The sequence below is a fragment of the Adiantum capillus-veneris genome, chromosome 14, assembly GCF_014529385.1.
Source record: "Adiantum capillus-veneris isolate H3 chromosome 14, ASM1452938v2, whole genome shotgun sequence".
NCBI classification, from domain to species: Eukaryota; Viridiplantae; Streptophyta; class Polypodiopsida; order Polypodiales; family Pteridaceae; genus Adiantum; species Adiantum capillus-veneris.
In genome coordinates, this window is record NC_140944.1 from 113,770,618 (window position 1) to 113,842,706 (window position 72,089).

At 44.1% G+C, this 72,089-nt stretch overlaps 1 protein-coding gene across 2 annotated transcripts; it reads right to left on the reverse strand.

Annotated features, from left to right (window-relative positions):
• Positions 1-23,224: 23,224 nt before the first annotated feature.
• MKK3 (mitogen-activated protein kinase kinase 3) lies at positions 23,225-58,447 on the reverse strand. 2 transcript variants are annotated; one of them, XM_086528931.1, is made up of 10 exons: positions 58,132-58,447; positions 38,041-38,361; positions 37,708-37,926; positions 37,482-37,619; positions 37,233-37,400; positions 24,629-24,742; positions 24,432-24,539; positions 24,253-24,344; positions 23,786-24,170; positions 23,225-23,702 (listed from the first exon to the last, which is right to left on the reverse strand). In XM_086528931.1, the coding sequence occupies exons 1-9, from the start codon at positions 58,231-58,233 to the stop codon at positions 23,819-23,821; spliced, it is 1,614 nt and encodes a 537-aa protein (XP_086385057.1). In that variant the 5' UTR covers positions 58,234-58,447; the 3' UTR covers positions 23,225-23,702; positions 23,786-23,818. The 2 variants fall into 2 exon arrangements, with proteins under 2 accessions (XP_086385057.1, XP_086385056.1); XM_086528930.1 differs by having other exon boundaries at positions 23,225-23,688; positions 58,132-58,446.
• Between the last annotated feature and the right edge of the window lie 13,642 nt (positions 58,448-72,089).

Consider the following 72,089-nt stretch of genomic DNA (forward strand, 5'->3'; position numbering starts at 1 on the left):
GGGTGCATGGGTTGCAAAGTGTCTCATTTGCTATTCTAACTCACTCACTCACTATCTCTCAAGCTGGGAAAGTAGCCCACGAGCCCTATCTGTGTGTGAGGGCGCCCCCTACCTGCCATATCAACTCAGCAGTGACCTGGAGCCAGTTCCCACACAGTCCCCGAGCCCCGGTGCTCCCCGCACAGCCTTAGGAAATTTTGACTTTAGGCTAAAACGGGCGATACGAATCGGAATTTAATGTCATAAATTGCTATACTAAGCTCTAACTAAGGTGTAGCTGTCCGAGTACCTTCCATATTTAGCAGCCCCCGAAGTCCGAAAATGCATTTTTTTCAAATTTGGGGTACGGATACAGTTTTTCGAGACGGCCAAAACTGACGGGTCGGGTGACCAAAAACTTACTATTTTTAGAAAATTCTTACAAAAATTATTTTATTCACTTTTGGAAGCTTTATGACATTCTAAACATCATGGCACCGACAGATTTTAGAAAACTGCTAAAAATAGTAACTTTTTTCATTATGATCTTTTCATGGTACAATGGTGCTCTTTTAGCTCGGGGTCGGAGACCTTACAACCATTGTATTACTTTATCACATGTGTGTATGAAACCACTACTTTACATCAAAGTACTAAATTTGGTATTGTCCAGAGGATATACTACTATAAACAAACTCTCTACTTAAACACTAGGTTGATAACCTAACATGATATAAAAGCGTCCTTTTAGGGTTTTGAAAAAAACTTACAATCTCATAAGAGACGTACTCATTTTGGGAAATCCTTTCTTGAGCTTGATGTTGAGAGGACACTACTTATGGGAAAAATGGGCAACCCTTAAAAATCCTCCCGTTTTCATAATGGTAAGCCTCAAAAGTCAAAGCACTAATGAAGTTTTCTCAAAACAACAATTTATTTTATTGCGATTCTCATCACCACAATACAAGAGCGATGAAAATTACATATCAGCCCCATACATAGTACACCATGTGTATCTTTGATCTCATGGGTCATATTTGATCTCGAAGGATAATAACAAAATCCCTCCCCCCTCGCCCCCCTTCTCTCTCTTTCTCTCCCTCTCTCTCTCCCTCTCCATTCGTAATAGTAATATTGTGGGCTTGTTGAATTTTTCCTCGTGATTGATTGAAATAACAATACACTTATTTAAATCATTTGCTACATTTACAATAAAAGTTTTAAAATACTGGGAAAGATTTTGCAATTTTAGACTGTTAATAACATGCAATCAATTTGTTCATGCGGGTAGTGCATGACAAATTTGAAACTATAAAATACATTGGCAAAAAGACCATTCAAATATTTATATTGCAAGATATGCTCAGTTGGGGAAGGGTGAGGAAGCTACAAGTAATTTTTATCATATGCAAAGCAAGTGCTTCTCTCATGCATTCCCCTATACTATTTGAAACTATAAAATACATTGGCAAAAAAAATTATTCAAACATTATTGCAAGATATGCTCAGTTGGGGAAGGGTGGGGAAGCTACAAGTAACTTTCATCGTATGCAAAGCAAGGGCTTCTCTCATGGATTCACCTATACTATTATCTTGAAGCCTTGTGCCTCAAATTTAGCATGGGAAAACAAATTTATGGTGACATTGCTAGTAAGGGAAACTTCAGAGAAATGTGCTTTGTTGTGCTTTTTATCAAAACGTATGCCGCTTATTGTATACTTTGAAAGCACTAAAATTTATGCTATCGGAGATGGAAAATCTTGGAATGTTTTGATTACAGGAAGCATTCCAATGGTACTATAATATAAATCGGCAAGGAACCTATTGGATCTTTAAAAATCCCGAGACAGCTCAACTTTTTCTATTTATAACTTGTCTAAGTACTTGGATGCGTGCACTTTGATTTGAGTATGGCTATTCTTTTTCAATTTGTAGAAAATTTGATAATGTTCGACAAGCTGAAGGTCTAATCGAGACTTTTTGGGCTCAATTTTTGTTGAGATTAGGCAAGTTATTGAAGGGCGTGAAGCCCCGTGCGAGTGCGTGCAAGGAAGAGGAAAGGAGGAGAAGAAGAGAGGCAAGGGTTTGGGGGATACACGTGCAATACCTACAGCTTGTGTCTCTTTATTTTTATTTTGTAAAGAGATAAATAAAGTTAATAAGTGTAGGTTGGTGTCACGCAGGTGGAGTCGGCCACGACGACCTTTAGCCAACAATCTCCCACTTAAAGGCCAATGTGGTCGTAACTGGTGACTATGTAAAACCGTGAAGCATGACTGCTTCACCCTTGTACAAAGCTTCTCAACCTCTCAGGGGGTTCATCATTCAGTACCCCTGTATATAACGTGCGATCCTAGGGTAAAAAATCCCTCTTTTAACAAGTTTGCATGGATAAAATGACCCCTTATTTTACAAATTTTTTTCAAAATTGAATATAAAAAACCCTTATTTTAATGTATCTCTATTCAATCGTCTAAGTTTTCTCAATTTTAAAACCCCTCCTTTTGAACTCACGTTATACATTAATATGAGTACATATTGCACCCCCCGAGCTCAACCTACACCCATTAACTCAATGCAATGTGAAAACTGCTCCGTTGCTAGGCTCTTTGTAAGAGCATCTGTTGGGTTTTCATTAATGTGGACCTTGACAAGATCCAAATGCTTATCTATCAATGCATCCCAAATGAGATGATACCTCACCTCAATGTGTTTTGACTTGGAATGAAACACGCGATTCCTTGCCAAAGCAGTGGCACTCTGACTATCACAATGCAAAACTGGAACCTGTTGAATGTCTAGGTCTCCCACTAAATGTGATGCACTATATAGCTTCTTTAATGGCATCTGATGCTGCAACATACTCAACCTCTATAATGAAAGAAGACGTACAATATTGGAGAGTGTTAGCAGCAAGCTAACGCAGACACCATTTTTCAAAGTTCTCCTTGTAAAATAATTATTATTTTGATAAATCGAGAGTATTGTAACTCCTATTTTCTTGGTAAACTTTGTAATTAATGAGCCGGGGCTACAAGCTTCCAGATTGTATCAGCCAGTCAATTCCCAACTTTCGTAGAACTCCATACTATTACTTTTGACCACCCAAAAACCTTGGCTAAGGTATAAAAGCCAATTTTTGTAAGTTCTTTATAAGTTTTTGGATAGGAAATACACAGCGTGAGCTAATGGCGCTCACTTCTCTCCTTCTCGCGCTTTCTACTCCCTCTCCAGTTGTCACATTGCAAATGTGTTTGTTGCATTGCAACCGCAGGTAAAAGCTCTATGCATTGACGTAAGCCATTCACGGTATTTCATAGCTTTTGGCATCGCTGACCCGCGGCCTAATTTCATCATAACTAGGAATTTACACTTTTAAATCGAAAACTAAGCATAGGTAGGGTATTGGGGCATCATTGCTAAGCATTTAGATGCATTCTGGGTCGAAAATGACTAGGTCAAAAATCCACTACTGTTAATAATCGCGATTTTAGAACTTGACCTAAAGTGGGGTTTGAGTCCATAGGCATGTGTGCTTAGGTCTTACAAACTTTTTCTAGAAGTTTCGTTACGTTTGGATGTCATTTGATGCTGTAACGGATGTGATTTGCTTGCCGATGAGCGATTGGCTTTTGGTGATTTCAGTCACTTGAGTGTAGCCTGAGTTAGATGCAAGTTGTTAGTTGTTTTCCAAGAGATTGACAACCTCTTGTAGCCTCTATGCACTAGTCAAGTCAGCTTCGTCCCATGGTTTGACAAATTAATCGTGGTTCTCGCTAATACTGCAATAAGATAGGATAGTGAGGTTAGACATGAGTCCCACATTTGGCGCTGCTACTGGGGATCGAAGAGACCTAAACTAGGGAAAAACACGAGCGTCTTGTGTAATTGTTCTTTAACTTCCTCTAGGTTCGCCTAGAGTTCAAAACTCTCTTTTAGAAACCGCATAGCTTAAGATTGTCGTCTTTTGTTGTGTAGAGGTAGCTTGGAAGTTATCGTACTTGTTCAGTACCTTTAGGACTATAGGATTGTAGATTTAGATTAGGATTTGGAGAATGATTGGTAGACGAGACAAGTCTTAAGATCAAGACTCTGAAAAACATAAAAAACACAAGAAAACGAGTGTTTGTGAACAACCTCCACAACCCCATTGCATGAGAAACTAGGAGTAGGGTAAGTAGGATCCTAGGTGGATTTCATAGCATTGCTCTCTCTAAAAGAATCAAGTTATGTAAAGTTGCAGAATTTTAAGTCTACGGCTAGAAATAGCACGAAAAGACTCGAATTCACTCAATCCAATTGGGGAGTAAGCCTAAGAGTTGTCCAAACCAATGGGTAAGCTCAAGGACACTTCGAGGTAAAAATTTCAAGAAGTTGACCAAAACTCATATTATTTATTTTTTCTTGACATTTTAAGCCAAATTAAGTTTTGACTTGATTTATAGGCTTAAAAAACATCATAAAAAGACTGTCTTTGAGAAAATTGCAAAAAAGTGCTCATTTCAAGACTCAACTTAATAATCGCGATTATTAACTTTTTGCTCTAATTTGGCCAAGGCTCATACCGTTGACTCATTGCATGTGTACAAACAACTTTTGTAAAGGCCCAAGAGATTTGGATCACTAAACTGGGTGAAAACTAAAGTTTGTACTGACTTTTTGAATCTTGAGTGTGAATTGAGGAGAAATTTAACCAAACTTGTTGAAAATTGATTCATAGGCTTATATTGATGTGATAAACATGTGTATATGCTCAGTTGGCCAAAAATTGTAAAATTTTGTCAAATGTAGATAATCGCGATTATTTACATCTGCCCTGTTTTTGAACTTTTTGGACCAAGTTGGCATACCACTGGCTTTACCATGTTGTAATAAGCCCACAAACCAAATTTGGTAAGATTTGGATCACTGGAGTGAAAACTGTGACAAAAATTGCAAAGTTAGTATGCGGACCAATAATTGATGACCATTTGATTAAAAATTGTCCAAACTTGATGAAAATTGGCTAGTGACCTTAACATAAGGTGCTTAATAGATATGTGTCAAAGTTGGGACAAAAATTTGCAAAAACTTGTTAGGAGTAAATAATCGCGATTATTTATATCTGCTTTAAAACTTGGTGATTTTGCAACGGTCCAGCTGTCAAAGGCTAAAGAAGATGCACTGAAGGAGAAGACCGCCTTAGAGGTAGATGAGCAGTGGAAGGCAGCTATGGATTGGGAGTTGAGAGTTTTACACTCTGTCAACGTCACTCAGCTCACTCCCAATCAAATCAATGCTCAATGGCACCAACAATCCCTACCATACGCTCTCATCAAGGTAGAACTCTTACAGGTAAAGGAAAGATTATACAAGGATATGCAAGAAGATGGCGTAGATCAAGACCACCTGAAGTGGAGGCTAAGCTGGTTGAACAAGAATCCAACATACTTTATTCTGTTCACAAGAGCACCTACAGCCATACAGAAAAATCCCACATTTTGTTCGGTACCGCGAGTAAGGACATGGCAAGCACACGAAGCACTGCGGAAGAAGAGGCCAACATGGCTAAATTTTCCCAGGCTGCCAGCTCTAGAGAGAGGCCAAGAAACAGAAGAATACATGGTGAAAACCCTAACGGGCACCATGACATTCTTCAAAAGTCTGCCAGATCTCTCATGTGCCATGTTATATAAAATCTGTCGGATGCTACTCACATGCGTACAGGTCTTCAATGATCCTATGCAAACAGAAGCCCCATGGCTCTCATTTTTGGAAGGAAACAAAGGCCTCTGCTATGATCTAAGTGGGAAACCCTTAGAAGAAGCTCTTTATGGCTTTTATGTCCAATGCATGTTTCTGCCCTTGCACAATATGCTAGCTTTTGAGGAGGCATTCTACACTGGCTTCTTCACCTGGCGAACGAAGATATTTGCGTTGGTGGTAAGCAACCTCACAACAAGATTTGTAGGATACTCAATAGTGGAACTAAAAAACAGAGTCACCATGCAGTTTATGCATGTGCTAGACAAAGAACGCAAGCTCAGATACCAAAAGGCACTGGAAGCATTGAAAAACCACCTCGCCCGCTGTCAACCTGAAGATTACTTCAGCCCATAAAGCAGTGTCAAGGGACGACACAGGCGAGGAGGGGGGGAATGTTAGTAGCAAGCTAACGCGGACACCATTTTTTGGAGTTCTCCTTGTAAAACAATTATTATTTTGATAAATCGAGAGTATTGTAAGTCCTATTTTCTTGGTAAACTTTGTAATTAATGAGCCGGGGCTAGAAGCTTCCAGATTGTATCAGCCAATCAATTCCCAGCTTAAGTAGGACTCCAGACTATTACTTTTCACCACCCAAAAACCTTGGCTAAGGTATAAAAGCCAATTTTTGTAAGTTTTTTATAAGTTTTTGGAGAAGAAATACACAGCGTGAGCTAACGGCGCTCACTTCTCTCAATCTCGTGCTTCCTACTCCCTCTCTGGTTGTCACATTGCAAATGCATTTGTTGCATAGTAACCGTAGGTAAGAGCTCTACGCATTGACATAAGCCATTCACGGTATTTCGTTGCTTTTGGCGTCACCAACCCGCGGCCTAATTTCATCATAACTAGGAATTTACAGTTTTAAATCAAAAACTAAGCATAGGTGGGGTATTGGGGCATCATTGCTAAGCATTTAGATGCATTCTGGGTCGAAAATGACTAGGTCAAACATCCACTGCTGTTAATAATCGCGATTTTGGAACTTGACCTAAAGTGGGGTTTGAGGCCATAGGCATGTGTGCTTAGGTGTTATAAAATTTTCCTAGAAGTTTCATTACGTTTGGATGTCATTTGATGCTGTAACGGATGTGATTTTCTTGTTGATGAGCGATTGGCTTTTGGTGATTTCAGTCACTTGAGTGTAGCCTGAGTTAGATGCGAGTTGTTAGTTGTTTTCCGAGAGATTGACAACCTCTTGTAGCCTCTATGCACTAGTCGAGTCAGCTTCATCCCATGGTTTGACAAATTAATCGTGGTTCTCGCTAATACTGCAATAAGATAGGATGGTGAGGTTAGACATGCGTCCCACAGAGAGATGATCTCCAAGAAATGACTCCTCCTGCAAATATGATAGCTAGACATAGATCTCCTTCTAGTCTCTGCAACCCACATAATCTGAATCCATGTAACCAACAATAGATGCATCACTATTGCAGAAGTGTAAACACTTTCTTGGTGTACCCTTTAAGTATATGAGGATATGTCTCACCGCTATCCAATGTGGCTTGCCAAGATTATTCATATACCAACTAACCACTCCCACTACAATCCAATGTTTGGTCTCATATCTACCATAGCATACATAAGATTTCCTACAGCCAAAGAGTATGGCACATTTGCAATTTCTTCTCTCTTAGCATCTGATGAGAGAATATTCCTTGCTAAGTTTCAAATATGATGGTAGTAGGGCACTCATTGCCTTCTCCCCCTGCATATTGAAACGCTACAAGACTTTGTGGATATAGGATTACTGAGATAACTCGAGAATGCTTCCTTTCCTGTCTTTTTTGATACAAATACCAAGAAAATGATTTGCTTTGCCCAAATCTTTCATAGCAAGGTTTTTGCTCAACATTTTCTTCAATTTGGCAATCTCCTTAGTGGACTTTCCTGCAATGTGCATGTCATGTACATATAAAATGAGAATGACTAAAGAACCATCGTTGAAATTCTTTGTATAAAGTAGTGATCCTCTTGACTCCTTCTAAAACCTTGGGACTGCATAGAAGCGTCAAATTTTTGATACCAATGCCTAGAACCCTGCTTTAAGCCATAAAGTGATTTCTTCAGTTTGCATACAAGCTCCTCCTTGCTAGCCTGTTCAAAACCTTCAGGTTGCTTCATGTAAACATCCTCTTCTAGATCCCCGTGAACAAAATCCATCTTCACATCCATTTTAACAAGGTCGACATCCTCTATGGCTACTAGGCCAAGCAATGTATGTAATGCAGTCATCTTGACCACTGGCAAGAAGATTCCATCAGATCAACCCTTTTAATACTAGAATCCTTTAGCAACCAATCTAGCCTTATACTTAGGCTTATAATCATCAGATGTAAACTTCTTCTTGTATACCCATTTGCAAGGTAAGCCATTGTTGGAGTGCGTGCTTCTCCGGGGCTCGATCGAGAAAGCACCGGGCATCTGCATGTAGATGGATAGTCAACCAAGGTGCAAATCAAGGGAAACAAGTGCAGTTAGCATCAATTTTAGTGTTAGTAAGACGATTTAGGGACTGTTGTAGAGCAATTATGGAGTAATAGAACAGTCTTCAGAAGAAGATTAACAGCTAAGAACAAACTAAATCAAGATATCAACACTACTTTGACACTGGAAATCCATGAATGCTTCCATTAAAATTGATAACTGAGAACCTTTGGTACAAATCGGTTGCATATTCCAACGTTGGTATGCCTGATGATTTGCAAACCCCTATTGAGATATCCCAACCCCCGATAGAAACAATCCACAGACACAATTTACGCCCTTGTGCTTGGTCAAGATCCGTCTTCTTTTCTTCAATTCGCTCAAAATCAAACTCTTGCTTTGTTTTTCCCCTTTTAGAGCGCCTTCACTTTGCTTCGACCGTCAAAACTTGAGCTTTAGTTACCAAGCTCCTTCCCTTCCGCGTTGATGTTCCCCTGAGTCTTTGTTGTCGAGAGAAACTTCTTCCTTGCTTATCACTGAGAATGAGAGAGATATTTTCCTCCTTGTTCACCTCACAAACAAGTTCACTCCTAAACTTCCTGCGTTTGCTTTGAATGCTCTCTCCAAGTTACCCCAAAAACAAACTTCACCTAAACTCGTAAGAGCGTTCCCTCCTCTGGGTGCATGAGGACCCCCTTATTTCAGGGTGGACCCCCTTTTTCTTTAGCTCGCATGCATTGTTCAGTGTATTTTTGGATGGCTTGCCCTTCACAGCACGTGGGAGCCCCCCCCCCCTCCCCCCCCGTTGTCACGGTGTGGTGACAAGGGTGGGAGACCCTCCCCTTTATTCCCAAACCAAAAGGGCCTGTTGATGGGCATGTGGCATGTGGGAGCTCTTCCCTTCTCTCGGATGCTTATAATGGCTTCACCATGTGGGATATAAAGCCAATTGCATCCCTTGCTCACTGCACATGTGGGTTTAACCCTTTCCATGTGGCATGCGATGGTCGACTTGACCCTCAAAGCCCTCCATAATTCCCATAAAATCCTTTTAAAAAATCATCTTTTCACCCTTGTTCTTGAGCTCACCAATTGATGCACAAAGCTCCTTTCTCGGAGCCAAAAGATCTTTCAAAAAGCTCATCTTCCGGGCTACCTTCCATGATGGCCCCGACACCCCTAAACTTTGCTAGGCCCTTGAACAAAGGCAACCAAAACCGCTGAAAATCATCTGGCAACATTTGGTTGGCAACTGCCGCCATCTTCATCCTTCCATAAATTTGCACCCCAATTTTTGTTTGAAATGTTGTCGACTCCAATGACCTTCATATACCGTATACTGCACAAAAGAAACCTGGCAAAGCTCCAAAAATCCCAAATGGCACACCGACGGAGGCGATCAACCCGGCTTAGAACCGACCCCTGCAAAACTTTATCTGGCATTAACTTGGTATCCGTAACTCCAAATGACGATCTGAAAATACCGAGGCACTCTACAAAGTGATAAGTTCAGCATATGCATTCATATCAGCTTTGACACTTCATCAACAACTACCCAATCCGGCTCAAATCTGCAAACCATCTCCCTTTCAAACTTTCATAACTTCCTTACCGTAGCTCCTATTGATGAGCCATAAAGACAAGCATGGAGAGCACGTCAAACACTACAAATTTGTCTTATAAAATCACATTTTGGTAGTATCAATACAACTCAGCTTGCAGGCAGAAGCTCCATTTCTAGGTGCCAACCCGCATTTAGCATACATCTCAGTCCTCTTGTTGGCATAACATCTGCTAACATTGTTCATAAGTTTGGCAAAACATCGAATATGTATGCAAATTTTCATATTTCACCCTGTGCCCGCAAATTTCCACAACATCCACCCCCTCTAAACCTGCACATCCTTCGATATGTGCCAACGATTATCCCAAACTATAAGCAAAAACCTATAAACGCATAAGTACTACCCCACAGCGAGCATGCTTTGAAATATTTTGCAACCTGTGGCCTTATTAGAATATACCCACCTCCACGATCATAGGGAAAACAAAAGAATTTCCCGACAGTAGAGAATAAGTATGGATTAACCCATAAGCCTTAATGAATCCCATAAATTAACCCATAAACCATAATAAATCCCACCTGGATCATATGGCATATAAGTCAATTTCCCCACATCACAAACATATACATCTCCTTCATGATCAAAAGGCATATCAATCAATTGCCCCAGACCATGCACATAATTGGTTCCTCCTGATTATCTTTTCTAACGCGAGCTCGATACTGCTGCTTCACCTGCGCACGCCTAGCTTCACACCCCCCAGCTCGCTGCCTCCCCCCCCCCCCCCCTACCCCTCTGCCCCGTTGCCCACCCCCGCGCTGCCTGTCAACCCGCGCCGCCCCCTGCCAGCCCGCCCGCTGCCTACCCACGTTGCCTCTAGCCCGCCCGCTGCCTGCCCTCTGCCGCCCGCCCCCCTTCACCCCCTCCTCCTGCTGCCGCTAGCGTTTCTGCCTTCCCCAACCCCCCCACCCCCGCCTCGGTTTCTCCCCGTCAACCACTGCATTTCTGCCTCCTCGGCATTGCTTCATTTTTTGGGGCAGCGTCTCCTGCGCCTGATTGCAGCGTCCGCCCGTCGACCTCTTCTTACAACACAGCAGTAGACACAGATGGAGGCTCCAGCTTTTCCACAGAGGGACTCGCCAGAAGCCCCCTCGCGCGACCCCACTGAGCCCACCATTTGACTTGCTCTATCGCCGACAGAGCAAGCGAGCCTAGCCGCTGAGGTAGAGCGATTGCAGGCGACTTCGGTCATTTGCAAAATTCTCGGCACCCAACCTAGCAGAGGAGAGCTGCGAGACCTTCTCCAGGCCCGCCTTCTCGCAGAAGTGGGCAAGATCTTGGATGTCCAGATTCTCGGACGGGGGTACTATCAGATCGAGTTCGAGACCTCCAAGATGGCTTCCAAGGTCATAGCTATGAGTCCACTGGCCATCCGAGCATCGCACCCACTTTCGACAGTGGCGACATGGTTTTGACTCGACTTCGGATGTGCTAGTAGAGGAGGCAGACATCCCCATCTCAGTCTGCTTTCAGGGTTTACGGAGGGAGTACCTACCACTTCTTTCCAGGATTGGCTCCGCCATCGGGACTGTCCAGGAGACACCTCGTACGACAGCATCAGTAGCTGCCAAGGCAGCTGGCATCCCCTCAGTTCGAGTTTTGGTCAGAGATACCCACACACTTCCGAAGGTCATCCTTCTGCCTCGGGTGAGTGGGGGTTGGTTTAGACAGAGTGTGGAGTACTCGGGCCTCCCGAACCAGTGCTTCATTTGTCGACAGATGGGCCACCTAGCGAAGGCTTGTCCATGGAGGAACTGTCCATGGAGGAGGCCACAACCTGCACCTCAGCCTCAGCCCCAGCCTGCCAAGGCTGGGCCGTAGCCACAGTCAGCGGCACAGCACACAGATTCAGAGCCACCCTCCGAGCCTGGGGCTCCAGCGGAGGAGGCGTGGCAGCAGGCCCGTGGCCGTCGACGCCAAGGGCCACAGCGACAGCCTGGCACTCAGAGTGGCCCTCAGGTGCCTACTCAGCAACAGAGGGTTCCCACGGGGAACCGCTTTGGTCCTCTTGAGCAGGAGGAGTCCCCTACCCCAGCCTCCACCTCCGCTTCACCCTCGACAGCCGCCCCCCCTTTAGAGTTCCCCTACTCCTCCTCATCCTCCCCCCCGCCCTCTGCTCCCGTCGCCTCTCCACCTTGCCCCTCTACCTCTATCGCCCCACCCCGCTCCTCTCCCCTCCGCTCCCCACCAGCTCCTTCTCCCCCCCCCCCCCCTCCTGCTCCAGTTCCACAGTCGATTCAGGAGATTGGTCCCTCGCCAGCGGCTAGGAGATCTCTTGGCAACGCCTTTGCCACGAGTCGCCTAGCGAGAGAGGGTCAGCCCTTCTTGCGGCCCACTCTGCAAATTCAGACATCTTCCCTTGCAGATATCCCTCGTGGTCTGACGAGCATTGACCTCCGACGTCGCTGGGATTTCTTCGACTATGGGTTCACTCGCTTTCTCAGCAATTCCGCAGTAGACCACGAGGCAGCCTGCTAGGGGGACAGAGGCCTTGGACTCAGCAGTTGGTTTCTCCTTCCCCCTCTATGGTAGGGCCGAGACAAAGTGGTCCCTCGACTCAGTGTTGGGATAATTGCATACACAATTTCTCAAGTTCTCTCATCACATGGGAGAACTTGGAGTTATAGATTTGCTGCAGGCTTTGTGGCCACTGGCCAAGTTTGCGGTGACACCCCCAGACTCAACAGGATGTAGGCACATTGTGGTGTACTTTTTTGTTGATACGCAGTGTTTGCCTTGCTATGTATACATTCATGAGGACTCCTGGACAGAGGAGGTCGCTTTATGCACGGCTCGCTCTGCATGGGCTTGGGCTAGGCACTCACTGCAGTCTCGCCTATCTAGAGGACTCTCGGATGCGGATTACTCCCCATCCAAGCTAGCCTTGAAGATAGCCCGTCTTGCTGTTGCGCCAGCATCTGTTCTCTGTCGCTCCCCATGAGGATCTTCTCGTGGAACGTGTAGGGACTAGGTGGGCCTCAGTTTCAGCGACAACGGGGCCGATTGCATTAGGAGCTTCATCGTTTCCTTGTGGGAGGAGATATTGATCTCCTTATGCTGCAGGAGCACCATCTGTGTGAGAGCCGCATTCGGTGATGTGGTCAGATTTTGCGTGGACGATATGATACCTTTTGGTCAGCTACTTTTGGACCTGGAGGCATCCAGGGTGGGGTATGTATGACTATTGCGGACTCATTGCAACAGGCCATTGTGGGCAAAGGGATTATTGTTCCAGGCAGGGCTCAGTGGATTACTATGCAGGTTCAGGGTGGCCTTGTGGGCTTTCTGAACATCTATGCGCCCAATGTGGCGAGTGCTCGTGCAGAGTTTTGGTCACAGATTGTTGAGTCTTTGCCGCAGGCTGATCATTGGTGTGTAGGAGGGGACTTCAACATGTTGGAGGACCCTTCTGACAGGATTGGAGGCAGCCATGCTACTGTGCATGGAGTCAACAGCTTGGGAGAGGTTGTGTATGACTTTGAGGGTCTCGGATACATGGCAGCACTCTGGCTTTGTGAGACCCCCAACCAGTCTTGCCTTCTCTAGATCGGACCGCAGAGTGGGAGGAGTGAATCTATCGCGGATAGATCGCTTCTATACTAGTGACCACTTCAGTGACTTGGGGGGATCAGTGGGCATCCTGGCAAGGACATCCTTCTCGGACCATGCACCAGTGATCCTCACAGTGGCAGACAAGCAGAGGAGTGGGAGCACAATGCTTCGCCTTAGGCCTAGCTCATCTTAGCCACATTTTTCTCTAGGAGTCTCTGGCTCGTCGGGCTGCAGCGAAAGAGGAGGAGCAGCGTCTCAGACGAGGCATTGCTTCACTACAGAGGATGCAGGAGCAGCATCCAGACAGTCCATGGTTGGAGGAGCAGTTACAGCAGGCTCGACAGGAGCTTGCTTGTACAGAGGAGAGGCGCCATGAGTTTTCCTTTCACCGACAGGCATCTCAGTGGACTCAAGTGGGTGACAGAGTGACAGGTGCTTTTTTTGAGACAATGGGACCTCGGCACTCGCATGCCAAGGTCAATCAGTTGAGGAGACCAGATGGGTCAGTTGTTTGTGAGCCCGAGGATATGCGTGCAGTTGCTACTGACTTTTACCGTGAGTTACTGTCGGCTGAGCCCTAGTCAGAGAGACAGGATGCATGCAGGGAGCAGGTTTGGGCACAGATGCCTTGTCTTGTGACTGAGGAGATGTGCCAGAGGCTAGAGATGCCACTTCAGCTTGAGGAGCTGCACACGGCTCTTAGGGCCCTCCTTCGTGGTAGCTGTAGGATGGGCTGACTCCCAGCTTTTTCTTGGAGTACTGGGACCTTCTTGGCCTAGATCTTTGTAGTGCCTTTCAGTACATTTTGCACACAAGAGTGATGCCGGATAGCATGAGTGAGGGCCTAATTTACCTCATTCCAAAGGAGGGTGGCTCCTTGGATAAGATTCGATAGTGGTGCCCCATCACCATCCTCAACTCAGCCTACAAAATTCTTGCCAAGGCTCTAAGTTTGAGGATTCAACCACTTTTGGAGAGCCTTATACATGGGACTCAAACAGGTTTTGTCAAGACGCAGTATCCTTGACAACATCTTCACTTTCTGGGAGGCTTCTACCTTGGCACGACTCCGTGGGGAGGACCTTGTGATTCTTCTTCTCGATTTTGAGAAGGCATACGACAGAGTTGACTGGGACTTTCTAGAGGGCACTCTACGCAGGATGGGCTTCTCAGATGCTTGGATCAGAGGGGTGTCAGCTTTGTACAGACAGGCTCACAGTCAGGTGCTTTTGGCAAGAGGTAGATGTGAGTGCTTCATGCTCACACGCTCGGTCAGACAGGATGGTCCTCTTGCCCCCTTTCTCTTTCTGTTCTATGCAGAGGTGATGAGCAGATTTTTGGTGTCACATCAGGTTGGTCTGAGGGGCTTAGCACTCCCTATTCGGGGAGATGAGCTACTGGACACTGAGTTTGCCGATGACTCAGCCTTGTACTTAGAGGGCCAGGAGGCCAATCTACACAGATGTGAGCAGGATCAACTAGAGAAAGACAGTGGCTTTCTCGATTGGCAGTGCTCCTGTGCCAGATTGGATGCCAGGAGAGGGTTTCAAGTGGATTCCCCCAAGGACTGCAGTTCGCTACTTGGGTTGTCAGGTTGGTTTGGACTTGTCCCCCAAGCAGCAGATTTCTCCTCTTCTCCTGTCCATCAAGAGAAAGATGTTACATTGGATCTCAGCACGACTTTCGCTGTCTGGTAGAGTAGTAGTTGCCAACCAGGTGTTGTTGGCGACTATGTGTTACATCACTTCTTATTGGATCTTCTCGAGTTCTTGTATCAGCCAGGTAGAGAGGTTGATCAGGAACTTCCTTTGGTCAGGTCGTGACACTCTGATTGCCCGAGCCAAGGTGGCTTGGTCGGTTATCACACTTCCTTGTTCTGAGGGAGGGCTTGGGATCATTGATCTAGCACAGCAGAGCAGAGCCCTTCTTGGGAAGTTCGTAGTCAGAGGACTTCTTCCAGGAGAGGAGCCCTGGAAGGAGTTCTTGTTGCAGAGGGTTCGTGCCAGGGTGCCTCAGTCAGGAGGCCCTTGGAAACCTTCGACCAGATGGATCTTTACAGAGTTGCGCCGAGTTGGTTTGAGCGGGAGATTGGAGGACCGCTTCGCTGTGAGTTTGCTTCGATCTTGGGAGCTCTTACGGCGTGTCCTAGAGAAGCGATAGCCGACGTGCACGGAGGAGCGCCTACGGAAGCCCCTCGTGTGGAACCCCATGGTTAGCACTCAGAGACGCCACTTGGTTGGTAGTCTGCCTCATGTTTCTTGGGGTCCCATGGCAGCAGGTCCAGCGTGCTCTCTAGGTGACTGGCTAGAGTTCATAGGTTTGTCAGAGGAGGTGCAGGGTTTCCAGCTACATGGCATGAGAGGGGTGCAGAGCATGTGTGAGGACATCTCAGAGTTAGTTCCAGCTGAGTGGCTCACGTCTCTCGAGCCAGTAGCACCCCAGTGGATGGGAGCCTTCACACGACTCGAGGTTCTCATTTCACTCAAGGCCTGCTCAGAGTCTATCTCAGCCCTGTTCTTCGAGCTTCAGGGTGGGGGACGACTACAGCGAGTTGCAGTAGAGGCCCCACAGGTAGCAGAGTGCTGTTTTCAGAGGATCCAAGTAGTGGGCATCTGTGGGTGGAGCTGCGCCATAGACCCTGACCCAGCATTCCTTGAGACAAGACACTGGAGGCTATGGGCTTGGGAGTGTTGTCCGTTGGCACGAGTACAGTGGGATCCTGGTGAGTGGCTATGAAGGGACCCCTTCTCTTCTGCAGACCACCCAGGAGTCCCGTTCTTTCAGTACATTGTTCGACTGGGACGTCATATACTAGCAGCATAGAGAGAGGCCCTCCCCGCTGCAGCACGTCATTGGCAAGAGGAGGGTCTCATAGTCGAGTTCTTGGCAGACTTTTGGGAGAGGTTGTGGGACTCCAGACAGCCGACGCGAGTCACCTTGTTTCAGTGGTGGTTGGTCGCACATAGAGCCACAGAAGTAGCGACCTGGCTTGTGCATAGTGGTCTCTCGACCACATGTGCAGCTTGTGACCATTTGGTGGAGAGTCAGTATCACTGTCTTTGGGACTGTTCCTCGGCCCAACAGGTGTGGCTACGAGTTCTTCGACTGATGCCTGCTCTCTCCACGGCTCGACAGTACACTTCGGGGGCAGCGGCTTGGTCCACCCTCACGGGCCCGGCACTTCAGTTTGAGCTATCTTCCACCAGCAGGATGATAGTGATGCAGGGGGGGACCTACACTCCAGCCTGCTACAGAGCTTACTCCACAAGAGTGGTGTAGTGAGAGAGAGTGTTGGGAGCTCATCAATGGCCTGACACGTTGGTTCATCTGGCGGGCCCGCTGTTTCCGCATCTTTGAGGCTCACCCTGTGCCACCAGCAGAGACTGATCGTGACTTTTGGCTAGAGCTGATCCATATTCTCAGAGGACAGCTTGAGGGACTACAGGGCAGCTTGAGGGACTACAGGGCAACTCTGACCGCATGCTGGAGCGCCGCAAGGCTTTCCTTCGACTCTGGCGCCCTAGGCCTTTCTACACCATAGTCCAGGGGGTGCTCAGATGGCACTACTGTCCACCTGTGTGGCTCTTCCCTCCTCCCATCTCTTGATTTAGCCTCATTGTATATATGTTGTTTTTTCATTGGGAGAGTCTCCCCATCATACTTGTTGTAGCCCTCTCTTGCAGAGGTGGTTGTAGCCCTATGGGCAGTTTTCATTAACTAATAGAAGGATCTTTTTCTCGAAAAAAAAAATTTGTTTCCTCCTGGATCAAAATCTAGCTCAACATCCCCTACATCATGGGGTCACAAAAAATCCAATACAACAGTAGGTATCACTAGATATTGCCATATTCCTTGTGCAACTAACTCATCCAATTGTTGATCATCTATCATAGATAGGAGCATTGGCAATGCAGCTTCGCCCCCTCTAATGTTGGAATTCCGATCATGCATATTTGGATACATCAAGTCTCTAGACAAACTTGTAGGGTTAAGGGGGATGTGTTAGTGTGTCATTCATGGCATAAGCATGAGAGGTTAGTGTAGAGCTTGATAGAGAAAACTACTGCACAATACAGTATAGGGTACAATTGCAAATGATAAAGCTTAATATTATTCAGCAGAACCTGCCTCTTTATAGGCTTTACAAATAGGCAGCCTTTTGACAAATGAGCACAAAAGGTGGATACCAATGCACAATACAAGTGTCTTTCTCTTTACAAAGGTTGCAAGAGGCTTTTCACATGGATTGACACATAAGGCTTTTCTAAGTGGAAGAGACTGTTCACATAAGAGATGCAACAAAACTTGCATCCCAATAATCCTCCCCTATGTGGGTTTTGGTTGCATATCACTCACACAAAACCTCCCCTTAAAACACACTAGGGTGATGCTCACAATTCACAAGCCTCCCCTTGAACACAAAGTTGCCTCCCCTAGACACAAAGGGTGTAGGCACACAAAACATCAGAGTGTAGGCACACACAAGCCTCCCCTGGTACAAATGGAGGGTAAGGTACACAAGAGAGGTAATGCTTATCCACATTTTGGTTGTTTGCTGGAGGATTTTCTCCCCCGCACAAATCTCCAAAACTTTGGTGTTATGGTGTCAATGTCCTTGCCACATTGTTATGTTGTTGTTGTCGATATTTTGATCCAATGCAAAATGCAAAGGAAGATATAATGCACAACATATGTACACTGGAATGAAAAACCGCGTGGGAAAAAGCCCTCATTATTATTTTAGATACGCAAAAAGGAATATTTTGTAGATGTTGGAGAAAGTTTTCTAACTGCTATCTTTTTGTTTTGATCCCATGAGCTTTGTTGTGTGTCGATGCTTTCTTCATGGCACTTCTTACTTATTTAAATATAGTTTTGAAAAAAAGGAAAAAAAGAAAAAAAAAGAAAAAATTACTTGTCTTAAAAAGGATCTCAAAGTCTCGTTTTGAGTTACTCTTCCTTAGAGTTTTGTGCATTTGATCTCTAGAACATGTTTTTGCAAAACAACACTTTTTGCTCCATTGTTTATTTTCAAGTATGATTTTTAATTTCATGTCTTGATACATTAGCTTTTATTGTTGCACAATTTGTTTATACAAACTTTTTAAGTATGATAATTTTTAAGCAAAAAAATCTTGTTTTTTGCAAAACAGTTGTTGAATTTGTATTTATAACTTTTTTAGACTCGTAAAATGTTTCAATATTGTTTCAAAAAAATTTAAAGTATAAATTTTGTAAGTTCTAGAGCCTTTCATTTATTTGGAATGTTTTAGACTATTTTAAATAAAATCTCAACCAAATTGTTAAATCTAGTACAAGAAAGCATTAAACTTGAGTATTTTATACTGACGTATCATTAACTTGTATATGGAAATACAAATTTTCTTTTTAAAAGTATTGTTTGACCAAAAAAAAAAAAAAATTGAAGCAATTTTCAGCCATGCTTATTTAGTGTATTCTAAAAGATAAAATTTTTATTTTTTTAATTACAAGTCATTTGATTTTAAAAAACAAACTAATGACTTGTGTGTCAATTCTTGGCTTGAAAAACAAATTTGCAGCACAAACGTATTCCAGAATACGTGTGTGCAAGCTCCTTGTATTCTACAATACAAAATTTGTGTGCAAGCTCCTTGTATTCTAGAATACATGTGTGCAAGCTTCTTGTATTCTTGAATTAAAGCTTACACTGAATTTCTTTTCCAGAATACAACTTTACAATACACTTGTACTTTAGAATACACGAGTGTTAAGATTTTTGTTCATTTATTGCGTATAATTATTCTAAGATTCAATTTTTTTTCATTCTAGAAAACCAGAGTACTTTAATCTTGTATTTTAGAATACAAGTTTTAGCACTTTTCTATTCTAGAACACAAGATTGCAACAATCTTTTATTCTAAAATACAAACACACAATGCAAGTGTATCCTGGAATACAAGTTTACAATGTAGGTGTATTCTAGAATACAAGTTTGTAGCACATGTGTATTCTGGAATACAAGTTTGTAGCACATATGTATTCCAGAATACAACTTTGTAGCACAGGTGTATTCTAAAATACAACTTTGTTATGCTCTTCTAATGCAAAGCACAATGAGAAGGGTTTGCTCTCTCCAGAGGTCGTATCTAGGTATGTCTTTATTGCTGTTCATCTCCATCTTCGTGTTCTCCATCTCCTTGTTCTCTGTGTGAGTTTACTTTGTCTTCATGTGTATACTTTGCATGGCTGTGTGAAAATCATTTTTGCTTTTTTGTGCGGGCGTGCAAAATTTCCAGGTAATTTTTGGGTCCGGAGCTTGGATTTGCATATTCAGCATTCCGAGAGATTTTCCACCAGCTATCAACATAAGATAGTTTTTAGCTATACAAAAAATCTTCTTGTATGTATCTTGTAGAAAACATATATTAGTGCAGAGGTTAAAAGTACACATGCATGATGGATTGTGGAGACAAAGAGAGCTATGTTTTGGCAATCTTGTGAAGAGAAAATTAACATTGGTTGTGTAGATCTTTGTACACATGGTGCGGATTTGTTGTTATATGCATAAGGACACAACGAAGAAATAGTGCTTCCTCTATTCTTGATGTACTTCCAAATGAGGATAGGTTGGATAGTATTAACTACTCTCTTTGGTCTTCCTTGGTTAAGCAAGCACTTGTTGCAAGAAATTGTGAGATTATGTGGTTGGCTTGGAAATTCAAGTTGAGTGTTACTCTAGCCACTCTGCAAAGAGATAGTGTGAGTATTGTTGTAGTACTTGTTGTTGTTGGGACACTAGAGCAAAGGACATGGGATTAGCATGATGCACTTGCTTTTGGTATCATTTTGTTAACATATAAAAGATCTATTGTGCCATAAATAAAGACATAAGGAATGCTTTGGTTTTTTTTTTGTTTAAATACACATATATTTTTAATTTTCTTCTTAAGAAAGCATTGAAATATGAGAATAAAATTTATCTTCTTTGTTTACTTTTTTGTAAATTTAATATGCTTCTTCTTGTTTTTAAGTAAATATTCTGAATTTTGTATACTTGATTACAAGAATTTATGGTTCTTTTGTTGATGTTTGCAGCTTCTTCTTCGTAATGGCTTCTCCTTCTGCTGGTGATGCTCGTGTTTCCAAGAAACAAAGAAGAGGAAAACAATCTACCCTTGCTAATCAATCTTCATCTGCTCTAGCTGCTCCAATTGGTTCAGGTCATACAGGTTCACTCACTCCCTCGCGTAGTAAACCTGCTCCCATCAGCCCTCACTTTCAAGCACCTATAGTACGTGTGTCAATTGCCGGAGAAGATTCTAGAAGACAGCTTCTGCTACCTCCTCCCACTTTTGGAAGTGGTGCTCCTCGACGACAATTGTTAGCTGTTCAGCTTCCAAAACAAGCAAGGATAAGACTTTACCGATAATACCTTTAGACAGAGCCATTGTTTCCCCTAGAGGTATGCTTACTACCTCTCAAAAACAAAAAACAAAAACCATCAGCTCATGATGTTCAAGTCCTTTGGGAGCATGCACTACGCAAGAAGCATGAAGGTCATGCTTGGTCAATTTGAGAAGGTGTTTTTGAAAAGAATTGAACAATTGTTGAACCTCTTACTCCATTTCTTTGTGTCGTTGACGATAAAGGTCCCATCAATGAAGAAAGTGTTTTCAGAGTGGTAGCTGATCTTGTTGATGTCAAAGAAAATACCTCGCAAGACGTTGTATATATCCTTGTAGAAGGGAAAGAAAAACAAATTGTGAATGACAAAGAGAATAGATATGCTTTCAAACTTGCTTGCAAGGATTTCAAGATAGAAGAAGTATATCCAACTGCTTGACAAGACAAATTCAAAGATGCCATGCTTACTAGGAAACGAGTAAGTGAAACTAAACTTTTTTCAATTATGTTTGAAGTTTGTAATAGGAAAACCAAATACTAGTTTCATGTATATATTAAATAGGAAAACCAAATACTAGTTTCATGTATATGTTAAATAGAGTTGCATGCTACTTGTTTTAGAGAAAACAAGATTTTGGAAGACAAGTACTTTGTACTTGTATTCTGGAATACAAGTTCTTTGGTTCAACGTACTTCAAAGCTATGCAGAGTCGCCACCAACGCAAAGCGCCGCCAGTTAATTTTTTTTTGTCCTACGCCTTCAGTTCGCAGAAATTGACACCTGGCATTGGGGACCCTTCCGCCATATTATGTTAGTAGATATAGATGACATACTCAATTCCCCTATGTTTCGCAAGGGGACGTAGTGGTTAGTGTACATGTCTCACAGAGGAGAGGTCGTGGCGCAAACCCTCCACAAACTCATACCACACGAGACGGCTTCAAATGGGTTTACCTATTCATCTTCTTCAACGGCGATTAATATTTCTGGGTGCTCATCATAGAAGCAAAAAGTGTACCATGTGTACCTCCATCTTCTATATATTTACATGCAAAAATTGAACTTTCACACATTATTGACACTCATTACAACATAGATGTTTATAAGTGGGTATTGAATAACGTGTTGGCAACATCTTGCTTTTGCGATGGAAGATTAGAATATTATGTAAAGTTTGAACAAATCTAAGCTAATTAAGTGTACAATTGAAATACATCTCAAAACAAGTGCATCCACAGAGGAGATTTGGGTGGGTTGTCGATGCACACGCAGAAGAGATTGCTTTTACAATTGCAACCGTGCAAACCCATTACTAATTGTTGATTGAGGCTCCAACTTTTGTGTGGCTTTCTAGTACAAGCCTTAAGAGGAGGAGAGTTAGGCGGAAATTCAAAATTTTATCATTTGCTACTTTGATTGGACCTTGCTTTTTATGTGAACAAGGGAAATCTCTTAGTTTGCAAATGTGTCCATTTCCATTTCACCACTTTACATAGGTACATCACTTGATTAACCTTTTATTTTAAATGTTTTAGAATGCCAATGTGAACCTTCACCTTACTTGAATACTTTGGATATACCTGATGATACAAGGTAGACCCAACCCTAGTAAAAAACATTCCAACACCCAAAATAGCCCTACTTATTCCAAGATATAAACCCTAACTATAGCTACTTAGGCGAGACTTTGAGAGAGATCTCACTGGGTGTGCCAAAAATGAGAGCACCTAAAGCAAAAATCTTTGCACGTACTCTTCGTGTTGCGGTTGCCCTTGTATAGAGTGCAAGAAGTCCAACTCACAAGACAAAGACACAAACGTTGTAGACAAAAGACGGAGCATATGACATACAATACAAGTACATAGATACAATGGTGATGATCAATAGACCTCAGCACACCATACCAAAATACAATTACAAAAGGTGTGTAGCTAAGAGCACATTGAAGTTCGTCTGGATATGTGTTGAGCTTGAAGCCACAAAGTCAATGAGCAGGAATGGGACACAAAGTTAATGAGCAACTTTGCAAGGTCTGTCAACCTGCATCCGACCCATTGACAGTGACAAAGCATCTCTGAAAATCGCAGGGCAGAACTTTGCGGCAATTTGTTCATGATCTAAAAATAACGAACACAAAATTGAAGCATTTCACCATCATCATAGTAAAGCCAACCACTAAATCCACTAGATCACATGAAATACTAGAGCTAGGTACTAATGAGGGAGCTAAAGGATAACACCAAACACACTAGTTGGAGCTAGAGAATCTGGTGAATAACACCCTCTTGCATTGCTTAGGGTGGAGAGCAAATCTGAAGTCTGAGAGGGTGCTCATTTGGGCATGGTCTCAACCATAAAGAGGGAAGTATCAGGCAACTCACCATTGACTCCAGTGGGGGCTTTTTTGTGTCTGGTGTGGACCATCTGGGATGTTTACTTGATGCTCTCTTTTCTTCTTAATAGATACTTCTGCTTCGATTGAAAGAAAAGAATGGTAACAGAAATACATCTAAAACTGCACCAGACATAGCTTTTCATATGCCAATAAAGGGCACTCACAGTAGGTTCAATGGCTATTGTTCTTTCAACAATTTTCAGCAAGGTGCCTGAACTGAACAACGTCGATATCTGTATGACGGGATAACCCGTTTGAGGTATCACCTATAATCTTGTTACTAGCATAATGTGCTCTGCTCAAATTTGTTTTTATACAGACTATACAAGTAAGCTACCTATGCATCTTATGTTTGTACAGTGGATATCATAAACGACCAAAACTCTTGAAGAAAAATGCACAAGGTCTTGGCGCCAAAACTCCCGCTGCATTCATCAAGTATTCTTGGTCACAGAGGAAGCAATCGGTCTTTGCTATGTAGTAAGAAATCTGTCAGAAAAAAGCCAGATCACGTTGTCTCTCCTAAGAGAAAATTGTTCCTCCCAGCGACCAGTTTCTCACAAGCTACATTTATTCTGCAAAAAGGAAACTAAATGCACTCATGATGTCAAATAGAACAGGAACGAATCAATAATACTTTACACAAAGCAAAATCCCAAAATAAAAGCACACCTTGCACAAGATACTACTTGTCTTTGAGCTAGTTCACTCCTGCAGGAAAAGCTCCTGCTTAAGTATGTAGTAGCATCCCAACTGCTCACCAGGCTCTATGATAAAATGCTCATTGAAAGTTCCCATTTGGGTTTTCTGATCAATGGTGGTGTGATGTGGAAGACCCTCTACTTGCACTCCATCCCCAGTTGGTATGAAGTGGGTACCAATAACAAATGAGCCAGAAGCACGGATCATCACCCCCCGCTTCGCATACGCACAACATTGCAAATTCTCCACAACATGAACAAGTCGGTCATCAATGTTTTCACCAATTAACATTTGACGGATGCTAGACAGAGTGGTGAAAATATCATCCGCTCCAATTATCATTTGGTTCCCAAATCTATCAAACAACAGGATATGTAAATCAAATAAGATCCAAGGTGAATATTCATATGCTAGACAGAGAGGCTGCAAAAACTTACGTTAAAGCAGAGTTCTCCCTGTAAAATGTCTTCATGTGTGGCCAAGTTCTATCCGGGCCATCAAACATCATATAGTAATGTATAGTAAGCATCTAATAGACATTTCATGAAAAAACCAAAAATATAAGGCTACAAAGAGAAAGAAATAAAAGACAAAGCAAGCATGGTGAGAATTTTACATCAGCAAGATCCTTTAGGCGTTCTGTAGGATCAAAAACATTTTGCACAAAAGCGGCCAAGTCTATTTCAGTAGTTTCATATTTCCTGATAAAAGAATGCGACAACAGCTGCATGGACATAAAGAGAATAAATTTTAATGTTTCCATTAAGATATGCAATTTAACGAAAGTCTGAGCTACATTTTGTGCACTCAAACCTGTTCTGCAGTTGGCCTACCATCAGCTTCCTTCTGCAAGCAGGAGTCTACAAAAGAGCGAAACTCGGGTGAAAATCGTTCTTCTTGAAGTGATGGAGAGGGATCATACATCACCTACCATTCACAGAAAACCAAACATTAGCACACAAGAGACATAGCCTAAATGATGAATGCACCAAATGGGTGACACATCGTGTGAAAGATTCACCACTCGAATCTTTGTCACGCTTTGCTGCTCAGGGAAAGTAATGGGAGAATTGTTCTTGGATGCTCTCAAACTTGTTTTTCTACACACACAGAAAACCAGGCAAGCCCCAAATCCCTATAAAGAAAGCTCAACCTGTAGTGACCACTGTAGCAGGCTACACTGTCACTTTCACAGGACACATAGTTAGTACAGTTGGTCTGGTCTGGTTCACACTAGACGGACTGTCTGGGCTAGGTAGTGACACGTGGCAGGGATACGGACAGTGGTCTAGTGGACATCGTGGCCAGGTCACCACCACCACTCAATTTGGAGATAGACTTAGATGGCTGACATTTATGAGCCGTTGCTGGCTCCTTATGGTGGCACATATGAGTAGTAGCTGTTGAGTCATCACGATCATCTTCTTCATATATGGTCCAGCGTCGTCGTCTAGAGTAGCGAGTCTAGAGTAGCGAGTCTGTACACACAGCACGTCTGCAGCATCCCTGCACATCTGAGCCTCGACACCCCCATTGTACCTGTGAGTTCTGAGCTGGAGCTGAGTGTGCTACCACGCCAGAGTCTGTATCGGTTCTTTGAGATAGTCGAGTCCATATGTTCTGGTCTACTGCTGTGTCTCTGTGTTGATCAGTTGTTATCTATGTTCCTTCGTTTTCATTCTGTTTTGAGTGAGATGTCACGCACATTGCACTAAGGAGCACCCACTGTAGACAGCACGACACACTATCCGCGCTACAGGTGCTCTCATTTTTGGCACGCCCGGTGGGACCTCAACTGAAGTCTCACTCTCTGTTGAGTTACATATCGAGGAGCTAGCTGGGTTTACCTAGCCTCACCTACTTCACCTTGCATACTGCAACCTGTTGGTCTGGTCCAGTTTCACCCTAGACAGCTTAGTCTAGCTGACCTAGTCTCTCGCCCTGCTGGTCTGGTCCTCTGTCGCCCTGGTCCAACCAAGCTCTCGTCCCGGTCTAGTCCTTCCTCGTCCCTGGTCCACCCAGGTGGTCTAGTCACTTGCCCTAGTCTAGTAGAGTCTAGACCTGTGTTCAGCCAGTTAAAGGTCTTCTTGCCCAAAGCTTGGTTCGGTTTGTGCTCACTGCATGACACATACAAGGCGGTCATTAGAGTGTCAAAGCGCACTACTAAGTCCTCTAAAGTACTACAACAGAAGACGTCAACCCTTGGTACCTAGTAGAAGTCCACCAACCTCATCACCCATACCTCCACATACAGCATCATCGATTCCTTCATCCAGTTCTACATCTTCCAGGTCACCTTCCCCAGTAAAGCTCTCTCCCATTTTGTTACAGCAAGCTATTGAGCAACGGGCTCCTGAGCAAGAGGCCATGGAGGCGTTGACCAGTGTTTTGGCCAAGGTAAACATCAAGTTTCCTACTTTCAAGGGACTCTCCTCAGAAGATGCAGACGACCATGCAAGGAGGTTTGTATCTCTTTGTAGAGGTCGTGGTCTTAATAGAGAAGATGCTTATTTGGTACTCTTTCCATCTACCTTGGATGGCTTAGCAGACAAGTGGTACAGTCAGTTTGCAGAGAACCACTTTGCAACTTGGGCCACTTTACGACAAAGTTTTGTGCAACATTCAGGCCAGGTGACTTCCATGAAAAGGTTTTGGATGAGTTGGCCAACATAATGCCCTAGCCAGAGGAGACTTTTGCAGAACTCGTGATTAAAACCAGGTCTCTAGTTGCCAAGCTTCCTCAGCAACCAGGGGAATTTATGGTTAAGAAGTGGGTGGAGAAGGCTCTTCCCAAAACTTCCCAGTAAAAACTCAGAGAGAATCTCCGACCTGACGCCACTCTGGAGGAGTTTGTCGCAGCTGCTACTAGGATAGAGGGAGCTAGGAAGCTGTTCAACTCCCCTCAAGTAGAGACCCCCTCAGAGTTTTCGGAAAGTCCTTCTAATCCGTTAACTTCTTTACGCAGGGAACTGGAAGCCCTAAAGTTATAGCGAGCTCTTCAAGAGGAGAGGTCCTCTCTTCGATAGGAGAAGCCTCCACATCACGCATTGGAACAGATTAAGCGCGAGCTAGAAGAGCTCAAGTCTCAGCAGGAGACTAAGGCTATGGTTTGGTGTAGCTCATGCCGCTTTCCAGGGCACCCTCCACAGGAATGCCCCCTTCGGGTTTACTACCACTTTTGTGAAAAGTCTGGACATGAGGACAAGGATTGCTACTACCTCAGGGGATTGCGACAAATACAGCAAAGTCTTGGTCCTACTCTTCAACAAGGGCCAGCACCTGCATCCAACATGGTTTCTCCCTGCGGCCATCCACACCACATGCCACCTTTATTGACAGCCCCTCCTATGCAAGGTATGCAAAATACTTTTTTGTCTCAGAGCTTTTATCATACCCATGCTCCCTCATCACCTCAAAGCTTCTATGCCTCCACCTCCAACTCCATGCACCAGGAGCAAGGACCACCTCGCCCTTTGACTCGGCCCATTTTGCGCTACAGATGCCGGGAATATGGTCATTACCAAAGCAAATGCCCTCTGCCCGAAGGGTCCCCTCCCTGCCGTCATTGCCTTGAAATGAAGGATCACTACAATAAGGATTGCCTTAAACTTCGTGCATCCACGGCTTCAAACCCAAGTCAAAGCCAAAATGAGTTTACCTTTCCCAAGCTCAATCTGATAGCAATTAGCACCGTTCCTTAGCCGTCCCCTTCTACCCACGTGGTTACCCCGCAAAATAAGTTGCAGTTGGTAGAGGAGCCATCGGGTGTCCTCACTCGGGCCCAGAGAGCCGCTCTCGGTCTTAGCATTCCAGCCAGTTCAACTCCCTCACACATTCTCACAACAGTGGATACCCGGCCTTTAACTGTTGACAAGCCATCCCCCAGTGCCAAGAAAGAATCCAAATCTTTGCTCTCCGATATTGATGAAACTTTCTTGGAAGCAGTTTGCGATCTACAAAAGATCAAGGTACCAGAGAAACCACTGGTAGAAAAAGAAAATCTTACAGCAAAGACAATCTTGAAGGACACCTTCCAACAAGTGTCCCTCTATGATATGCTGCGACTAGATGCGAGTTTCAGAAGTGACACCCTTGCAGTTATTCAATCCCTCTACCCCGGAGCAGGTCCTAGTGCCGCGCACCTCCCACTGCGACTATCAGAGTCCTATATGATATCCAATCCCGCTGCTCCCCTCACTGCTTATAGAAGCCCTCGCCTAACAGTGTCCGTTTTGGGTCGGCAATTCTCAGGAGTGATAGTGGATAGTGGATCTGGCATCAACCTGATGCCCGAGTTCACTATGTTAGCTCTAGGTCTACAGCCTACTCACCCTGCTCCCTTCACAGAGACATAGGCCGACCAGCGGACAGTCTACCAAGTGGGCATAGTCGACAATGTGCCTCTGCAGGTACAAGACTTTATTTTTAACTTGGATTTTGTTGTGGTTCGTCTTCCCGAGGTTGAGGGCGGATTTCCCTTGCTCATTGGTAGACCATGGCTGTGACACACTAAAGCACTTCATGATTGGGGAAACGATGCCATGTAGATACATACTCCTGGCTCCCCAATGCAACCCATTCGCTTAGAAGGAGGTATGGATCCCGTGGTGCAGCAAGTTTCTTTGTCAATGGAAACCAACCCTGAACAAGAATAGCCTACTACACCTGAAGGGTCAGACGAAGATCTGCTAGAGTGGTTGGAAGCTACCAAGTCTACGCCTTGTTATGGACTATCAATTCAACCTTTTCCTAAGGTCACACCCTTTTGTTGTGTTCCTATTGTAGCTGAGCCCAATGAGCCACTTAAACAAACAACTAGCATGGAAGTCACAGAAGTTAATTACTCAGTTGACCCTTTACTGAAAGCATTCACATTGGGTAAGCTCGCAAGGGAGTGCAGTAGGAGGACCGCTGCCAGTATAACTCAGGTGGTATCTGCTAGGTTAACATTGAATCTATATCTGCTTTTGATCTGCTGGTTCCTACCCATCCCTTATCCACCTCCCCACACCCCCACCCTATACACTTCTCTCTTGCCTTCACCCTACCCACCATTTTTCCCTCTCTCCCCCTCGCCTGCCGACTCACCCTCGCCCCCTTCCCCCTACTCACCCCTCGCCTCCCTCCCCAACTCGCCCCTCCCCCACCCACTCACCCTCTGTCACAAACGGGAGTGCATAACAATATAAAATATACTCAGATAAACAGAATTTATCTCTTATTATTGAAGCCAAAGAATATAGAGAGAAATAGATAGAGAGAGAGAGAGAGTGAGAAGATCGACACAGTACTGGGGACCAGAAGATGGGTTGGTCCCCCCCCCCCTTAGAGAGAATTCTTTATTAGGGAGAATCTTTTTACAAGCACAAGAACCGAAGAAAACCCCTCCGTTCTAGATCTCTGACTCGATGGTCGTTCCTTCCTGTAAGGAAAATCCGAGAGACAAGCTCTCAATCCTTTGTCCGTCTGTACTCGGAGTTGAGACTCCGCAAACAATTTCCGAATTTCGTTTCCGGAATTCCCAAGCGTAGGCCGAAGCCTTCTCGCTTCTCCTTCGCGATGGAAGTACCTGCAAACACACACGCAAACACACGACAACAATTCGTATGGCGAATCCACAATAGGTACCTGTTGCTCTTGCGCGAGAAAAGCGACTTCCGTGCTTCGTAGTCTCGCGATCTCTCGCTCTTCTGGCGGCAGAGTCTTCTCTTGCTGGCGCTGGCAACTTCCCTTCGGTGAGGGTATGTGGTGCTTTTATAGCTCCTTCACCACGGCACGAATAGCTGCTCGCGGAGAGATCGCCGTCTTTTTTTTTTTTTCAAATTTTTTTTTTCGTTTTCTTTTTTTTTCTTTTCTTTTCTACCCGAAATAGAGAGAGAGAATTCGCTAGCTGGTTTTGTTGCTTTATTTTCTAAGTGGCTGCCCACTTATTAAGTGGACGGTCGGCATATTTTTAAAATTGGTCTGAACCTGCCCAAAAACTCAATAAAACCTTATAAGTTAAAATCAATGCTTTCACAGCACTTCCCAAGCGTCCCTGGATGCAACCACATGCACGAATGCAATGCAAACATAGATTCCTCGCGGGAGAGCGTTTGCTCTTCCCGGAAAACTCGTTCAAATTTTCCACCTTTTAAGAAAAGCTTCTCAGAACCCATCTTTATTCTTGTGCTTGCGTCTTTACGCGTATTCCTCTTTCGAGTTCGGATTTCCTCTCGACTATGGATATCCCCTTTCCGATGCACCCGTCACCCACCTTGTGACGCATCAGGAATACCCATCACCTAGTCCTTTCCTACCGAACTTACGATACAATCCCCTTCACGATGCTCTATGTCACCCATCCTATGACGCATCAGAGATGTCCGTTCCCGGATGGTCGGATACTTCTTCCCGATGCTCCCTGTCACCCATCCGATGTGACGCATCAGAAGTACCCGTTCCTGGTGGCCTTACAGATATTCTCGTTCACAGTGCTATCGTCATTACTTTGAATGACACACTAGGAATGCTCTGTACTCGAATGTCTCCAGTGAGAAAAAACCCTCACTTAAAATTCCAATAATTCATTTAGAATTATTTTTCCTTGATGTTCCAAGCGAGAAAACCCTCTCACTTATAAGTAAGGATAAATCCAATAATTCATTTAGAATTATTTTTTTGTCAGATAAAGCCAATTTAGCAACATCCCTCTCACTTATAAACAGTTATCCTCAACTGTAGAGGTCCAACTCAACTGCCGGGGAGAAACCGGAAAGATTCCAAATCTTGCTCAATGGTGAGTTGAGCTAGTCCTTTCTCAAAAGAGAACTTAAAAATGAAATTAAACAAAAATTCAAGAATTCAATACTTACCTTACCGCTTCATGTCCTTCCTCTAGTACCTCGAGGATATCCTTCACCATTCATCAAACTTACGAGCCATGTAAGAACTCGTCATTCCCGTCTTTCCAACAGATTGGAAGTTTCCTCATCCGAGAATCTGTTAACTCAATTCCACCTTCTCAATCCCGAGAAGAATAATCCTCCTAGAAATCAATCTAGGTATCTGTCTTTGCGCATATTCCTGCGCTGTTAGTCTAGAGGGTATTAAACCTCTTGTGTCCTCCCACATAGAGAATGCTCAAGTCATAGAGCATTAAGCTCGATGTCTTTCTTCCACAATTTGCGATCACCTTAAAGAAGGTTCTTGTTCCAGGCCGTCGCTCAACGTAGGCGGACAGTTCGAGGCCGAAGATTCCTTGTGCACGACAGCGCTTTCTTCCAATCGTTTCCTCCTGCGAGTTATTACCACCGGCAGTGATTTTCCAACGCCCATTAGCGTCTCTTCCTTACAAAATCATAAAAAATGATTCACCTTGCGAGCATCAATGACGACTTGCAAAATCTCAGGCAGATAGGATTCTAGCCATAGCATTTTCTGAACGTACGTTCAAACCCGGTTCACAACAGAGCGAACCCTCTTTGATTCTCAGGGATGTTCTCCCATATGTAATTCTTACCATTTTGAAACGGTTGATGAACTATATTCTTACGAACATAATAGTTCGAATTTATTCCAGCAGCGTGTAAATGCTACTTGACCTGCTCATGGAGAAACATATACCGCAACCAAAAGTTGCTACTGTAATGGTAAAAGCACATAGCGTACTCAATGATCAACGACCATCGGAAAACCTCTTCTCCGTAGATTCCTTCTACCAAACACATATCAAATAGAGATTCTCGTGTCGGAATATTCTTGCGCGCAAAAAGGCGCTCAAGAGAGTATAACAAACTCTCGTCCAGTTCCTTGGCATAGCTCTGCATCTTCGTGTGTTATCCATGTACTCAAAAGTGTACATAATTCTTAAGCTGTGTTAGAGTTTCAATGAACCTGGGAAATTACCTTCCCTTCGTAAGATCCTTAGAGCAAAGACGCTCAACTTGACGATCCCTTGGCTCGATCTTAGAGCAAAACCCGCTCATCAAATAATCTAGGATTTCAATCCTTGGATTCCTCGAGCACAGGCCGTAGTCGTCGCTTGTTCCTTCCCTCGTAAAGAGTGTTCATTCACTTGTGCGAAAAGCACTACCATATCTTCCCTTACCGGGTAGGGGGTGTGGGCTTAAAGAGTATTCAAGCTTAGTGAAAGCTTTTCTTCGTTGAAAGATCTGAATGGTTCTTTCCTTTCTGCCGTCCTACCCGCAATAGCAGGTAATTTGTTTGTGAACTACCGGATACGAGATCAATAGTTGACCTTCCGGATGGTTGAGCAAACCAATTCATCTCAGAAAACAATGTTTCAAATTGATCCTACTCTCATAAATACGCGAGAGTGATTGTCCTGGTCAGACACATGCATATCTCGTGCATAAAAGCAATACGCATTTTATGAGTTCCTCAAAGATTTAACTTTGATCCAAGACCTACCCTCTCACTTAAAGTTTGAGGGTCAAAAACTTGGGAGTTAGATTGAATTCCCTTACTCCAAACTTTCTCCGGATAGCAATGTATCCTTCGAGGAGAGGTAACAAAAATTCGTTGTTTCTGTGTTCAATGGTTCTCGTCCCACTGCGGGGATTGTATTCTATGTATATCAAGGTGTACACTTTCAGCTTTTATTGTTGACTCCACCATCTGCTGCAAAGTATCTTGCAGATGGGTTTACAAAATTCGGCAAAAGTCCTTCGTTGAATTTCTTCATCTTTCCTTCCTCAGAGAGGGTCAAGAGTGGAGCTACCTTGGCAAGAGTGAACCACTACTTGCTTGGACTTGCTCGTATTTCTATTGGGCAAACCGATCCCAATCTTCTTGGATGCCTTTCTCAAAGCGTAGAGGAAAAAAATTCAGCCATGAATTGAATCCAAGTCTTGTTGTAAGTTCCTTGCAAAGCTTTGGTATACCACCAAGTACTTGCAATCCCCTTGAGGTGTTTGGTCACATGCCTTACCTTTGACGCTTCTCAGAAATTGACGTTTGCAAAGGCAACTTCATACTGTCAAATGAAAGTGGTAGCTTTCAGGGCATATTCTCTTCCGTCAAAAGTATCAAACTTGATCGGAGGGTTCTGAGGTCTAAAGACCTTCATATCCTTCCCGAGATGACGGGATTTCTTGGCTATGGTTCTGGATTGATGTTCATGGATATCTTCTGAATTCTGAAGGATCTCGAGCATTCCGCTCCTTGGATTCTCTAGGTTCTTCAGCATCATGCTCTTGTTGCCTTCTCAGAGAATCCCAAGTCTTGTGTCGACTTCTTGCAGAGAGAAAAAAAATTCCAACTCTGCGAGCTTTCTCCTGCAGGACTTAGGTTTCCGCCTGCTTACTTCTCTCTTGGCTTGTCATGGCTTCTTCCCGTATCTTCCCAGAGTCGTCCTCCTTTACAGAGAAAGAGAGGAGACCATGCTCTGATACCACTGTCACAAACGGGAGCGCATAACAATATAAAATATACTCAGATAAATAGAATTTATCTCTTATTATTGAAGCCAAAGGATATAGAGAGAACTAGATAGAGAGAGAGAGAGAGTGAGAAGATCGACACAGTACTGGGGACCAGAAGATGGGCTGGTCCCTCCCCTTAAAGAGAATTCTTTATTAGGGAGAATCTTTTTACAAGCACAAGAACCGGAGAAAACACCTCCGTTCTAAATCGTTGACTCGATGGTCGTTCCTTCCCGTAAGGGAAATCCGAGAGACAAGCTCTCAATCCTTTTTCCGTCTATACTCGGAGTTGAGACTCCGCAGACAATTTCCGAATTCCGTTTGGGAATTCCCAAGCGTAGGCCGAAGCCTTCTGGCTTCTCCTTCGCGATGGAAGTACCTGCAAACACACACGCAAACACACGACAACAATTCGTATGGCGAATCCACAATAGGTACCTGTCGCTCTTGCGCGAGAAAAGCGACTTCCGTGCTTCGTAGTATCGCGATCTCTCGCGTCTTCTAGCGGCAGAGTCTTCTCTTGCTGGCGCTGGCAACCTCCCTTCGGTGAGGGCATGTGGTGCTTTTATAGCTCCTTCACCACGGCACGAATAGCTGCTCGCGGAGAGATCGCCGTCTTTTTTTTTTTTTCAATTTTTTTCAAATTTTTTTTTCGTTTTTTTTTTTCTTTTCTACCCGAAATAGGGACAGAGAATTCGCTGGCTGGTTTTGTTGCTTTATTTTCTAAGTGGCTGCTCACTTATTAAGTGGACGGCCGGCATATTTTTAAAATTGGTCTGAACCTGCCCAAAAACTCAATAAAACCTTATAAGTTAAAATCAATGCTTTCACAGCACTTCCCACGCGTCCCTGGATGCAACCACATGCACGAATGCAATGCAAACATAGATTCCTCGCGGGAGAGCGTTTGCTCTTCCCGGAAAACTCGTTCAAATTTTCCACCTTTTAAGAAAAGCTTCTCAGAACCCATCTTTATTCTTGTGCTTGCGTCTTTACGCGTATTCCTCTTTCCAATTCGGATTTCCTCTCGACTATGGATATCCCCTTTCCAATGCACCCGTCACCCACCTTGTGACGCATCAAGAATACCCATCACCTAGTCCTTTCCTACCGAACTTACGGTACAATCCCCTTCACGATGCTCTATGCCACCCATCCTATGACGCATCAGAGATGTCCGTTCCCGGATGGTCGGATACTTCTTCCCGATGCTCCCTGTCACCCATCCGATGTGACGCATCAGAAGTACCCATTCATGGTGGCCTTACAGATATTCTCGTTCACAGTGCTATCGTCATTACTTTGAATGACGCACTAGGAATACTCTGTACTCGAATGTCTCCAGTGAGAAAAACCCTCACTTAAAATTCCAATAATTCATTTAGAATTATTTTTCCTTGATGTTCCAAGCGAGAAAACCCTCACTTATAAATCCAATAATTCATTTAGAATTATTTTTCTGTCAGATAAAGCCAATTTAGCAACACCCTCGCCCCCTACCTATCCCTCCTCGCCCCTACACTCTCTCCCTCGCCCCCCCTACCCGCCCCTAGTTCCCCCTCACCAGCCCTCGCCCCCGTACCCACCCACCCTCGCCCCCTACCCGGCCCTAGTCCCCCTTCACTTGCCCTCGCCCCCTCTACCTACCCCTCGCCCCCTCCTACCCACTCAACCTCGCCCCCTACCCACCCCTAGTCCCCCCCTCACCATCCCTCGCCCCTACCCACCCCTAGTCCCCCCTTACTCACCCCCTCGCCCCTACCTAGTGCCACCTCGCCCCCTGCCCAGCTCTCGCCCCAGCCATACATGGCCCGAAAACTCTCTTTGCGGCTTCTCCTCACCCTCTCCCCCGGGCACTATCACAACGTTGAGGCTCTGGTCTTCAGATTTGCGTTCAATCTTTTCATCAGCTTTTATTCAGAGGATTGAGGCAGCTATGGAGATGGCCAGCGACACAAAGGGGGAGAGCAAGTTGTTTTTTGTAATCCGATCACAGCAGACGAGCAAGCTTAAGAGCCTTTTTGGCTGTTTCCTTGTGGCTTTCAAGCATTGACCTGGTTGCCATCCCGTTACTGTTAATGCTTTTCGTTCTGCCATCACAATGGAGATTAACCTTAATTGCGGTGTTACTCGAGCTTATGGTCATCCCTCTTTTCGAGATGAGTGTTATTGCAGAAAGTGTTGCAAGGTTCATCTGCAAGCATGGACCAGGTCATAGATAGCTGGATCCAAACCGAGCATATCTCTTTGCTATGGAGCCTCATTCTATTTTGCCAATTCGAATTCTTGGACTATGCAATCAATCATACTGGGTTCCCGCCTATTCAAAGGCTTAAGGCGTTTGCAAGCAGTGCAGTGTTTTTAACCCCAATTTTGAGGCATGTAAGGTCATGGTTGGGCCTCGCACCTGCTTCACAAAAGATGTATGGATGCGGTACCTAGTGGTTTTCTTTCATAGTTTTTTAGTATTCCTCTCACCGAGACTGTGAGCGGTCTTGTGGCGGGCAACCTGTAGTAGCAGGCTACAATGTCATTTTCACAGGGGACACAGTTAGTACAGTTGGTCTGGTTTGGTTCACACTGGAGGGACTCTCTGGGCTAGGTAGGAACACGTGGCAAGGATACGGACGGTGGTCTAGTGGACATCGTGGCCAGGTCACCACCACCACTCAGTTTGGAGATAGACTTAGATGACTGACATTTATGAGCCGTTGGTGGCTCCTTGTGGTGGCACATATGAGTAGTAATTGTTGGGTCATCACGATCATCTTCTACATGATATGGTCTAGCGTCGTCTAGAGTAGCGAGGCTGTACACAGCACGTCTGCACCATCCCTGCACATCTGAGCGTCGACACCCCCATTGTACCTGTGAGTTCTGGGTTGGAGTTGAGTGTGCTGTGACGCCAGAGTCTGTATCAGTTCTTTGACATAGTCGAGTCCATATGTTCTGGTCTGCTGCTGTGTCTCTGTGTTGATCAGCTGTTATCTATTGTTCCTTCGTTTTCATTCTGTTTTGAGTGAGATGTCACGCACATTGCACTGAGGAGCACCCACTGTAGAGAGCACGACACACTATCCGCGCTACAACCACTATCCTAAAGGGCCAAAAAGACAATGCAACAACACTGTGCATATATAGGGCAAAAGGAGTGGCAAAGAATCCCCACCATCATCAACAGGCATGTCCCTCTCCCCACAAAGCGCAGCACGCCAAGCATCAGGAGTAGCTGCCTCAATCTCAGCCATATGTATAGCAACCCCTTTGCACACCCCGTACTAGCAACCAATAAACTCAATATCTATCAAAGTAGCTCTTCAATCCAAATCATTCACCCTAAATACATGGGCACTCCACTCCATGTCAACAGCCTGATAAGCACCATTCTTATGCCAGTGTAGTCAAAAAATGGTCCTTCTCGTTTAGTTAGACTCTTTTAATCTATGTTGCTTTTGTCTCACAATAATACTATATCTTCACATTGATTCTTTTTTTTTGAAAGAAGTGAACTAGCTTGCTATTGATTACAAAACTTGTTATTGCATCACAATGCCATATCTCCGACTTTAATATTCTCCATGCATTATGCTTTAGAGGCTAACTTCCTGGAATTTCCCATACTGCTCTGAAGTAAGAGTACAATCAAGTCGCAAGCATTGCCAACACAGAAGCCTCTTTTTCTAAAGACTCTTAATTTTGACATCCATCAATCGTTAATAAAACATGGCAGGCAAGAGAGCATGCATACACCGGACTACAAATTGAAAAATGACTAGCCATCTGCAATTATATATATCTCACTCATGCATACCATCAGATTACAGGAGGCAGAAAAACCCTAAACAAGACTCGCTTTTAAGAACTTTCAAAACAGGAGCGGAAATGCAAGTTATAGACATCGTCGCAAAAATCATTAGCAACTTCCACGTGAGACAGAACAATGCACAGCTATCCACATTATCATGTAAAGCAAAGTCAAAAACAATGCATACTTGAAGCATTAAGTTGACTGGGCCCTTGCTTGCATTGTACGGAAATTCTCCTGTTGCGCACTCCAAAAGTGAGAGACCCAAGCTCCAAATATCAGCTGGATATGAGTAGCATTCATTATTTATCCTTTCCGGAGACATATATGTCACTGTACCAACAAAGGTAGCACACTGCATGATATGGTATGAAATATAAGGACAACATAAGAGATTTATCATATAATAGAAATTTTCCAGTCTTATTAAGCTGACCATTGCGATTGAGTTGTCCAGTCCTGCACTAATCCCAAAATCTGTGATTTTTGGTTCACCGTCAAGATTTACAAGTAAATTTGCAGGCTTTATGTCTCTATGCACCAAATGTCTTACTCCATGCAAAAATTGCAAACCCTGCACATTGCAAACTATCATGGAAGCCTCAAATCAGTGCACAGAGAGAACCTGATCATCAAAACAACATTCAAATCAGAGTCTTTGCCTGAAGAACTTTTCTTGTAATGACTGACAATATCTGCTCTGGTATGCAGTGCTTCACACGAACTATATCTGCAAGTGACCCTCCATCCATGTACTCTAGCGCAATACTGATCTGCCCACTGTCGGGTGTGTAAAATGCTCCATTGAATTCTACCAAGCCTTGTGCTCGTGGTGCTTCACAAAGAGTACGAATTTCATTCAACAACTGTTGTCGCTTGTCCTGCATAGCTACAGGCTTTCAGATCACAAAGATAAATAGGTGATAAAGCAAGAATCTCTTAAATCTGGCCCAAATGTAAAGCACACTGCTGACAATCAGCCAAAGAAATCAAACCTTCTCAAAGATGTTTATTTTCTTCAAAGCTAAGATCCGATGTGTTGGAATATGGATAGCCTTTCGCACCACACTGCTTGCACCCCACCCAATGGCTCCAAAAATGCACATTTCATGAGAAGCACACCGATAAGTACGTTCCCAGCCCCCTCCTCCTCCGGTGCCATCATTAAAACCATCTCCGGCTTTGTCATCTTGGCCATTGCCCCCGGCCGCTGATGAGGACGAGGATGGGGTACTGCGCTTATGAAACCCAAGTTCATTGATATTATACTCTCCACATGATCTACTTAAGAGATTCAACGTTCCACCAGCAGTTACCTGCAAAATCTTAACCAGTTGTTGGAACCTGAACAAACGTTCTAAAACGGTCTTTGGAAACAAATTCATATACAAAGATTGTAGAAAAGTTTCCATTCAGAAACCTTCATAGAAAGTTATAGAGAAAATAGTCCCAATATGCTGTGGCCAGTGTGGCACTTCTCTATGTTAACCACAACAAATAAAGCTTGGTAGGTAACTCGAATAGAAACTCAATGTTCACCATCCAACCCCGATGCAATGTAAATTTTGCATTTGCAACAGCTTTAATAAATTATCTTAAAGGCTGTAGAGAACCATCGTTACCAGCTGAAAGATGAAAGGCAGACATGGAAACAATTTCAAATAAGGGATTGAATTACAGCCAAAAAGTGTTTTCTTTGGGTATTTAGATCATGTAGAACAAGCACATGATTGAAGAAAAGTCGGATTAAATTGTATGTGCTATGCAAAAGTTGCACATGGGGTCATAATAGATTATGACTCAACAAAAATCAAATAAACATAAAGTATGTTGACATTAAGAAAAAGAATTGACACTTCACGTGAGTCGAGAGTAGCAGCATTTGGATGGGTGCAGGACCAAAAAATGGGTGGCCAGACCAAAACTGTTCAGCCAGGACCAGATGCGGCCTAAATGCGTATGCAATGGGTGGCTAGCCCGGGAGAGGAGACACACTAGCCATACAAGCATGCCTAAGACCATCGTGAAGCAGCAAAGTGATGTAACTCTTCACACCCCCTCTCAACAGCTAATGTTGAGCAAACCGCCAGAAGTAGAAGACTTGAGGCCTCAATGAAGATGTTTGCAGAGAAGCAACAGTCTAGGAAACTCCTGACGCCAAGAAATCTCCAAGTAGATGCCATCACGAGCAGTGTAGAAAACTCTTGTACTCAGGTGCTGCAAAGTAAGTGTACCGCTCCAAGAAAGATGTCTCGAACTGTGTAGAACCAACTCCTATTGTAGACTAAGCAGCTGTAGGAGAGCCGAAAGACCTGCAAGCACCCAATCCTGTTGAAAAAGATTTGTGATCACTCATCTGAAGAAAAGAGGAAGCAGCCGCAATCCAACAAGGCCAAGCAACCGATCCACAAAAATTCCAAGGTGGTCAGACAAAGAAGTCTGCACCGCAAAACTGGACCATGTGCTAAGCACTCAGGACTTACCGGTAGACTGCAAGGACCACTACAGGATAGTGTCCTGTCAAAAGGTAGAGTGTCCTCCAAACTGAGGAAAAGAGCCCGACTAAGCAGTCAGCTTCAAATGATCCTCCAAGCCAGACTATGCAGTCTCTATTATGGTCGTCCTCTGAGAAGAGGGATGGCCAGACCAAGGTGTCTGCCCATAGTCATCCCCTGAGAAGAGGGATAGCCAGATTAAGAAGCCTGCCCCGTCAAGATCCTTCAAGAAGAGGGGTGCCCAAACCAAATTGCTGGAGCCAAAATGCATATATCTCATGCCTCCAATCTTCTGGTGTCAACCAAATCACAATCCATGCCAACAAGCCACGAGACAGCAAGTCAAAGTGGCTCTCCACAACCTGAACCTTAAGAAGTAGAAGAAGTTGAAGTTCCCACCAACTTATGGGACCCCGTCCGACAGGGCCCAAGTGACATAAAGACATTCAAATAAAGAAAGCCCACACACACACTATCACAAACTGCTGACTTGTCAAGTCGATGAAGAACAAAGCAAACCTTCAAATCACATCCGAGGGGCCTAAACCCTAAGAAGCGCAAGCAACAGCAGAAGAAGAAGAAGTCCTACCAACTTATGGGACCCCGTCCGATGGGGCCCAAGTGACCAAGTATTAAAATAAAGAAGGACCCATACACACACACCGAAAGACTCGCGTAGCAGCTGATGACGTGGCAGCTGTACGAAAAAACCCGGAAATTGCGTTGACATGATGACGTGGCAGACTATACGGATTTCCACGTTTTGAGCTGACTACTGACGTGGCAATTGTACGGAATTCCGTGATTTACACTGGCAACTTTTTGGCATTGCTTTTGGACCAGAAGCTTTTGAGTTTGAAGGCTTTTCATGTAAACTGCTTTTGGGCCTAGGGCCTTTAAATATGAGACCATGGTCTCATTCTCTGGCATGCAAGGTGCAGAGCGTGGAGTACCGACTTGTACTGTGTTGATGCAATATAGACAAATACCGAAAGGGGCGCAAGGGTTTGGGGCCAATACTCTCTGGGGTGGAATTCCGCCACTCCGTGTCGCGTGTCATCTCTCTCTTAGTTCAGTTGTTATTGAAGTGTTAAAAGTCTATTCAGTCTGTTCTTTTCTATTGGCACGTGGTGCTCGTCTTCTGATAGTGGTATCAAAGCATCAGGCGTGTGCTTTTTTGAAAGCATACCGGTCCTACAAAAGAGCAAATAGCAAACCAGAGACTAGTGGAATTTTATTTGAAGTATCTTCGGGTCCCCACCCCGGACTTATTAGCCACTCCCACCCTTCATACATCGCGCATCGGGCACGCTCCCGTCTTCAGTGCTCATGTCTTACAGGGCATATCACTTGCAAGAGAAGGATCCAAGATATGTTTCGAGTCACTGTTTTTTCTCAAAAGCAGTGCCATGTAGATGTTGATGTCTATAGCTACCAAGCCGCACACTCCAAGGACTTGGCAAGCTTTCAAGAAAATTTATGTCCGAAGTTATATGGTTTCTGACATCTTCCTTCAGAGTGCAACTTCTTACAGAGTGGGGTATCCTGAAATGCTTGCCATGGAAGCCCTAACAGATTATAACTTGAAATTTCTCGACATCTCTCAGTAGGTGTCTCTTTTCGAGCTGATAGTCTTGGAGATCCAGCGTGATTACTACCATTGCCGCCAGAGGAAGACTGTCTGTCCAAGAGCTGATAGAACATGCTGTGGTCAGCTACGACCTTATGGAAGGAACCTAACCCTAATTTTTGGTGCAGGTTTCAGGATGGAAAGTCAGTCGACTTTTCGAGCTCGGCTAATGTTGAAATTGCTTTATAAGTTTGAAATCTGTTTGAGAACTTGTTTGGTGATCCTGTTTGAAATTTGTTTGAAATGGATGGTATCTGTTTTGAACCTGTCTTGGTGCCGATTTGAATTGTTTGACTCTGGTTTTAATACTGGCTTCAATGGTTGGTGATTTTACTCACGAGTGGAGTAGTGAGAAATGACGTTCGAGACTGCTTCTTCATACTCATGGCCCGGACCCTTGTGGTTATTTGCGGGGGGAGTATTGAATGATTGAAAAGTGTTGTTTTTACTCATGGCCCGGATCCTTTTGGTTATTTACGAGAAGAGTATTGTTGTTGTTACTCATGGACCGAACCCTTGTGGTTATTTACGGGGGGAGTATTAGGAAGCCTAAGCAGTGGTTACTCTCAGCACCTCCAAACGACGCAAGCTGCGGTCTAGGGGGCGTTTGGTTGTAAAAGGCCTCTATATCTCATGGCCCGAACCTTTTTAAGTTATTTGCGGGAGGAGTGATGAGGGAGTCGTTGAACAGCTCATGGCTTGGACCTGGGTGGTTATTTACGGGGGGAGTGTTCATCGGCGACTTTATGTTTCTATGTCTTTGTAACATGCATATGTGAGCATTTGTGTCGCATTGTGATACCAACCACTGAATATTCCTAATTGGATGACATTGCCTGGATATGTAATTTTAGTGCATCAAGACACCCGTGGAAGATCAATGCGGTCTGGGTGTGATGGCTAATTTTACTACGCCGGAATATCAAAAAGTTCCCCTTGATCAAAAGAGCCGATAGGAGAAGCCAACTCCTTAACAAAAAAAGAGCAAATCGATTGTCCCTCGGAATGTCCCTCGGAAATTTTTTCAACGAACTTGAGTTGTTTTGCAGATATATTGTAATCGCGGACAATTACTCTCTTTCAAGAAGGGGAGATGTCACAAATTGTTGACGTGTCAAGTCAGTGAAGAACAAAGCAAACCTTCAGATCACGGCCGAGGGGCCTAAACCCTAAGAAGAGCAAGCAACAGCAGAAGAAGAAGAAGTCCTACTAACTTATGGGACCCCGTCCGATGAGGCCCAAGTGACATAAAGGATTAAAATATAGCAAGACCCACACACACTGAAAGACTTGCGTAGCAGCTCATGACGTGGCAGCTGTACGAAAAACCCCGGAAATTGCGTTGACATGATGACGTGGTAGATTGTACGTATTTCCGCATTTTGGGCTGACTACTGACGTGGCAGTTTTACGAAATTTCGTGATTGACGTTGGCAACTTTTTGGCATTGCTTTTGGACCAGAAGCTTTTGAGTTTGAAGGCTTTTCATGTAAACTGCTTTTGGGCCTAGGGCCTTTAAATATGAGGCCATGGGTTCATTCTCTGGCATGCTTCCTGGAGAAGGTGCAGAGCGTGGAGTACCGACTTGTACTGTGTTGATGCAATATAAAAAAATGCCAAAAGGGGCGCCAGTGTTTGAGGCCAATACTCTCTGAGGTGGAATTCCAACACTTTGTCTCGCGTGTCGTCTCTCTCTTTCAGGTCAGTTATTATTGAAGTGCTAAAAGTCTGTTCAATCTGTTCTTTTCTATTGGCACGTGGTGCCCGACTTGTGACACACGCGAGCGTGCGGAGAATACATGGCAGTTGTACGAATTCCCGAAATTCATGCTGACAGCCTGTATGGATTCCTAGATTTTACGCTGACATGCTGACGTGGCAAAGTTGTACGGATTTCCGTGTTTTACGATGACTGCTGACGTGGCAGCTTGTGAGCATCTGCTCTTGGGCCAGTTGCTTTTAAGTTTGAAGGCTTTTCATGTAAACTGCTTCTAATGGCCAAGGGCCTTTAAATATGAGGCTAGGGCTCATTCTCTGGTACTCTTCTAAGAGAAGGTGCAGAGCGTGGAGTACCGTGTTGATGCAATATAAAGAAATACCGAAAGGGGCGCCAAGGTTTGGGGCCAATACCCTCTGGGGTGGAATTCCGCCACTTCGTGTCGTGTGTGTCTCTCTCTTTCAATTCAATTGTTATTGAAGTGCTAAAAGTCTGTTCAATCTGTTCTTTTCTATTGGCACGAGGTGCCCATCTCTTGTGACAATGGTATCAGAGCTTCAGGCATGTCCTTTTCCGAAAGCATACCGGTCCTACCAAAGAGACGATAGAGCAAACCAGCGCTTCCAAGTTTCCAAGGGGAATTTCATGAAAGAATCTCCGTGCCCTGATCCGGACTTTTAAGCCACTCCACTCTTACTTCATCGCGCATCGGGCGCGCTCCCATCTTCATCACTCTATCTTACAGGACATAAGCCATAAAGATCACTTGCAGAGAAATATCAAAACTTTTTTTTTGAGCTACAGATTTTCTCAAAGGCAGTGCCATGCAATGGTGGATGTCTATAGCTTTAAAGGACTTGGCAAGCATTCAAGAAAAATTTTGGCCCGAAGTTGTATGCCTTTAGGCATCTTTCGTCGGAGTGCAACTTTTGGCAGAGTAGGGGTAACCTGAAATGCTTGCCACGAAAACCCTAGCAGATTACGACTTGAAATTGACCTAGAGGTCCAGTGTGATTGGTATATCATGGCACTACCATCACTGCCACAGGAACACTGTCTATCAAGGCTTGTTTCGACTATTCAAGCGCTTATGGACCATGGTGCAGTCGGCTACAACTTATGGAAGAAATCTAAACCTAATTTTGGCACAGGTTTCAGGATGGAAAGTCTGTCGACTTTTCGAGCTTGACTGATGTCGAGATTGCTTTTTTAAGTTTACTTTTTTTCTGGAAATTTGTTTTTAAGTTTAAATTTTGTCTGGAAATTTGTTTTGGTGATCCTGTTTGAAATTTGTTTAAAATGGATGGTATCTGTTTTAAACCTGCCTTGGTGCCGATTTTGAACTGTTTGACTCTGGTTTTTATACTGGTTTCATTGATTGATGATTTTACACCCAAGTGAAGAAGTGAGAAATATTGTTTTGGCATTGTTTGAACCTCGGAACGACGCAGGTCAATGTCTAGGGAGCGTTCCGTTGCATGCTAGAAAACCTCCTAACGATGCAGATCAATGTTTGGAAAGCGTTTGGTTGTATGCTTGAACCTCCAAGCAACGCAGACTACGGTCTAGGGAACGTTTGGTTGTACAGTCCTCTGAGCTCATAGCCCGGAACTTTTTAGGTTATTTGCGGGGAGTGACGAGGTAGTCGTTGAGTAGCTTCATACCACAGACCGTTCGTCTCGGAGGAGTGCTCAACGGCCCTGTTCGTTGTGTCTTGTAAGACGCATATGTGAGCATTTGTGTTGCATTGTGATGTGCCAACCACTGAATATTCCTACTTGGATGAGATTGCCTGGGTATGTAATTTTAGTGCATCGAGACACCCGTGGAAGATCAATGCGGTCTAGATGTGATGGCTAATTTTACTACGCCAGAATATTAAGAGTTCCAATCTGGACGACAGGAGAAGCCAACTCCTTAACGAAAAAAAAAAGAGCAAACTAATTGTCCCTCAGAATGACCCTCGGAAATTTTTTTTAACCTAACTTGAGATGTTTTGCAAATATGTTGTAATCACAGAGGATTACTCTCTTTCAAGAAGGGGGGATGTCACAAATTGCTGATGTGTCAAGCCACTGAAGACCTAATGTAAGGTGCAGCAGAAGTGAATGTTAAACTTTGCTCAAGATGAGTGCTCCGAACTATGTTCAAGGTTCCTTTTACTTATGGATGGAGAGCCTTCCATTCCTTTAGTGAGAGAGTGCAAATGATCACAAACATAGTGGAAAAACATTGTGAATGAAGGTGTTGAGACTGAGAGATAGAGAGAGAAGAATACGACACCAGAATGTTGTCAAACCCTCCTCCAAGGGCCCCACTCTCTGACGATGACGACGCACGACGACGATGCGCTGAAAAGGAAGATGCTGAAATCTGCGAAAAGCGGGCTGAATCTGCAAATGTTGGCTGATCTAATCGTGTGGCGAGGATCTGCTACGGGAAGGTGAGATCTGCGAGGTTTGGGAACTGGGGTACGGAGTCTGATTGCTGAAAATGCAAAACGCTGATGCCAATGGGGTACTTGTAGCCGGGAATCTGCAAACGCCGAGGAAAATCAACAAATGCAAAGACGCTAGGCTGATCTGCTGTCTGATGCAAAAACGCTACGACATCTGCTGTGAATCTGCTACCGTCGGGCTGATCTGCAACTGCAAAACGTTGGGGCTGATCTGCACTTGAAGAAAACGTTGGTTCTTGGTGGCTGAAAACGCTAGGTTGCCTGCCGGGGGAGCAAGGGGGAGTCTTGCTGAGAAGGTGCTCTGTTGGACACTTAGTCTGCTATCTCTTTTGCCAGAAAACACTATCGCTAGTTTTCTTAAATATTATCTTGCCCAATTTGCCCTACCCAGTTTCCTAACAAAGTCACTTATTAATAATAAGTGAAAAACACGTCTGTGCATTGTAAAAATGCTCCTGATGGGTTCTGATGGTAATCTGATGATCATGTTGTGTGCAACCAGAGGATATGCATCTACTCTAAGTGCCTGGACATGCATGGTCTGCGAACAGACTCACAAAAGTGCCAGAACACTTCCTAAGCTAAGCTAACTGAACTGAACCCCTGTCATGAAGTAGCTTGTCCACGTACACATAGGGTTCGATGTGCACGTGACATCCTCCTTTTCAAAGTGAGGTACTGGTACCGAACTGTATGGCGTCGAGGGAAATCGCCAACAGCATTTGGAATCCTGGAAAGGACTCTTCGCCGGCCCACTTTGATGCGTGGGTCATGTGATACTTGAGCTTCATAAAGGTCTACAACGCTTGCTTCTTTGGGCCGCGCCGAAAGCGACAGTGGCTCCTTCAATGCTTCAACTTCGTCTATAGTCATGCGTCTACCTTCTTCAAGAATCTCCGGATGAAAAATCATGAAACCACTTCCAACACAAAAACATGAACATATCCATTCCATGTAAATTGACTGGAAAAATTCTAGTCGTCTTTAAAGACCGTGCATGCAACGTAGATGAACAAAGTGACGGAGTGCCAAACCGTTCATCAAACACATGCAAACAATGGAATTGAAACTTGTCTTTCTGATCTAAATCTATCAACTATGGCAAATCACAATGAAAATGCCGATGCTTGATGATCAAACTTTCTTGTGCTCTTTCTGAGACTGTGTCATGCCAAGGAAAAGACATGGAATGTGAATTCCTTGAATGCAAACATTTCATCTTTTCATGAGTAATCCGCATACATCTGTGCTCATTCATGAGTGAATCATGTTTATTGTACACTATGGCATGCCTATGAAAAGGAATCACATAAAGACGGTGACTAAAATACAGGAAACCATCACAAATGAAACACTCGAACAATGCGTACTGACTAATGATGCGCACACACAATACTTCCTGTGGGGGTTCTTTGGACCTTGACTCGAGAGCCGAGATCGATTCTTCGTGATTGATAGAATCTGCAATGAGGTTAGCTTCACTAGAACAAGCATCAACTAAACCATTATCCTTGTGAACAATCACATCATTATCTTGCAAATCATCATCCTTGAGAATAAACACATTTGTATCATAGAAATCACGTATGTCGTGCTTTGGAGAAGACAATACTGAGAGAGTCTCCTCCTGATTCTTTTCAATCTTCGCCTGCACATTAGAAATGAGAGATGAAGAATGAACAACGTCCTCCCCATGAATGACAATGGGAGAGTCACATTTAGCATTGAAAGTGGTATTGGCTATCCAATCAACGAGAGGGTTATGCTCACAAAACCATCGAATGCCTAAAAGCATATCACATCCTGAAAGAGGAGATACTACAAATTTTCTGCGGAAGGACACTTCTTGAACTGTGAATAACACATCAAGGCACTACCGTGTAATGAGAGAGTCAATATCGGGAGCGAAGCCCGACACCTCGAAAGGAGATGTCTTGCTAACCTCCAAGCGGGCTCTTTCGACAAGAGTCACTAATCACATCATGCATACTGCCTGGATCAAACAATATGACAAAACGCCAACCCTTCACATGACCATAACACTTAATGAGAGACTGGATCAGGAGAAACTTGGGTCACACGAGGGTTCTCATTTATGGCATTAACAGAGGATGTGGATTTTGTGGGTTCTTTACATTCGTTAGATTCAATCTTAGGACATGTTTTCTTTATATGACCCTTGACATGACAATGATAACATCGACCTTCCTTAAAATAAATGCCTTGTTCTTCTGACGTGATGTATCCTCCTAAAATTCCTTGTGCTTCTTTTTCATCTGGAGTGAGCTTAGGTTTAGCGATTGTGTTAGCTTTATCCCTAGATTCATTGTGTGAGTTCTTTTCCAAGAGACTAGAGGAAGATTGGTTAGAAGAGTTACCATTCTTACCATTCTTAACGTTCTTACCGTTCTGAGGAGTCTGAGAGGTACTTTGAGAAGTCTTGTTCTCCTTCGGCTTTCCCTTATTGTCCTTCATCTCCTGCACGAGAGCAATCGCTACTATCTTGTTGAGATCTACGGGGTCGAGAACTTCGACATCAAACCTGATATAGTCGTCCAACCCGAACCAAGGTGGTACCGTACGTACTATACGCGGCGTATATGTACGTACTGTACGTTGTTCCGTACAGGAAAAAGTTTTATGTACGTAAAAATACGTACTCTTATTAAAAAAACTACAAAGTGCCAAGTTTCTAGGCCATTTCTAGTACTAAACCTGTCGTTTCTCTGCAGTGAACAGTCTCTGCACCTTGGTTACACACGTCTACAAATTGTGGCTAAAAAACTGCTCACAAAGTTTCGGCAAAACCCTCAACTACGCAATAGAGTCGGCCAAATTTTAATAAAAAAAACTGCAACGTACGAATCGTCCCGTACGGTACGGATCCGTACACAACGTCCCTACGGTACGGATACGTTCCGTACGTACATTTTGATCCTACCTTGACCCGAACATAAAAGCCTCTTTGCGCTTCGCATCCGATTTGCGTAATTAGGTGCCAAGCTACAAAACACGGTTAGAAAAAGACATGACTGGAGTACCATTCTGCTTCAGATTGCGTCAATCTTCTTTTAATCGCACTAGGTACTGAGGTGGCAAGAACCGCGCCTTGAGCTTGTCTTGGAAGTCGGCCCAACTGAAAGAAAGGGACACGCCTACCTCGGCTTCTTCTAGGTGCGCGGCTAATTGCTCCTCTTGCCATGCTTGATACCAATTAATGGCATCACCGGCAAGATACATGGGTGCCATCAAAACTTTGTTATTTCTTGTCTTCTTAGTTGTCGCAAAATAAGCGTTAAATTGATGCAACCAAGAATGAATAGCATTAGCATCCATCTTACCGTCATACTTACTAAATGTCAACTTCTCCGTGACGGGTTGTTGGAATCCGCTTCTCGACTACCTACTGATTTGCCCACGTCCTTGAGTGACTCGGACTTCGAGGTGAGAACCTGTAGGACTAACTCTTGCATGCATTGGTCTCTCTGTACCTCACGTTGTAATTCCAAGGCCGCTTGTCCACGGACACATAGGGTTGGATGTGTCACGTGACAGAGGCTTTGGTCAAGTCGATGATGGATATGATGCTACAACAAGGGTTCAGTCAGTCCAGTCAGTCTAGATTTAGGAGTGTTCTGGCACTTTTGTGAGTCTGTTCGCAGACTGTGTATGCCCAAGCACTTAGTGTAGATGCATATCCTCTGGTTGCACACATCATGATCATAAGCATTCCCATCAGAATCCTTCAGGAGAATTGTCCAGTGCATTTAACCTATTTTCCCTATTTTTGACATTTTTCACTTATTAATTTAAGTGACTTTTGTTGGGAATTGAGTAGGGCAAATTGGGTAAGATAATATATAAGCAAACCTAGGCTAGCACTAGGTGGCAGAAGAGCAAGGAGAACACAGGCCACAGGCAACAGGTTCCCCCTCTCTCTCTCTCAGCAAGACTTTCCGCCTAGGGCGATTTCCTCTCAAGCAAGACTCCTATCCCCAGACGTTTTTCATCAGTAGCATCATCGCCATAAACTCCTATCCCCTGGCGTTTTTCAGCAGGTTCCCCCTCTCTCTCTCTCTCAGCAGACTTTCCGGCTTGGGCGATTTCCTCTCAAGCAAGACTCCTATCCCCATACGTTTTTCATCAATAGCATCATCGCCATAGACTCCTATCCCCTGGCGTTTTTCAGTAGGATCCCCCTCTCTCTCTCTCAGCAAGACTTTCCGCCTTGGGCGATTTCCTCTCAAGCAAGACTCCTATCCCTAGACGTTTTTCATCAGTAGCATCATCGCCATAGACTCCTATCCCCTGGCGTTTTTCATCAGTAGCATCATCACCATAGCCTCCCATCCCCTGGCGTTTTCCATCCATAGCCTCATCGCCATAGGTCCCCCCTCTGCTGGCGTTTTTCAGCAAACCATTATCACCCACTTCCCTAGCATTTTCAGCAGTGCATAGCTTCAGCAAATCAGCAACAAAGCCTCAGAAATTCAGCAATTAAGACCAGCCAAAAACAGCGTTTTCGGAGCACTTCAAAGGCCCGCAAATCTATGTTTTTTAGGGCAGCCGAAGACACGAAGAACCTGCAGCAAACAGCGTTTTTAGTTGCGTTTTTGGAAGCAGCAGATTGCAGCCATTGGCATTTTTGGACAGCAGATAAAGTGCATCAGTTTTCAGCCCTAGAGTCGGTCTCGTCATCCACGTCGTCGGCATCGACATAGCCTAGACTAGCATCAGTCTCATGCATCCACTTTGTACCAGTTTGTGCAATCAATAGTAGACCTGTTAGGTGCAACGGAATGATTGTTTGCACTTTGCTCAAGATGAGTGCTCCGAACTGTGCTCAAGGTTCCTTTTAGTTCTTATGGAGGGTTTTACAACGTTGGTGCAGCCAAAGTGTGTCGACCCTAGTAGAAGGCGCACACAATGATGTGTATGCTCGCAGGTGAAGGCATGGGTGATAAAGCAAGTATGAAGGCCCATTAGAAGCAGGGAGATCCAGAAAGGGTATGTTTTATGTGGTTATGAAGGCCTAAGCGTGGAGATTCGATGCTTGAAGAAAAAGACTTTTACATATGAAAAGGCTCTTAGGACATGCAAGGCAACTTGGGTAGAGTTGGATGTGTCACGTGACGAGACCACTCTCGCCAACGAGAGTGGGGCCTTCGGAGGAGGGTTTTACAACGTTGGTGCAGCCAAAGTGTGTCGACCCTAGTAAAAGGCACACACAATGATGTGTATGCTCACACGTGCAGACATGGGTGATAAAGCAAGTATGAAGGCCCATTAGAAGCAGGGAGATCCAGAAAGGGTATGTTTTATGTGGTTATGAAGGCCTAAGCGTGGAGATTCGATGCTTGAAGAAAAAACTTTTACATATGAAAAGGCTCTTAGGACATGCAAGGCAACTTGGGTAGAGGAAGACATGTGGTGAGTGGAAGAAAGGAAAGTGTGGGAGAGACTTCACACCTCTGCATGAGGGAGACCGAAAAAGTCTCATTTTGTAAATTTTTTGCAAAACTGGTTTTTTGTAAAAACTGGCCGCCATGGAGAAGGAAAAGGGCGTTTTGTACATTTTTGCGTCTCACGTACATAGGCAAATTCTGCACCAATTAGCAGATATTTGAGTTTTCATACTCTGCTGTATTTGGGAGGGCGACAGACATAACAAAGAGGGAGAGAGCTTTGTTTGTTGTATGCTCCACCATAGCCCATCAATTGAAGAAGAAGCAATCTCTGGTTGTGTTGCTTTTGATGTTGTTCCCCCTCTCCTCTCTTCTCTTCTGCTCTGTTGCACGGTGTTTTCGGGTGTGTGTAGGCAGGTGTGTCCCCCTGAGGGTGTGATGTGCAAAGAGAGAGAGAGAGAGAGAGAGAGAGAGAGAGAGAGAGAGGTGATTGTGTGCAAGGAAAACAAGAAATTGATGTGTTTATGGGTGTGAGGTAGATTGTGGTTTGCGCGAGTGTGTGCGCATTGATTTGGGTGTACTTGCGAGCTCGTTTGAGAAAAGTGTGTGTGTGTGATTCTGTGTGGTTAGGGGTGCGGGTTAATCCCTGGGCTATAGAGAGGCAAGTTTGGAGTGTGCTGGGTTTGTTCCCCCTTTCCATCAGTGGTGCCCCCATTGAGGAGCTATCTGATGCTCCTTGGTAGAAGCTGAAACAGAGTTTGAAGTTGCCAAACGATTGGCAAATGGTCAAAGTAAAGAGTGAAGTTGCGAATTGATTGAGCTGGCAAAGCCAAGCATTGGCCCCATTTTCATAGGTATTGAAGATCCAGAGGATTGGGCAGCAGATTTTGAATTGTGGATGATGTCAATGCGTAGATTGACAGATGCAGAAAAGCTACAGATGGTACCGTTATTGTTGCGAGGACAAGCAAAGACATGGTTCAATGGTTTAGGTGATGGTGATCGGAGTTCAAGGCGAGAGCTACGAATGCAGTTTTTGAAGCGATTTCGGCAAACGATCTCTCCTGAAAAAGTCGGTGCTGGGATGAAGGCGGTGCATCAGGATGTAAGTAAAGAATTTTCCATTTTTCTTGAGTAATTTGAAGCATGTTGGAAGCAATTGGAGGTTGCTACTAGGGTCAAAGGCAACCTATACCTGAAGTTGTTGAAGTTTCTTGAGTGCTTGCATCCAAAGATCAAGGAAAAGGTGGAGTGTGGAGCCGATACCTATGAAGATATGGTCTATTTGGCCAAAGTGAAGAGCAAAAAAGTGAAGCAGAAGCTAGAGCTAGGCTTGTCGAAGCCTATTGATTATGTGCCTGTTGGGACGATTGCAGAGTGTCCTATGGTTCAACCAAAGGAGGTGCCAATTGTTCGAAGTGCGGAGCCTGTTGAGGTAAGGCCTATGGTTGGTTATGTTCCTTGGAGGTTTCCATTTTATGATGTGCCTATGCCAGTGGTGGACGAGCTTCTCAACGAGGATAAGCCTCTTGTCGAAGAGAGTCGGTGTGCTAAAGAGGTAGCAGATGTCGGGTTTCCAGAGCAGCATAAAGAGGTAAAGGAGTATGTTCTTACTGAGATTGTGCATGAAAAAGTAGTAGATTGCATTCAAGTTGTCGATACCAAAAGCTCAAAAGTGGACAAAGAGTGTGTGCAAAGCCAAGGCGGTGGCCAACTTTTCATGGAGCAGAAAAAAAAAGAGGATGAAGATGCAGACACGGAGTCAACCTATGGCGAGGATGATGATGATACAAGCTCCGAGTTTTGGGAGACTAGCAAAGAGGAAAGCCTGTATGAAGACTTCACATCCTATGGCGAGCAAACTGATTCCGATGAGGTCAAGCCGGTAAGAATAAAGATTCTTGACTATGTGTATGAAGACATGTCGATTGGAAATGTAAATGAAGATCAAATTGAAGAGCCAAAGTCTGCAAAAGAGGATATGCAAGTAAAAGTGGTGTGCGGTACCCTATTGGTATCTATGTTTTTAAAGGTAGCCATCGACTATGCTATAGTGGTGCAACAGGTACGAGGATTTTTCAAGAAGAGTGCTGCTAAGGTGACCAGTCTACCCTGTGATGAAGATGAACCGGATCCATATTCGAGCTTGGCAGAGACAGATGGTAATGAAGTTGAACAAAGCGGGTATGTCCACTCCTACAAGGAGGAGGAGTCTGTTGATGCTATGCTCCAGGATGAAATGGTATGGGGTGAGCTTCCTTCTTTGTTGTCTAAAAATATGGCAGTAGAGCATGTATTAGAAGAATTGGTTCATGAAGATGACGTGCGACAGGAGTTAGTGGATCCCTATGGCTATACTTTCTTGGATGGTCCTGAAAAGGAGGTGCTCGAGGCTGCTACAGGTATGGAAGGGAAGATGAAGCTGATGCAGGTAGAGAAGCCTTTGATCGAAGAGCTGGTGTTGCCGATTGTACCAAGTGAAGAGCCACGTGCTATGGCTGTGAAAAAGCTTATAAAAGTGGTATGTGCTTCACAGGTGATGAGTATGCTTATGGATACAGCTATGCAGTGGGCTTCTTGGAGGAGATTTCCATCTTCTATGGTTAGGAAGGTATGCCAGATAGGTTCGAGGCGGGTGACGATATGGATGATTCATCTGTTGAACAAGATGGTGAGCATGATCGTGCTCAATTTAAAGAGGGCTGGATGCTTGTGGATGCATGGAGCGGTGAAGGAGTGATGTGTGCATTCTATATGTACCATTGGTTATGTGCATGGGTGCAGTTCTACAGGAGACTACTCCAAATGAATGGTTGCACTCAAGGTTATGTCTTTGATCCAGGCAGAGGCTTTGCTATGATGCAGGGGGTTGGGCAACCTACATGAGGGTTGACATGAATAAAACTCTTACGTATGGTTTTTATGTTCGCAAAGTGTTCTCTAGATGTTACAGTTTGTAGCTGAATAAAGGCTTCTTTTGGTTCAACATAAATGTTCAACGAGGAGTTGGGCAATGACAGTGCAGCCAAAGTATGTCGACCCTAGTAAAAGGCACACACAATGATGTGTATGCTCACAGGTGCAGGCATGGGTGATAAAGCAAGCATGAACGCCCATTAGAAGCAGGGAGATCCAGAAAGGGTATGTTTTATGTGGTTATGAAGGCCTAAGCGTGGAGATTCGATGCTTGAAGAAAAGATTTTTACATGTGAAAAGGCTCTTAGGACATGCAAGGCAACTTGGGTAGAGGAAGACATGTGGTGAGTGGAAGAAAGGAAAGTGTGGGAGAGACTTCACACCTCTGCATGAGGGAGACCGAAAAAGTCTCATTCTGTAATTTTTTTGCAAAACTGGTTTTTTGTAAAAACTAGCCACAAGGGAGAAGGAAAAGGGCGTTTTGAGCATTTTTGCCTCACGCACATAGGCAAATTCTGCACCGATTAGCAGATAATTAAGTTTTCATACTCTGCTGTATTTGGGAGGGCAACCAACATAACAAAGAGGAAGAGAGCTTTGTTTGTTGTATGCTCCACCATAGCCCATCAATTGAAAAAGAAGCAATCTTTGGTTGTGTCGCTTTTGATATTGTTCCTCCTCTCCTCTCTTCTCTTCTGCTCTGTTGCGCGGTGTTTCCGGGTGTGTGTAGGCAGGTATGTCCCCCCGAGGGTGTGATGTGCAAAGAGAGAGAGAGAGAGAGAGAGAGAGAGAGAGAGAGAGAGAGGTGATTGTGTGCAAGGAAAACAAGAAATTGATGTGTTTATGGGTGTGAGGTAGATTGTGGTCTACGCGAGTGTGTGCGCATTAATTTGGGTGTACTTGCGAGTTCGTTTGAGAAAAGTGTGTGTCTATGTGTGTGATTCTGTGTGGTTAGGGGTGCGGGTTAATCCCTGGGCTATAGAGAGACAAGTTTGGAGTGTGCTGGGTTTGTTCCACCTTCCCCCTTTCCAACGTCTTTGGTGTCATATTCTCTTCTCTCTCTATCTCTCAGTCTCATACACTTTCACGCACAGTGTCCATTCACTTTGTTTGTGTTCGTTGCACTCTCTCATTAAGAACGGAAGGCTCTCCCTTCCATAAAACAAAAGGAACCTTGAGCATAGTTTGGAGCACTCATCTTGGGCAAAGTTCAAACATTCACTTCCGCTGCACCTTACAGCCTCCATAGGATTTGGTGCAAACCGTGGCGTCGATGGGGAAGGGGGGGGGTCGGAAAAACCTCGTGGTGGGGAAAATTCTTCTTCACCACCTCCATGCTCATCACCTTCATGCAAAGGATCCATTCCGCTTCGGCTGATGACCATACACTAAGATCTTGGGTTCTTAAGTTCAAGAGGATCTTGGGTTCTTGTCGTTCTTAAGTTCTTTAGGGTCTTGAGGTTCTTTCTTTAGCTTGCAATCTGTGTTAGAGAAGGCTCTTCTCTTACCCGAGCTCAACTCTTCCCTTCGGGCGCACTCCTCGACGGCCTTGCGCTCACACCAAGGTTGCTTTTTCCCACCTCACATCAATTGGCCGGCCGCTAAGTTCACGGTCCGCTCTCAATGAGTGAAAAGAGGAACAAGGGGAGGCCGGACAAGCTCTTCTTTTTTGGGTTTCCTGTCACTCTTCAAAAACACGATTAGAAATCGACATGCCCAAGTGGACTTGTGTTACGTACGAGCCCAACAAGCAAAAAAATTACTTGTGGTTCTTTCCTCGAGTGATACGAACACTGCCAAAGCTCTGATCCCAATGTAAGGTGCAGTGGAAGTGAATGTTGAACTTTGCTCAAGATGAGTGCTCCAAACTGTGCTCAAGGTTCCTTTTACTTACGAATGGAGAGTCTTCCGTTCCTTTAGTGAGAGAGTGCAAATGATCACAAACAAAGTGGAAAAACATTGTGAATGAAGGTGCTAAGACTGAGAGATAAAGAGAGAAGAATACGACACCAGAATGTTGTCAAACCCACCTCCAAGGGCCCCACTCTCTATGGCGAGAGGTCTATGCTATTGATTGCACAATCCTCATACAATGGTCTAAATGCAATGGTCTTGACGACGATGTCGACAACAATGATGACGATGACGAGACGAGCTGAAAACTGAAAACGCTAGGGGCTGAAATCTACAAATCTTGTATCTGTTGAATTCTGACTCTATGTCGATGACGACGATGATGACGACGATGCACTGAAAACGCAGATGCTAAAATCTGCGAATAGCGGGCTGAATCTGCAAACACTGACTGATCTGACCGTGCAGTGAGGATCTGTTGCAGGAAGGTGAGATCTGCGAGGTTTGGGGCTGCAGTACGGAGTCCGACTGCTGAAAATGCAAAATGTTGATGCCAATGGGGTACTTGTCGCCGGGAATCTGCAAACGTTGAGGGAAATCTGCAAATGCAAAAACGCTAGGCTGATCTGTTGTCTGCTGCAAAAACGCTACAGAATCTGCTGTGAATCTGCTACCGTCGGACTGATCTGTAACTGCAAAACGTTGGGGTTGATCTGCACTTGAAGAAAACGCTGGTTCTTGGTGGCTGAAAATGCTAGGTTGCCTGCCAGGGGAGTCTTGCTGAGAAGGTGTTGTGTTGGACACTTGGTCCGTGTTGCCTCTTCTGCCAGAAAACACTATCGCTAGTTTTCTTATATATTATCTTGCCCAATTTGCCCTACTCAGTTTCCTAACAAAGTCAATTATTAATAATAAGTGAAAAATTGCTAAAATAGGGAAAATACTAAATAGGTATGTGCACTGTAAAAATGCTCCTGATGGGTTCTGATGGTAATCTAATGATCATGTTGTGTGCAACCAGAGGATATGCATCTACTCTAAGTGCCTGGACATGCATGGTCTGCGAACAGACTCACAAAAGTGCCAGAACACTTCCTAAGCTAAGCTAACTGAACTGAACCCCTGTCATAAAGTAGCTTGTCCACGTACACATAGGGTTAGATGTGCACGTGACACCTAAGCCAACTTGCAGATCTTGGCCGAGAAGAAGTTGAAGTTCCCACCAACTTATGGGACCGCATTCAATGGGCCCAAGTGACATAAAGACATTAAAATAAAGAAAGCCCACACACACGCGTGAAGAAGCTGACGTGGCACTTGTACGAATTCCCGAAATTCATGCTTATAGCCTGTACGGATTTCGAGATTTTACGTTGACATGTTGACGTAGCAAGGTTGTAGGAATTTCCACGTTTTACGTTGACTGCTGACGTGGCATAGCTGTACGGAATGCTACTTTTGCACTTTTGCACTGGCAACTTGTGGGCATCTGCTTTTGGGCCAGTTGCTTTTAAGTTTGAAGGCTTTTCATGTAAACTGCTTTTAATGGCCAAGGGTCTTTAAATATGAGGCTAGGGCTCATTCTCTGGCACTCTTCTAGGAGAAGGTGTAGAGCGTGGAGTACTGGCTTGTACTGTGTTGATGCAACATAAAGAAATACCGAAAGGGGCGCCAAGTTTGGGGCCAATACTCTCTGGGGTGGAATTCCGCCATTCCGTGTCGCGTGTGCTCTCTCTCTCTCTCTCTTTCAGTTCAGTTGTTATTGAAGTGCTAAAAGTCTGTTCAGTCTGTTCTTTTCTATTGGCACGAGATGCCCGTCTGTTGTGATAGGTAGACCTGCTTGTTGGAACAAAGGAGAATTGGATAATTGTCTTTAAGCGAAGAGTGGAACCAAACACAGAGCAAGCGGTGAAACGTAAGGAGGTAGAAGAATAAAAGTGGACTTCCTTCCTCTCTCTCTCTCTCTCTCTCTCTCTCTCTCTCTCTGCTACAGGTGTGCATTACTCCTCTCTGGCATACTGTCTCATTGGGCTATGGGCGAGCACCGAGAAGAACAATTAGGTTAGAGGTTTGCTTGTTTGCTAGTTGGTTGAGGATGTCCATTTGGTGTCCTCCCCGTTACAAACAACGTGAAGCAACACAACGGTGTATACTATAACCCCCTCTCTCAACACTGATGTTGAACAACCTGCCAGAAGCCGAAGATGTGAGGCTAACAACTTCAGCTAACAATGAAGATATCTGTTGCAATGTCCAATGAAGGACAATAGTGTACCAGCAATTTGGGGAATCACCACCACCAAGAAAGCTCTACAGTCGTCGCAATGTAGTGAACTGATGTACTGCACCCATGTTGTTTGGGGAGTATCAAGAAATAGAGATGGAAGGAGGACTCCAAAAGGTAGCTTGCCACAATCCTGCGAGCTTGGAAGAGAATCAAGGTTGAGGACCCAAGATGGTATCTCTTTAACAAAAAGCGCAGTGGCAGACCTTTTAAACTAAAAGACAGCAATTTCTTTCACCTGATCGCAGCTACTACAGAGCAGTGTGACGGTTTGAAAGAAGAGAAACCAAATGTATGCATAAAAAGCTTGAGGAGAGAATCTCTGACCTTGTAAGAAGCAGTGGCATCAATGGACATGTCAGGGTTCAAGCTATTATCTGTGCTAATCAGGGGCAGCAATTTCTTCCGAATCTGCTCGAGGCCAGCCATGGTTTTCTCTCTTTTGCCTCTCAAGTCCCCGATAAAAGCCCTTTACCAGAAGTTGGTCGATGGAGCAGACGATGGCAGAGCCATCTCGTTGATGCCGCAATGCCGTCGCGCGACAAGCACCAGCAACGCCAGTATCGTACATACAGCAAGAGGAGCTCAGCACCCACAAAAATGACGGTTGCTTTTCGTCCACATTGACACGATTTTGCCTTTTGTTGGCACTGCCCTTAAGGCAGGTTCTTTGGGGCCAAAACCATAGACGGCATGAGGGGCTTGTATTGTGAGGTGGACGGCATGCACAGAATTTCTATTTTTTGTTCGTCTAATAGGGGTGCGTCGAGTTCAGTACTAGGCTCCTGTTTCACTTCTGTGGCGCGTGCTCTCTCTCTCTCTCTCTCTCTCTCTCTCTCTCTCATTCATATACACACACACACAGACACACACAACCGTGCTGCGCAAGGCTTGGTAGCTAGAAAAGCTGACATATTCAAATTCCAGGTATGTGGAATGTGCATTTTTATTGATTCATCTGAACATATGGAATTTTTGTCTTGCTTTCGACCAATAAAATGTACGCATGCCCTGTCCTCTAAAACAATAACCTGAATACGAGCCCTAGTTGTGTGTGTGTGTGTGTGTGTGTGTGTGTGTGTGTGTGTGTGTGTGTGTGTGTGTGTGTGTGTGTGTGTGTGTGTGTGTGTGATTCTACACACCGCAATACTCTTTAGCACTAGTTCATTATCAAAATACCCTGCATGGCCCAGAAGGCCAACCATGCAAGTATGGTGTTCTGAATCACGTACAATACCATTGATTGTACTCATTTTCGTGAAATATATCTGGCGTGGACCTACAAGACCTGCATGGCTGCAGGCATTAAGCACACAAATAAAAGTGACTTCATTCGGAGCAACACCATCAGATTGCATTTGCTCAAAACAATTCAGTGCTTCTTCCACTTTACCTTGATGAGCATATCCTGCAACCAGGGTAGTCCACGAGGAAACATTCCTTTCTGAAAGCTCATTAAGCACTTCTTGAGCTTTTTCAAGTGCTCCGCATTTGGCATACATTTCCACTAAAGCATTACCAATTGACATGTCTTTTGCCATAAGCCCCTCTGGAATTGGAGCTGATCTCTTTAGATAGCTGATTCCAGTGTTAGAATTTAAAGCTACTGGTAAGTCATCAGTTCAGTTAGTGAAACTGGAATAGAGAACGAAGACTTGACTGAAATAGTTATTTGAACTGAAATAGTATATTGAAATGAGAGACATACTGGACAACTGGAAGAGTGTTTGCAGTTTCAGATTCATAGTTCAGGGATAACCAATACAAGGTGTAACGGATTGAAGCTCAAATGATTACTGCAATAATGATTACAAGGTGAAGTTAAAGGCGAAGAGATTGTAGATCGGAAATACTTGAAAGAGAACTAAGAAGCAAGAAGCCCGATTACAATGTAATGGGTCCTATTTATAGCCTTCCAAAAGTTACTGTAGTAACTGTCGTGGTAATTACTGATGTGTGACTGATTCATTTTTCAGCTTTCCAGGAGACAGTTGCCGCGTGCTGGGACTATCTTCACCTTCTACATCCTTCCCTCCTTTCTTGAATTTTGGTATGACTCCAAACTTTATGAAAACTAAAATCCACCCCTGATTCTGAATTGGTGTTGAGGAACCCATCTGGATTTTTGTTGTGGCTCAAACCCTAAACCCGTCTGTCTGTTTGCTGAGTTGGTCGATGCTCCTCATGAGTTGGCCTATGTTCCTCATGATAGTACTCATTTGGAGTCGCTAGCTCTTCTAGTATTGGTAGTTTTATGCCATATTTCATGCTTGTTGAGTGCTTGACACCCCTATAATTGTAATTCCAAGGGTGCCCAACCAAAGAAATTCCAGCGTCTCACTGGGAAAATCCTCTGTCTGATTCTGAGATAGAACTACCCAATATCCTTCCACTGAACCCGCTTCCTCTTGCCCTTCTTCTGTGTTGGCTCTTCAGAAGTTCCAGTGCCAGCTTTGTCCTTCTGGATAAGTCGATAAATGGCCTCCTGCTCAAGCTGATCTGGCCTTGCAGTAGACATCTCCAATTCATACGGCGTGAGAGGGTTATATGTCTTGGTGTCGGGATCGTACAGCATGCGTCTACCCTTTGTCAAACGGCATCTGGCCAATTTATGATAGTGCGAAGCTGTGTGGATCCATCCTTCCGGAAGAGGTTGATTTGTTTTAATCCTAGCTTCAAAGAGATCTCAGCCATTTATCTGCATTGTGGCCCCAGACTTGGTTTAGTCGTAATATCCTTTTCAGGAATCTTAGAGGACTCCACAGTAAGTTGAAGCAGCTAATTTGTGATCTTGGTGAGGCCTTTGAGCTCGATCTTCCATTGTCCCATACAGAGCTTGACCCTCTGCATTTCTCCTTGCAGTTCCAAAACATCATTGAGTTGGAGAGCATCATTGATCAGTGTTTTCTAGGTTTTCCTTTCTACAGTGGCTCGCTCATACCAATCCTGAAGATCATCAGTGATATTAAAGTATGTGAGCCGATCCAGTGATTCTGGATGTTGAGGATACAAAGCTAGTAAAAACCTAGGCAGCTATGTCTCTCTGGCAGGCAATGCATACAGGAGAACTGGGGAATCATGTACAAACTCTAGAAAATTGAGAACGGCCTAGTTCTCTTGCTGCATCATCTTCTTGGTGACTCGAACCAACTGAAAAAGTCTTCGAAGAGCAGTTGCATGTTCCCCTACTGTCATTCGAGTTTGCGGTCCTTTACTGCTGGAAGCCTGATCTTCAATAATAGCTTGTACTCTCTGGTCCAAAACTCCTCTAGCAATTGCATTTGAAGTAGAACTTCTTTCACCTGACTCTTGACCTCCTTCATACATTTTTATGTAGTCCTATTCAGAAGCAGGAGCTCTAATTCAATGGCTAGGGAATGACAGTCTGCAGTAGACTGCTGCTACGAGTGTGGATTGACCAGCTTATCATCAGAGGTTAATGCCCATTCAGGTACCCTGTCTAGCAGCTAAATTTTGATAGGATGCTCAGGTAATTGGCACAACTCCTGATCATGGAAAGTGTCTGATTTCCAATGCTCGATCATTTCTCTGGCGCCGACATATAGTCCCTGAAAACGTTCCAGATCAGAAAGAAGAACATCATCCTCCAGATACATCCTAGTAATAGGAGCTTGCTGATGTCTTAGCCTCGTTCAATGTGATGAGCTGTAATGAATGTTGCTCGTCACCCTTCAAAGTCTCAGTCAAAGCTTTAGCTTTTCCTTTCACATCTAAACTGTGTTGTGACTGGTGTACTGGGGAGTCTTCAGTGTTGCCTGGTTGCTAATCATCAGCCCATGATGGACCTATGCAAGGAGGAAGCACCTCCCAAAATCCTTTGAATGATTCCAGGCTTATGGTGATCTTCTTAGAGGGAACAAACTCAAGAGGAGCCCTAGTCTATTCTGACTATCGAGGCCGCAAGAGCATTTGTATCGAAGAAAGGCGAGCACAAAGATTGGAGATAATCCGCGTGTATGATGATGGAGATAGATTCCGAGACGAAAGGGGGAACCACTATTTAATAGTTAGCAACCCTGAAGATTACAACAGATATGGAGATAACGTAGCTAAAGGGAAAATGGTTTCAGAAACTCAAGAGCCGCCACCAAACATTGATCGGCACGGAGCTATTTTTATGTACGATAAGAAAACAATCAGGATTCCAACTTATAACGAGAATGTGGGAATCTACAAACACGAAAGCGAGGGTATTGTCTCTTACTTTCACAGCAAAGAACCATACGTAAACGAACTAAGCAAAGACAAGGTTCTTTACTTATTCTCTTATGAAACTGCTACGGGGAAGGGCATAGTTTTTGTTGATAGATACGGGCGAGAATACCAACGTATTCTCCCAGAGGAAGTAGAAAGAGCAACAGGTCCAGGAGCATCAGCATATGCCCCTGAGGAAATGCCGAGAGCTGCCCACACCCCAAGCAAGTCAACAAATCCATTTTCAGATGAGTATGACACTACCTCACATTCCACCAGACAGCAAGCATTCAACAACCAAGACCAACCAGCAAACCAGCCATCATTGCAGGCATGGCTTCGACAGAGTGCAACAATGGAATCAGACCGAAACCGAGATGGTTATCAAGCCACACGAGGGCTCATGGATTTTCAAGAACCACCACACTATTCAAGGTATCAAGCAGAGATTAAGCCAAAGACACAAGGGTCGAGGACCACCCATCGAACGAGTTCGAAGAGAAGAACCACCTCCAGCGAGAACCGTTAGAAATTATGGCTTAGGAGCATCGTTGGGAGAGGAACCAACCTATTACAGAAGGCCTGAGGAGGTGTATAGATTTGGACGGGGTGATCCAATGATGAGGTTTGTAGACCATCGCAGAATTAGACCTTCTCAAGTGCAAAAATGGGTAAACAAGAAATACACAGGAAACAGAGACCCAAGAGATCATGTAGCAGCCTTTGTGCGTGTAATTAGAGCCAAAGAGGTGTTAGATTTTCCTACCCAATTTGCAGGGTTTGGACTAACCCTAGAGGATGATGCTGCAACTTGGTTTGACTCTGTGGAGCGTAGAGACTTTGAGTCTATGGAGGAAGTGTTTGACGAGTTTATTGAGGAATTCTCTCAAAGGGGAATAGCTCATAATACAGTCTCACAAATCCATAAATTCAAACAAAAAGATGGAGAATCTGTACGGAAGGCAACCCTAAAACTAAAAAGATATGTTAAGTTCTGTCCTATTGAAGAACTTCCAACTCAGTCCAGACTTATGCTGATATTCATCCCAGGACTAAGGAATGCAGATCTCCAGAAAGACTTACATATGAAGAGGAGCACGACGTTGAATGAGTTGACCAAGGAGGCTCTGTACCTTGTGGACAATTGTGCGGTCTACAAAGAAGGGGAGTTCAAGGACCTTGATGACGATTCATCTTCACAGCAAAGTGGGAGCAAGTCTTCCAAGACAACACTGACAGGAGAAATAGCGGTAAACCAGGATTAGCTCGTAGATGAAGTGCTAAAAAAGATCAACTTGTACGCCAAACCCCATGCTAAACAGCCCAAGTGGTGTGCTATATGAACAAAAATGGACAAACCATGGGACCGAGGAATGTTACTATAACAAGGGATATGTGAGGGAGAGACCTTACGCTCCCCAAGCTCCCGTAGCTTCCCCTCAAGTTCTACCGATGCCTAGATATCAAGCAGGCAACTTACCAGGACCTGTAAGTGTAGAAAGACCACAACCGGTGTTGGGGCAACAACCACCCCTACCAGGTTTACGACCAGTTGGTATAAGATACACACCAACGGTAACTGAATCAGAGGAAAAGGCTTTGGTGCCTATTCATGCATATTATGAAGATCCCAATGGATATGCGGCAAACCCCGTCTATTATCCACCGAAAGAACCCTCGACACTAGAACCATGGAGCATGATAGGGAATCAAGGACCACCAACTGCTGCACAGGTCGCAGGAGAAGGAAGATATAGCTTAGATGAATGAACATTGTTGTTCATAGCCAATGGAGGCATGGGCGGACAGAGACAGGCTTACCAGCAACGAGGGGCTCAAGGAGCACCTCAACAACCCAAGGGACCCTGTTACAAGTGTGGCAGAGACCATTGGCTGAGAGATTGTCCTCATGATGAAATCATTAGAGTCAATGCGCATTGCCCAAAATGTGGAATTACTCATTTGATTTTCGATTGCCCTAAAAACCCGAGAAAAGAAGCAAAAACCACCTTGAACCTGTTGGAAACAGTACCTTCCAATGGAGGATCGGAAAATGAAACAATCATACCTATTCAGGTGGTAACACGAGCCCAAGTCCAAAGAAGGACGAACGAACCCATAATAGAAGAACCAAAAACAGATGCCTAAAGTTCAGAAACGAAAAATCAGAGAAGCACTTGGAAAGCGAGAAAGACGCGTAGGAAAGCCAGGAAAGAACGAGAGCAAACAGCCCTATCCGATGAGTTGAAACATACAAAGAACAGATTGGAGCGGTTAGAAGATCTAGCTAGCTTAAGCTCACACACCACAGTAGCCATAGCACCCAAAGAAATAGCAGAGCCCAAAAGTGCAGGATCAGGAGGATCTGTACTGGCAGACAAGGTAAACGAGCAGCTGGATGCGCTTCTAAAAGCTTATGAAGCTCGACTTAAAAAGAACCAAACCCAGGAGAAAAGGTGGATGACTTATCCATATGCAAAAATAGAAAAACAAAGGTTGGATATGTGTAAAAAGATGATCGAGACGGCTCAATCATTGATGGAAGACCCGTTGGGTAAACCGGCAAATTGTCATGACGCACCAGCTCCAACCCCTATCCAACCAAAGTTAGAGAAACATGAAGAAACAAAGGAAAGACTCACTAATGATTATGAATCCAAAGGAGAGCCTATCATAGTGCCAAATACCACCGATGGGGCAAGTGACGGGGTCCATCCTAAAATATTGGCAGAAATAGGAAAGGACGGTAACGGTCTAGATGATCTGTGGAAGCAATTCCAAGAGGCCAACGAGGCTAATAGGATGAGTAATCACATGAATAGCACGAAAAAAGAAAAGAACGTGATCTTACCTCCTATTGAAGAATTTGAGGCAACATCACAAATGAACTCTGAGATACATTCACAAGGGGGAGACCAAGGATCTATTAGTTCGGGGCACAGCCAACCAGACTCTTTGAGAACTTTACCCTCTTACCTAGGAGAATATGAAGCTAAGTCGGAAGTGAGAGCACTCCCATCTCAAAGACTTCCTTCTAACAAGGTGATGGATTCACAAGGATTGATTGAGCTGTTATCCACCCCGGTGGCATGCACAATCACGTTAGCAGAACTCCTAAGGTTAAGGCCAAACATGTGGACCACAGTAGGAAAATGCCTCGAAAAATTTGGAGTGAAAGACCCCACCTTGAAGCTACAAGAAGGAATCAGGGAGTTGGACAGACCTAACCTGAACACTAGACCTGTACATTGAATAAGGTTGGAGAATATTGCGAGGGAGAAGACGGAAACACGACGCTATCGGTAGAATTCCAAGGAGTAGTTTCCAAAGCTATTCTTGACAGTGGAGCGGGAGTTGCTATCGCCACCAAAGAAATCTGGAAAATATGGGGAAAACCAGCTCTAAGGGCTACCAGAATGAAGCTACAGTTGGCAGATGGGTTCATGGAGAAGCCTCTCGGACTCTTAGAAAAAGTAATTGTCACTTCGTGCGGGATCGAGTATGAGCATACATTTACAATAGTCGATTTCGACAAAAAGAACAATTATGAGATAATCTTGGGACGACCATTCATGCGACAACTGAAGATGGTCCAAGATTGGGGTTATGACCACATATACCTCAGACATGGCGAGTCAACAACTAAAATACACCTGAAAGACCATAGTTACAAAGATGTAAACCAAACACCAGTGGAAGAGTTTGATTCGGCTATAATAGCAGGATCGGAACTACCAGCATGGTTAGGGTAACCAAAAGAGCTATGGATGTCCGGAGCTTCACATTGTGGAAGCTTAAGAAAAGAGGAATGCGTCTTAGAAAGAGCAATTGAGGACAAAGAGTATATTCCGGAACCTTTCCCTGAAGATGCCTTGGAACCTCTAGAATGGGAACACATACTGGCAACATTAGATGTCTGTACCATTACCAACAGTCCAACGATAAAATTTTGCGATAAGGATGGCTACGATGTGCTACCCTATTACATGGTAAGCGTTGTGCCAGAGAAAGAGACGATAGAACCTCCAGAACAAGAAGAGTTTTACAACTCCTCTGAACAATTGGAAGTAAATGATGAGGCAGATAATGAGTGTTCAGACACCTCAAGTGAGCGTGGGAATGAAGCCGAGAATATAAAGTTTTATGATTTTGCTAATCAACTCCCTAGACGCCAAGAACGCTATAGGAGGAAAAGAGCAGGAAGGAAAGCGAGAGAGAACCTGATGCCCAGGATAAAAGGTAAAACTCACTATTTGATGCTTGTAAAAGCAGAGGATTGTGTGAAAGATCAAATATCAGAGAAATTCTCAGAAAATAAAAAAGAACGAACGCGAGAAGAAATAAAACAGGTAAGAAAAGCTAAAACCGAAACAAAATCTCAAAAATCTGAAAAATAAAAAAAAGAACCAACAAAAGACCAAGAGTGGACCAAACTGGAGCGTAAACAGAAATACCAAGAACTGAAACGGTCTTTGAGAGAGATATGGACTACTGAAGAAGATAGTGATGGTAAAGGGGAGTCAGAAAAGGGCAACATGAACGTACCAGCACACTATCGGAAATTTACTATCCAAGAAAGAAAAATCATCATGACACCACCAATCAGGGAGAGAACCAACCAAGAATCTTACGATGGGCCTGAAAATGAAAAAAGAATAGAGCTCGCAGAACCAGGTGAAAAGCCTCAGCCGGTCTATATAGCTAACGATTTAGAGCTTGAGGAGGAAGCACAACTAACACAACTTCTCACGAAGTATAAAGATGTGTTCGCTTGGTCCTATAAAGACCTCAAAGGAGTTGATCCATTGATATGCCAACATACAATTCCTTTGAAATTAGATGCAAAACCTAGCAAACAACGTCCTTACATTTGCCAAACGAATCAAAGAAGAGATTGATAAACTGATGGAAGCGGAGTTCATCTATGAGATTGAACATACAGATTGGGTGTCACCCATTGTGGTAGTTCCCAAGAAGAATGGAAAACTGCGGGTGTGTGTAAACCTCAAAAAGGTGAATGCAGCAACCATAAGGGATAATTATCCCTTGCCAATTACAGAACATATCCTTGAGCGAGTGGCTGGGAAACGGGCTTATTCCTTTCTGGATGGGTTTTCAGGATACAACCAACTGGCAATAGCAAGGGAAGATCAACACAAAACAGCATTTGCCACAGAATGGGGGATTTATTCATATCGAGTTATGCCATTTGGCTTAACAAATGCACCAGCCACTTTCCAGAAGTTAATGACTCACGCTTTCAAGGAATACCTAAGAATATTCTTAGAAATTTACATGGATGACCTGTGTGTACACTCTCTTCTGCGAGAGGAACATATTGACCATTTGCAAAGGGTCTTTGAAAAGTGCAGAACATATCGAATCTGTCTAAACCCGGAAAAGTGTGTATTTATGGTTAAGCAAGGACGAATTTAGGACACATTGTCTCAAGAAACGGCATAACCACAGGCCTAGACAAAGTCAAAGTCATTGTAGACCTGCCCAGGCCTACTAATGTGAAACAAGTGCAATCCTTCATGGGGCACTGCAGATATTATCGAAGATTCATATACATGTATGCGGTTATCGCACAACCTCTATATCTTTTGCTAGTCAATTTCGAATGGACCAAGGAGTGTGAAACTTCATTCCAAAGGCTGAAGGAAAACCTTATATCAGCACCTGTATTAAAGGCACCAGATTGGAAAAAGATATTCCATGTGCACATTGATGCTTCAGCATATGCCATTGGAAGTATTCTAGCTCAACTTGGAGACGGAACAATGGACTTTCCAGTTTGCTATCCGATCCGACAATTAAACAGTGCAGAAAAGAACTACACAACCACCGAGTGGGAAGGGTTAGGAATGATTTATGCGGTGAAGAAATTTCAGCATTATTTGCTTGCAAACAAATTTGTGTTCTTCACAGATCATCAAGCTCTTTTGTACCTAGTAAATAAACCTTGCAATACAGGGAGAATCATACGCTGGTTTATTATATTGCTAGAATTTGACTTCACAGTGGTGGTCAAAAAGGGTAAAACCCATCTGCGAGCTGATCATCTTTCAAGAATACACAATGGGGAAGCTCCTCAAGGGGTAGATGATGACATACCAGATGCTTATCTTTTCAACATTGAAATGGTACCCAAATGGTCTCAGGAAATAGTTAGCATTCTCTCCTTCGGAAGTGAGTTTGATAATACAGGATGCAGATCCAAACAGCAAACAATTCGACAAACAAAAACTTCTAGTTGATAGCAGGACGGCTGTATCATCTTGAATCTGACATAATCCTACGATTATGTATAAATCCGGAAGAATTCGAGTGCTACCTTGAAGAGGCACATGTCCAAGGTTGTGCATTTCATTGTTCGACAGTGAAAACACACCAGATACTGAAACAGTTAGGGGTTTATTGGCCAACTATGTATGCGGATACACATTCTTATGTCACCAATTGTACAGTATGTAGTGCCAAATGACCAGTGGATCATGCAACTTTGTTTCGGGTGAACATAGCACCTGCATGGAGTCAATATAAACCACTAGAACGTTCCCTGAGAACATTACAAGAGCACGGGAAAAAGCAATAGGGCTCGTGACTTTCAGTTAATTGGAAATCAACTCTATAAGCGGGGAAAGGACAATCAACTTAGAATCTGTGCAAGTGAAAGCGAATACCTGCTGATTCTAGAACATGCACATAGCAGAGTAAGTGGAGGCCATTTTTCGGGCAATAAGACGGCAAAAATTGTCTTAATCGCAGGAATTTGGTGGCCTACATTGCACATGGATGCCGATGAGTTGTAAAGCATTGTGATGCGTGTCAACGCACCAAGATACCAATAAAAAGAGATGAGATGCCATTAAGGCCAATGATGGGGGCAAGGGCATTTGCAAAATGGGGCATTGATTTTGTAGGACCTATATCACCCCCTACATATCGCACCCATACCCAATATATCATTGTGGCTACGGACTATCTCACAAAATGGGTCGAAGCCAAAGCAACACAAAAAGCTGATGCACGCACCACGTCTCAATTTTTGTATGAGAATGTTTTTGTACGTTACGGGTTACCAATAGAAATTGTCAGTGACCATGGAACACACTTCCTCAATGAAGTCATTGAATATCTGCTAGAGGAATTCATGGTCATACATGGGAAATCGGCACCATACCATCCACAGGCCAATGGGCAAGCTGAGGCCACAAATAAAACACTATGCACGGTTCTCACTAAAATAGTGTCAGCATCAAGAACCGATTGGGATCAACAGCTACACTCAACACTATGGGCATAGAGGGTAGCATACAAAACATCAATAGGAACAACACCATACAACATGGTGTTTGGGCTAAATGCTATACTACCTATAGAGTTTTTAATCCCAACTCTTCGAGTAGCAACAAGCTTGGAATGGACAGGGCATGAACTCTCTTCAAGAATTAATGATCTTGAAAAGCTAGATGAACTCCGCTTACGAGCTGTCGCTTCAATCTATGCTAAAAAGAGAAGACAAAAGGAATTTTTTGACAAACATGTGCGTACCAAAGAGTTCAAAACAGGTGATTACGTACTTGTTTATACCTTGAAGCAACATGCCAAGAAACTTAAAAAGCGAGGGATGGGACCATTTGTGATTCATGATCTATCACAAAGTGGAGCTGTCAAGCTTGCTCCATTAGCAAGTGAAGAAATGCCAAACTGGATTAGTGGGTGTCGACTAAGGAGATATCTTCTACCCCTCACACAGGAGATGCTCCAACAAATTCATCAAGGAAAGCAAAGAATGAAGGAAAAAGAGAGAGTACGGGAGGAAGCTCAAGCCGAAGCACAAGAACGCATTGCAAAAAGACGGCTTCTGCGACAACAACAACAAAGTAAACCACCATTGAGAATCAATGCCATTCGACTGATGAACTTGGAGAAGGAAACAATAGAGCCAACAATTACAGTCAAAGTGGGCAACAATCAAGTTGAATCAATAGCCTTGCTTGATTCGGGTGCTCAAGCAAATTTGATCTCTTACGGATTATACCAACAGCTCAAAGTCACATATCAACTTCATCCTACCCCCCAAGTGCTGGAAAGCAGCACATCACACCCATTGAAAACATTAGGATGGACTATATTGCATGTACAACTACATCAATATATTTACCCACACAAATTCTATGTGGTGACAGATGAAAGCACACAACACCCAATGATGCTAGGGAAACCTTGGCAAAAAGCATACAATGTCCAGATAGACTGGTAAGCAAAGGCGGTCAAAATTCAGCACGAACATGAACAACAAGTGATAGCTTTTGCTCAGAAATACCATCATGATCAACTGCAAGCCATGCAATCACTGGCAACACAGACAAAAGAACAAATACCATCAAAGACCACCATGAAACCTGAGACCAACAACCAGGTAAAAGCCAACCATGCTAATCACAGACAGCTGAAGTCACTGGCCACAATGCAAAAATCTAGGCTACCAAAACAAGGTAAACGAGTATAGATGCGGAAGGATAGAAATGCAATGGCGGAAAAAAAACAATGTAACAACCGGATTCCAACAAAGCAGACGGTGCAACCCAAAACCAAGGTCATAAAACAGATATGGATCCCAAAGAAAATGCTTAGCCATAACCAAAATGTCACTCACATTTGGATACCAAAGCAAAAGCCAAAGGAAATCCCTACGGTACAAGCAACAATGGAAAGCAGACATCTGCAGGTCAACAAGGAGAACCGATATATGTGGATGCCGATGACAGACAAACCAGTGGCAAACAAGAAAGTGCCAAACCATCTACAAAAGTTGGCAGCACCAAACTACCAATGGAAAGCCAAGGCCATAAGGTCCATAGCTATCACATCCCAGCCAATTCTATCCTCAAAAACAGCTACAACTCCATCAACCGTGTCGGCAAAGCAATTGCCTCTTGCCAAAAAGACAATTAAACAGAGAGCAGTAGAGTTACAGCTACTACTTGCAAAGAAAGCAGGAAGCCTCGACGGCGAATGCCAATAAGCATCTTTCTTATTCCCTTCTCTTGCACAGCATTAATTTTTCCATGCATTGACCGAGTATGCATAAAATAGGGCCACATTAATCGGCCAGGCATTAGCACAACTTTTTCAACCTATTCACGACACATACTCCGAGGCGAAACCTTGTCATCCGGGAGGACTCCGACTAGGAGGGGGGGAGGCATTTCTCAATGCGGAACCAATAACAGAAACAACAGAAAAGGGCATGATTTTTGACTATTTTAAGGGTTGACGTTTGATTGCGAAATTTTCTGGAGCAACCCAAGTATATATGCCCTTATACAGCATGAAGCTACTGGTATAGGGGGCCAAACGCCAAATCAAGCCCCTAGGTGTGTGTATATAAGTAGAAATAGCCATTTTTCAGGCAAAATATTGGTAAAACGGAGAAATCCGGCCATAAAAATTGCATGTGAGTGTATATAATGTGTTGCGGTGATGTTTGAGATCTATTATGATTTTTGGGAATTTTTTGGGTTTGATTTGCTATTTTCCTTTTAATTTTGCTAATTTTCGGCAGAAAAACTTCAAAAATACAAAAAGCAGGTGAAAAACAATCGTAATGAAAAACAAAAAATATGGGGATGACCAGTGACTAAAGGACAACCTATGGTACAGTGGGGGTGCAATTATGAGACTGGAGCGGAAAGCGTGTTTTGGCCAGGTTTTGACCGAAATGACAAATTTCTGGTAAACAGTGCAAATGGAGTCCAAATCAAGAAATTTTTGAGCCTAAACTGCATCTCGCAGAAAGAGAGGAGCACATGTCAAATATCATGAAAAATGGTTCGGGGACCTCCATTATAAGAAATTTCCACCCCATTTTTAGCTCATTCTCACTATTGACCTTGTGGAGAGAGCTTCTGCCACCTAGAGCGGATCGACCTTCCAACAGCTTCTACGACGCGCACGTCTAGCCAACCAGCTCCAGACATGAGAGGTAGGCTCACCACCTTGATCTTTTCGCGCATGTTTGTCATTATGTCGCGAAAACTAGCGTAGAGGTCTCACACAAA

What these genes read in the sequence shown, in the direction of transcription:
- MKK3 (XM_086528931.1), bottom strand. Translation starts at nt 58,233, where the DNA reads ATGGCTGGCCTCGAGCAGATTCGGAAGAAATTGCTGCCCCTGATTAGC. An exon ending in TGGACAACTCAATCGCAATG is followed by an intron (nt 37,401 to 37,481) that starts GTCAGCTTAATA and finishes CATATCATGCAG; the next exon opens with TGTGCTACCTTTGTTGGTAC. An exon ending in CAGTCAACTTAATGCTTCAA is followed by an intron (nt 24,743 to 37,232) that starts GTATGCATTGTT and finishes TGTGAATGGTAG; the next exon opens with GTGATGTATGATCCCTCTCC.